Source organism: Triticum urartu, chromosome 2 (assembly GCF_003073215.2).
Source record: "Triticum urartu cultivar G1812 chromosome 2, Tu2.1, whole genome shotgun sequence".
Taxonomy (NCBI): Eukaryota; Viridiplantae; Streptophyta; class Magnoliopsida; order Poales; family Poaceae; genus Triticum; species Triticum urartu.
In genome coordinates, this window is record NC_053023.1 from 54,354,556 (window position 1) to 54,425,498 (window position 70,943).

At 46.0% G+C, this 70,943-nt stretch overlaps 6 protein-coding genes across 6 annotated transcripts; 2 read left to right on the forward strand and 4 right to left on the reverse strand.

The window, feature by feature from the left end:
• Positions 1-19,667: 19,667 nt before the first annotated feature.
• LOC125535674 lies at positions 19,668-22,847 on the reverse strand. Its single transcript, XM_048698739.1, has 10 exons — positions 22,524-22,847; positions 22,353-22,418; positions 21,566-21,646; positions 21,422-21,475; positions 20,854-20,922; positions 20,715-20,777; positions 20,513-20,595; positions 20,380-20,445; positions 20,188-20,288; positions 19,668-20,049 (listed from the first exon to the last, which is right to left on the reverse strand). The coding sequence occupies exons 1-9, from the start codon at positions 22,740-22,742 to the stop codon at positions 20,258-20,260; spliced, it is 732 nt and encodes a 243-aa protein (XP_048554696.1). The 5' UTR covers positions 22,743-22,847; the 3' UTR covers positions 19,668-20,049; positions 20,188-20,257.
• Positions 22,848-26,072: 3,225 nt separating this feature from the next.
• Positions 26,073-30,027, forward strand: LOC125535673 (pectinesterase-like). The gene is made up of 2 exons (XM_048698738.1): positions 26,073-27,248; positions 29,181-30,027. The coding sequence occupies exons 1-2, from the start codon at positions 26,180-26,182 to the stop codon at positions 29,873-29,875; spliced, it is 1,764 nt and encodes a 587-aa protein (XP_048554695.1). The 5' UTR covers positions 26,073-26,179; the 3' UTR covers positions 29,876-30,027.
• On the reverse strand, positions 30,022-40,683 carry LOC125535671 (probable acyl-CoA dehydrogenase IBR3). Its single transcript, XM_048698737.1, has 16 exons — positions 40,333-40,683; positions 39,654-39,794; positions 39,065-39,196; positions 37,128-37,316; positions 36,948-37,025; positions 33,790-33,909; positions 33,590-33,688; positions 33,404-33,521; positions 32,904-33,172; positions 32,577-32,771; positions 32,117-32,259; positions 31,616-31,700; positions 31,321-31,530; positions 31,090-31,242; positions 30,603-30,707; positions 30,022-30,523 (listed from the first exon to the last, which is right to left on the reverse strand). Exons 1-16 carry the CDS (start codon positions 40,603-40,605, stop codon positions 30,332-30,334), a joined length of 2,502 nt encoding a protein of 833 aa, XP_048554694.1. The 5' UTR covers positions 40,606-40,683; the 3' UTR covers positions 30,022-30,331.
• A 6,201-nt stretch (positions 40,684-46,884) lies between these two features.
• LOC125535675 (ethylene-responsive transcription factor ERF071-like) lies at positions 46,885-47,773 on the forward strand. Its single transcript, XM_048698740.1, has 2 exons — positions 46,885-47,206; positions 47,314-47,773. Exons 1-2 carry the CDS (start codon positions 47,011-47,013, stop codon positions 47,715-47,717), a joined length of 600 nt encoding a protein of 199 aa, XP_048554697.1. The 5' UTR covers positions 46,885-47,010; the 3' UTR covers positions 47,718-47,773.
• Positions 47,774-47,919: 146 nt separating this feature from the next.
• On the reverse strand, positions 47,920-50,148 carry LOC125535676 (60S ribosomal protein L18-2). Its single transcript, XM_048698742.1, has 5 exons — positions 49,996-50,148; positions 49,823-49,912; positions 49,604-49,732; positions 49,317-49,499; positions 47,920-48,271 (listed from the first exon to the last, which is right to left on the reverse strand). Exons 1-5 carry the CDS (start codon positions 49,996-49,998, stop codon positions 48,113-48,115), a joined length of 564 nt encoding a protein of 187 aa, XP_048554699.1. The 5' UTR covers positions 49,999-50,148; the 3' UTR covers positions 47,920-48,112.
• Positions 50,149-51,361: 1,213 nt separating this feature from the next.
• Positions 51,362-54,313, reverse strand: LOC125535677 (protein PRRC2A-like). Its single transcript, XM_048698743.1, has 2 exons — positions 53,463-54,313; positions 51,362-51,885 (listed from the first exon to the last, which is right to left on the reverse strand). Exon 1 carries the CDS (start codon positions 54,194-54,196, stop codon positions 53,663-53,665), a length of 534 nt encoding a protein of 177 aa, XP_048554700.1. The 5' UTR covers positions 54,197-54,313; the 3' UTR covers positions 51,362-51,885; positions 53,463-53,662.
• Positions 54,314-70,943: the final 16,630 nt, after the last annotated feature.

Below are 70,943 nucleotides of genomic sequence, written 5' to 3' on the forward strand. Positions count from 1 at the left end.
ATGACGAAAATGACTCCCAAGCTTTTCATGATGATGAAATCGATGAAGGTAGAAATCAAGAAAGAGCATCAAGTGTTGATGGTAGACAAGACCACTAGTTTCAATAAAAAGGGCAAAGGAAAGAAGGGGAACTTCAAGAAGAATGGCAAGCAAGTTGCTGCTCAAGTGAAGAAGCCCAAGTCTGGTCCTAAGCCTGAGACTAAGTGCTTCTACTGCAAAGGGACTGGTCACTGGAAGCGGAACTGCCCCAAGTATTTGGCGAATAAGAAGGATGGCAAAGTGAAAAAAGGTATATTTGATATACAGATTATTAATGTGTATTTTACTAGTGTTCGTAGCAACCCCTCGGTATTTGATACTGGTTCAGTTGCTAAGAGTAGTAACTCGAAACGGGAGTTGCAGAATGAACATAAACTAGTTAAGGGTGAAGTGACGATGTGTGTTGGAAGTAGTTCCAAGATTGATATGATCATCATCGCACACTCCCTATACTTTCGAGATTAGTGTTGAACCTAAATAAGTGTTATTTGGTGTTTGCGTTGAGCATGAATATGATTTGATCATGTTTATTGCAATACGGTTATTCATTTAAGTTAGAGAATAATTATTGTTCTGTTTACATGAATAAAACCTTATATGGTTACACACCCAATGAAAATGGTTCATTGGATCTCGATCGTAGTGATACACATATTCATAATATTGAAGACAAAAGATGCAAAGTTAATAATGATAGTGCAACTTATTTGTGGCACTGCCGTTTAGGTCATATTGGTGTAAAGCGCATGAAGAAACTCCATGCTGATGGGATTTTGGAATCACTTGATTATGAATCACTTGATGCTTGCAAACCATGCCTTATGGGAAAGATGACTAAGACTCCATTCTCCGGAACAATGGAGCGAGCAACTGACTTATTGGAAATAATACATACTGATGTATGTGATCCGATGAGTGTTGAGGCTCGCGGCGGGTATCATTATTTTCTGACCTTCACAGATGATTTGAGCAGATATGGGTATATCTACTTGATGAAACACAAGTCTGAAACATTTGAAAAGTTCAAAGAATTTCAGAGTGAAGTGGAGAATTATCGTAACAAAAATAAAAGTTTCCACGATATGATCGCAGAAGTAAAATATTTGAGTTACGAGTTTGGCCTTCAGTTAAAAACAATGTGAAATAGTTTCACTACTCACGCCACCTGGAACACCACAACATAATGGTGTGTCCGAACGTCATAACCGTACTTTATTAGATATGGTGCGAACTATGATGTCTCTTACCAATCTACCACTATCGTTTTGGGATTATGCATTAGAGACAGCTGCATTCACGTTAAATAGGGCACCATCTAAATCCGTTGAGACGACACCGTATGAACTATGGTTTGACAAAAAACCTAAGCTGTCGTTTCTTAAAGTTTGAGGTTGCAATGCTTATGTGAAAAATTTTCAACCTGATAAGCTCAAACCCAAATCGGAGAAGTGCGTCTTCATAGGATACCCAAAAGAAAAATGTTGGGTACACCTTCTATCACAGATCCGAAGGCAAGATGTTCGTTGCTGAGAATGGATCCTTTCTAGAGAAGGAGTTTCTCTCGAAAGAAGTGAGTGGGAGGAAAGTAGAACTTGATAAGGTAATTGTACCTTCTCCCTTATTGGAAAGTAGTTCATCACAGAAATTTGTTCCTGTGACTACTACACCAATTAGTGAGGAAGCTAATGATAATGATCATGTAACTTCAGATCAAGTTACTACCGAATCTCGTAGGTTAACCAGAGTGAGATCCGCACCAGAGTGGTACGGTAATCCTGTTCTGGAAGTCATGTTACTAGACCATGACGAACTTGCGAACTATGAGGAAGTGATGATGAGCCCAGATTCCGCGAAATGGTTTGAGGCCATGAAATCTGAGATATGATCCATGTATGAGAACAAAGTATGGACTTTGATGGATTTGCCCGATGATCGGCAAGCCAAAGAAAATAAAAGGATCTTCAAGAGGAAGATGGACGCTGATAGTAGTGTTACTATCTACAAAGCTAGACTTGTCGAAAAATGTTTTTGACAAAGTTCAAGGTGTTGACTACGATGAAATTTTCTCACTCGTAGCGATGCTTAAGTCTGTCCAAATCATGTTAGCAATTGCCGCAATTTTATGAAATCTGGCAAATGGATAAACAAAATTACATTCCTTAATGGATTTAAAGAAGAGTTGTATATGATACAACCAGAAGGTTTTGTCAATCCTAAAGGTGCTAACAAAATATGCAAGCTCCAGCGATCCATCTATGGACTGGTGCAAGCATCTCGGAGTTGGAATATACACTTTGATAAGTTGATCAAAGCATATAGTTTTATACAGACTTGCGGTGAATCCTGCATTTACAAGAAAGTGAGTGGGAGCACTACAGCATTTCTGATAAGTATATGTGTATGACATATTGTTGATCGGAAATAATGTAGAATTATTCTGCAAAGCATAGATGAGTGTTTGAAAGGATTTTTTCAAAGAAAACCTCGGCGAAGCTGCTTACATATTGAGCATCAAGATCTATAGAGATAGATCAAGACGCTTGATAAGTTTTTTCAATGAGTACATACCTTGACAAGATTTTGAAGTAGTTCAAAATGGAACAGTCAAAGAAAGAATTCTTGCCTATGTTACAAGGTGTGAAGTTGAGTAAGACTCAAAGCCCGACCATGGCAGAAAATAGAATGAGAATGAAAGTCATTCCCTATGCCTTGGCCATAGGTTCTATAAAGTATGCCATGCTGTGTACCAGACCTATTGTATACCCTACACTAATTTTGGCAAGGGAGTACAATAGTGATCTAGGAGTAGATCACTGGACAGCGGTCAAAATTATCCTTAGTGGAATAAGGATATGTTTCTCGATTATGGAGGTGACAAAAGGTTCGTCGTAAAAGGGTTACGTCGATACAAGTTTTGGCACTGATCCGGATGACTCTTAGTCTTCATCTGGATACATATTGAAAGTGGGAGCAATTAGCTAAAGTAGCTCCGTGCAGAGTATTGTAGACATAGAAAATTGCAAAATACTTACAGATCTGAATATGGCAGACCCGTTGACTGAACTTCTCTCACAGGCAAAACATGATCACACCTTAGTACTCTTTGGGTGTTAATCACATAGCAATGTGAACTAGATTACTGACTCTAGTAAACCCTTTGGGTGTTGGTCACATATCGATGTGAACTATGGGTGTTAACCACATAAAGATGTGAACTATTGATGTTAGATCACATGGCGATGTGAACTAGATTATTGACTCTAGTGCAAGTGGGAGACTGAAGGAAATATGCCCTAGAGGCAATAATAAAGTTATTATTTATTTCCTTATTTCATGATAAATGTTTATTATTCATGCTAGAATTGTATTAACCGGAAACATAATACTTGTGTGAATACATAGACAAACAGAGTGTCACTAGTATGCCTCTACTTGACTAGCTCGTTAATCAAAGATGGTTATGTTTCCTAACCATAGACAAAGAGTTGTTATTTGATTAACGAGATCACATCATTAGGAGAATGATGTGATTGACTTGACCCATTCCGTTAGCTTAGCACTCGATCGTTTAGTATGTTGCTATTGCTTTCTTCATGACTTATACATGTTCCTATGACTATGAGATTATGCAACTCCCGTTTGCCGGAGGAACACTTTGTGTGCTACCAAACGTCACAACGTAACTGGGTGATTATAAAGGAGCTCTACAGGTGTCTCCAAAGGTGAATGTTGGGTTGGCGTATTTCGAGATTAGGATTTGTCACTCCGATTGTCGGAGAGGTATCTCTGGGCCCTCTCGGTAATGCACATCACATAAGCCTTGCAAGCATTACAACTAATGAGTTAGTTGCAAGATGATGTATTACGAAACGAGTAAAGAGACTTGCCGGTAACGAGATTGAACTAGGTATTGAGATATCGACGATCGAATCTCGGGCAAGTAACATACCGATGACAAAGGGAACAACGTATGTTGTTATGCGGTCTGACCGATAAAGATCTTCGTAGAATATGTAGGAGCCAATATGAGCATCCAGGTTCCGCTATTGGTTATTGACCGGAGACATGTCCCGGTCATGTCTACATTGTTCTCGAACCCGTAGGGTCCGCACGCTTAAGGTTTCGATGATAGTTATATTATGAGTTTATGAGTTTTGATGTACCGAAGTTAGTTCGGAGTCCCGGATGTGATCGCGGACATGACGAGGAGTCTCGAAATGGTCAAGACATAAAGATTGATATATTGGACGGCTATATTCGGACACCGGAAGTGTTCCGGGTGATTCCGGAGAAAACCGGAGAGCCGGAGGGTTACCGGAACCCCCCCGGGAGAAGTAATGGGCCATATGGGCCTTAGTGGAGAGAGAGGGGCAGCCAAGGTGGGCCACGCGCCTCCTCCCCCCTGGTCCGAATTGGACTAGGAGAGGGGGGGCGGCGCCCCCCTTTCCTTCTCCCTCTCCACTTCTTTCCCCCTCCTAGTAGGAGTCCTACTCCTACTAGGAGGAGGACTCCTCCTTGGCGCGCCATAGGGGCCGGCCGGCCTCCTCCCCTTGCTCCTTTATATACGGGGGCAGGGGGCACCCCTAGACACAAGTTGATCGACGTGATCATATTCTTAGTCGTGTGCGGTGCCTCCTTCCACCATAATCCTCGATAATATTGTAGCGGTGCTTAGGCGAAGCCCTGCGACAGTAGTACATCAAGATCGTCACCACGCCGTCGTGCTGACGGAACTCTTCCCCGACACTTTGCTGGATCGGAGTCCGGGGATCGTCATCGAGCTGAACGTGTGCTAAAACTCGGAGGTGCCGTAGTTTTGGTGCTTGATCGGTCGGGCCATGAAGACGTACGACTACATCAACCGCGTTGTGCTAACGCTTCTGTTGTCGGTCTACAAGGGTACGTAGATCACACTCTCCCCTCTCGTTGCTATACATCACCATGATCTTGCGTGTGCGTAGGAAATTTTTTGAAATTACTACGTTCCCCAACAGGGGCGTATCCCTGATAAGCATACAAGTTTTTTGAGATTACATCTTGGGGATCAAGGAAGGTAGAGATAATATAAAGATGAAAAGATTACAACCATATACTCTAACAACCTAGACCGACTTGACTCAACAGAACCGGTGCGTGGTGCACCCCTTGGAACGTGATCATCATGTTGTTTAACACCCTCCCATAATCACAACTAGGACAAGTTGAGATTACGTTTAAATTCTTCAAAAATTCTAGTAGATAAGGCTTTAGTGAATCCATCTGCAACTTGATCTTGAGATCGAATGAACCGAATGTCCAGCTTCTTTTCTGCAACTCTTTCTCTGACAAAATGAAAGTCTATTTCGATATGTTTTGTCCTTGCATGAAATATTGTGTTAGCAAAAAGATAGGTGGCGCCAAGATTGTCACACCATAAGCATGGGGCTTGTTTACAATATATCCCAAGCTCTTTCAGCAGCGATTGAACCCGGATAATTTCTACGGTAGCATTTGCTAGTGCTTTGTATTCTGCTTCTATGCTGGATCTAGACACAGTAGCTTGTTTCTTAGCACACCATGAGATTAAATTTGGACCAAAGAACAATGCAAAACCGCCTGTTGAGCGTCTGTCATCAAGAGAACCTGCCCAATCAGAATCAGAAAAAGCACTGACAAATATTGACGGTGACTTGGTGAAGGTGAGTCCAACACTGAAAGTGTTCTTAATATATCTAAGTATGCGTTTTGCAGCTGTCAAGTGTACTGTAGTGGGTGCATGAAGGAACTGACATACTTTGTTCACAGCAAAGAAAATATCAGGCCTAGTCAGAGTTAAATATTGCAGTGCACCAACCATACTTCTATACCTGGTGCCGTCCTCTTGATTCAAGAGTTTTCCTTTTGTTAAGGATAATTTCTCGGAGCTGGACAGAGGTGTTGGAGCCAGCTTGCAACCTTGCAACCCTGCTCTTGTTACAAGATCAGTTGCATACTTCTCTTGAGATAAATGAAGCTCATCTCCATTTCTTTTTACCTCAATGCCAAGAAAGTAGTGCAAGTTTCCTAGATCCTTAAGAGCAAACTCGGAGTTCAAATCCTTGAGCAGTGCTGAAATAGCTTCATCAGATGAGCTTGTGACAATAATATCGTCAACATATATGAGTACAAATATAGAGATATTTGACTTGTTGAAAATAAACAATGAGGTGTCAGACTTAGAGGGAGCAAACCCAAGTTCTTGAATCTTTGAACTCAGCCGAGAATACCATGCTCTAGGAGCTTGCTTTAGCCCATACAAGGCCTTGTCAAGCTTGCATATGTGAAGGGGTTTTTGTGTGTTATCAAACCCAGGAGGTTGTTTCATGAACACTTCCTCTTCCAGAACACCATGAAGGAACGTGTTCTGTACATCTAGTTGGCGTGGACTTCATCCTATGGATACGGCAATAGACAAAACAAGACGAATAGTAGCAGCCTTCACAACAGGACTAAACGTATCCTCATAGTCTAAACCGATCCTTTGCTTGAAACCTTTTCCCACTAGTCTAGCCTTATAACGGTCTATGGTGCCATCAAATTTCTTTTTAATTCTGAAGACCCATTTAGAATCTATCACATTTTTACCTTTACCTTGACATGCTGGAACTAAATGCCAAGTTTTGTTTTTGTGAAGCGCCATGTACTCATCTTCCATAGTCTTCTGGCACTTTGGATCACCTAAGGCTTCTGCAACAGTATGTGGTATATCTGGTTCATGTGAGACACAAGCAAATCCAAATTTTGCTAGATATTTGTAGTTTTTGGGTTGAGTTACTCCCCTTTGAAGCCTGGTGCGAGGTGGAGAAGAAGCATCCACAGAATATCCAGCGCCAGGATCTACCGCAGGCCTGTCAAGTGAGGACAAGCGAGCCGATCTTCTGTGGCCGGCGTGTGTGACGCAGAAGGAGGGAGCGGCGCAGAGGATCCCACACCGGTGGCAGGCTCATGATAGGCCAATGATGAAGCCGTCGGGGCAGGATCTGCATGGGAGTCCGCACCTCATCCCGCCGTGATGAGTGTCGAGTGTAGCAGTGGGTGTCGGCGCCAAACCGACTAGGCGCGGGGCCAGACGCGGGTGGCTCGAGGTGGCGCCACTTGGCGCTGGCGGGTTGGCGTGGGGCGGTCTCCTGGCGGTCCACCGGGCCGCTGTTGTCGTGAAGCGGCGCGGGGCTTGAACAAATGCGGAATAAACCTAGCGGTTAATTTGTCAAGCACAAAACCTAAAACAACTAGGCTCACCTATGTGCACCAACAACTTATGCTAATCAAGATAAGCAACTATGTGATAGAAAGATATATGACAAGAAACAATATGGCTATCACAAAGTAAAGTGCATAAGTAAAGAGCTCGGGTAAGAAATAACTGAGGCACGCGGAGACGACGATGTATCCCGAAGTTCACACCCTTGCGGATGCTAATCTCCGTTTGGAGCGGTGTGGAGGCACAATGCTCCCCGAGAAGCCACTAGGGCCACCGTAATCTACTCACGCCCTCGCACAATGCAAGATGCCGTGATTCCACTAAGGGACCCTTGAGGGCGGTCACCGAACCCGTACAAATGGCAACCCTTGGGGGCGGTCACCGAACCCGTACACTTTGGCAACCCTTGGGGGCGGTCACCGGTACCCGTCAAATTGCTCGGGGCGATCTCCATAACCTAATTGGAGACCCCGACACTTTCCCGGAGCTTTACACCACAATGATTGAGCTCCCAACAACACCAACCGTCTAGGGCGCCAAGGCACCCAAGAGGAACAAGCTCTAGGGTGCCCAAACACCCAAGAGTAATAAGCTTCTCAAACTTCACTTCCACGTATCACCATGGAGAACTCAAACTGATGCACCAAAATGCAATGGCAAGGGCACACGGAGTGCCCAAGTCCTTCTCTCTCAAATCCCACCGGAGCAACTAATGCTAGGGAGGGAAATGAGAGGAAGAACAAGACGGAGAACACCAAGAACTCCAAGATCTAGATCCAAGGGGTTCCCCTCACATAGAGGAGAAAGTGATTGGTGGAAATGTGGATCTAGATCTTCTCCCTATTTTCCCTCAAAAACTAGCAAGAATCCATGGAGGGAGTGAGAGTTAGCAAGCTCAAAGAAGGTCAAAAATGGAGGCAAAAACAAGCTCAAGATATAGGGTTCATTGGGGAAGAAGACCCCCTTTTATAGGAGGGGGGAAATCCAACCGTTATGTGCTCAGCCCGCACACGAGCGGTACTACCGCTCTTGGTCCCGGTACAACCGGGACTCACAGTATACGTGCAGAACCCTACCAGGTGGTACAACCGGGCGACCAGGCGGTAGCACCGGTTGAGAAGAACAACCGGAGCAACCGCCCAGCCACCGCTCAACCACCGCATAGGAACAGAAGGGAGTCACCCCTGAGTGCGGTAATCGAGCGGTACCGGGCCGGTGCAACCGCATGGCCTTGAGCGCTCGGGCGGCTAACTCCTGAGCGGTAGAACCGCTCCGGACACCGGTGGTACCGGTACGACCGGACCAACCGGGCCACCACCGCCCGAGTACCGCATCAAAACAGAGGCCTGACCGGTACTTGGGCGGTGCCTGGCCGGAACAACCGCCCAAGTCTTTGCTGAGCAAGATGGCAGTACCACCGCCCGGAAGCAGCGGTACAACAGCTGAGAGCTCCAAGCGGTACTACCACTGGGGCTCAAGGTACTACCGCTGGGACCAGACAAAAACCACTTCCAAGAAAACAAGAACTGCCATAACTTCTGCATATGAGCTCCGAATTGAGCAAACTCAAGCTTGTTGGAAACAAGACGACGAGTAGCATCAAAACAACGACTGGTGATAGTAAGAAGAGGCAGGGGAGGTATGCCTAACAAAAAGAGGAGTGAAACCTCCAACCGAGAAGAATCGGCAAAACCTCCAACATCGAAAACATCATAGAAGATGCATGCAAACTCCGTTTTCGATGAACTCAAGCTTGTCATCAAGATGACCATAAGCTCTAAGACTCACAAAAAGAACCAAACAAGAACCAAGAAAGATGATGCAAGGATGCAATGGTTTGAGCTCTCTACGAACGATACGATCAAGCTACTCATCGAGGAGCCCCCCTTGATAGTACGGCAATCGATCCTATAACCCGGTCTCCCAACTACCATCATGAGACCGGTAAAATAGAAAACCTATCAAGGGCAAACCTTTGCCTTGCACATGTCCACTTGAGCTAGATGATGACGATCTTGACTTCCTCAAGTTGGACCACCTTTCTTGATTGTGTTGGCTCGATGAAGACTAGTTGATTGCTCCCCCATACTCCACTATGGGTGAGCCACTCTTCCGCACATCTTCACAAGTCCATTATAACCACAAAGTACGGCAAGCTTCAAGCATTTGATCTCTTCGTGATGCTCCACTTGAACTTGCACACCGCAACCTAACCCCACAAAGAACTCTCACGAAGACCATGGGTTAGTACACAAAGCGTAATTGACAATTCTTACCATACCATGGGATCACTTGATCCCTCTCGGTACATCTTCTGCGCTTTGTGAGTTGATCAACTTGATTCACTCTTGACTTAGTCTTGATCAACCTTGAACCTTTCCAATTCTCTTCATTTGAATGATGTCTTGAAGGTAGACATGAATGATCACACAATCTTCTTCTTCAAGACATGCTTGCAATAAGCTCAACTCTCACATGACCAATCTTTGGATAATTCCTTGAATAACACCTTGGTCGACACAAACTCTCCTTGAAATCAACACATGCGCTCCAAGAAAAGCCTATGGACAAAACCTTCAAATATAACTCAAGGAAACCATTAGTCCATAGAGATTGTCATCAATTACCAAAACCAAACATGGGGGCACCGCATGTTCTTTCAATCTCCCCCATTTTGGTAATTGATGACAATCACTTTCAAGAGAGTTTAATACAAGGAATTATGCATCACCATGCAATGCAACAACCAATAAAGCATGCGTATGAGATGCAAATGCTTAGGAACAAAACTAAAGCAAGGAGAAAACTCTAAAGACTTCTCCACAAAACTTTCTGAAACCTCCACAAAACTCTCTAAAACTTCTCCCCCATTGGCATCGACTGCCAAAATGGGTGAAAAGCTAAGAAGACCAATATAAAAGGTGTTCCTCCAAAAGTTGTGTCTTTCTCAACAAGAAAGTGGAATGCCATACACATATCCAAAGGTAATACTTGGAGGGAGACCAACTATATTGAGGCACCAAGATTGCTAAAGGAATGATATGCCACAAGGACATAACAAAGAGAGACACAAGCAATCAAGCAATCAAAAGGTACCAATTGAAGCAATCAATCAAAGGATATCAATTGAACCAACTAGACCAAACATCCTACGTGCCACAAGAATAAAGATATTGTGATATCAGAAGAGGATTGTGCTAAAGAAACTAGAGAAGCGCCCCATGATTTGTGCACATCAATAATTTTGTATTTGGATACAAAGTGCACAAAATAGGATCATAGCTCCCCCAAAATCAATAGAAACTTACAACAAGTGTAAGTGAGCATATAGGAAACAAAGCCTAGTACTTGAAACACACACATGGTTGAGCAACAAGTAATAAAAGAGGCAACTTAAGAATGGGCTCAACCGAAATGATGTGTGTGAGTCAAGGCAATGCACTTGAGAAGACTAATGTACGGATGAGCATTAGGAATCAATAAAGTCTTGAAAGAATGAGGCACACGGTGCAAGGCCTATCATTCCCACACACAACTAGCAAATGGGTTCACAAGCTTACTAATAAGCATATTAAGAACCTATGCTTGTGACAACCCGTGGTGAAGATAGAAGATGAAAGCCTCATCAAGACGAGGGATACCAATTAAGATGGCAAAAGCCTCGTAAAGATAAGCATGAGGAAAATAATCTTCACCACACACAACAGTGCATCAAGATGCAACGATAGAAGACACGCACTCAAGGCAAAAGCTTTCATGGAGCCATCAAAGAAATAACATAAGAAAGACAAGGTGGCCGTGAAAGAAAGGATATCAACTAGATATGCAACTTCTCTCAAGTGTATAAGATTCTAGGTAGACGAAATCATGATGATATATATCTACAAAGAAGGATGTACACCCGAAATAGTTACAACACGAGGAACAAGATATCCAAAGGGAGGTCATACATATACCAATAAGATATTTGCTTGGAAGCATAGCTCATGGCTAGATATGTTCTTATTGTATATAAATGAAGTCCACACACGAACAACAAAGACATCACAACTAGCAACAAGAGATCATTGTTGGGATGCTTTGAGAAAGAAAACAAGTATCACAAGAATGAATGAATATCATGCCATGATACAACCTACACAAGGTTGAAACAAGAAATGTGTGCATGAAGAATATGAAGATACTTGTTACCGAGTTAACATTGGAAGGATGTAGTAGATACCAATTGAAGGTAGATAGTAGTTCATTGATCATCCTAGCTCGACTCCAATAAGCACATGATGACAACACCTTCCTTGTGAGTGAGCCGAGCTTCCAATGTATCTCCAATTGTTCCTAGAACAACAACACAAAAAAATGGTACCCAAACTCATTGGGACCAAGGAGTTAGAGAACCGACAATACATAGGATAAACTCCTCATAAAAATGTGCATATAGATACGAAAATAAATTGCATGCACATCTCATCCAATTTGAGACTTGGTGGAGTTCCCCCTATATATTGGGTCAAAGAAAGAAAACATGCCAAAGAAACTACAAGAAGTAAATATGCAAGCTCAAGACTTTCAAGAACCGAGACCAAAAGACAAAGAAATACCAAGTGAAGAAAAGATACCAAATGAATAAATCATCACTTGGAGGATATCAATAAAAGATACATCAAGGAATGAGATATCCATTGATACCCACTAAATAAAGGATATCAAACCCCCAAAAGAGAGGATGGTTCCAAACAAACCAAGCTCTCTACAAAGTTTCAAGATGGCACAAAGTACCCAAAAGAAACGACTTGCCTTCCACCGACACACTTGATAAGGATCACAAGATGAGTGTTTTTATAGAAAATATGATAGCTCCCCCAAGACTAGTGCATTAAAGAGAAATTGCATTTGAATACAAAATGCACAAGGTGGGATCACCACTTTCACTATATCTAGAAAACACTAGACAAGATCAAGAAATAAACAAGATCCACAAGTGGTATGGAAGACAAAGGGAGTTGATACAATCCTTAGCAAGAGATAAGGCAAATAAAAGCAAAGGCTAATGTAAAGATGATCAATAATATCTACCACACAAGTGAGTACCAATTGTCAAAAGACAAGAAGTATTTGGAAATAATTCCCGGTGGTAGATAGCAAGGATATCCGACATCATCTTCACAGCAAACAAAAAAAACAAATTGCAACTTGTAGAGCTAACATGCCACCTAGGAACAAGATAATTTACAATATCAATTCTAGGTGACAATATCTCAAATGTACACATTTTCTAGGCTAGTAATATACACATAGCATATTACTCCCCCATAATGTGATACCAATTAAAGATAAACAAGAGGCAAAATAACGATCCAACACGAGATAATTAATGGACAATATAGAATTTGAATTTCTCATGAGAAGACATACCACATAGCGACTAGATAATCTTGAAATATCAATACTAGATGGTATTACTCATGTACACACATATATAGGATTGTGAGGTGCACAAAGCACATCACTCCCCCATAATGGGATATTCCATTAATCTCTCACAAGAGCCAACTAAGAAAAGAACAAGATGCACAAAGGCTCAACTAACGACACACATGTACATGATGTGCAAACCAACACACACATACTTGATTGCTCAAGATAATCAAGTTGGAAGCACAACATATACAAACACATGCAAGGAACAAAACCAAACATGCAAAGGGGCAAGTAACTTTCAATGTAAACAATTTTAAGCACGAGTTACCGCAAGGAGGAACATTGGATATAAGATAGAAACTTGATAATCCGAATGACTTGGCTTGAGACAATAAGAATGATGAAGTCCCCTTAATTCTTCATAATGTAGCCAAGTCTCCAATGACCTCCAACATCACCTATTGATCAAGTTTGAGCTTGTTGGTCCCCAACCAAGTTGGGTCCTAAGAGGTTAGTCACAATAGGCTTGGCTACCCAAATGGTTCTTTGCTTCAAACCACTTTGAGTACCAACAAACTTGGCAACCACATTGCCAACCTTATCCTTCCCAAGAGAATAGACATCATCAATAATAATTGGGTTGGATAAGTTACCACTAGTGCATGAAGAGGCGAGGTGACCTTTCTCGCGACATAGGTAGCAACGTCTACTCCTCACTTTCTTCTCACTTGATTTCTCAACTTGAGAAGCATAAGCTTGAGTCTTCTTGAGAAGAGGCCTTTCTTCAACTTGAGGTTTAGCATGAGAATGAACTTGTGGCCTCTTCCCTTGTTGCTTGTCATTAACGTACTTCTTCTTCAATGAGCAAGATCTAACATGATGCCCTTCAATTTTGCACTTGAAGCAAATAATCTTGGCCGAATTCTTGACTTGTTCTTGGCCCTTCTTCTTGATCATGTTGGACTTCTTCTTATTGGAGTTGAATCCAAGTCCACCTTTGTCATTGGGGGATTTTTGCACACTCAAGATATTGTTGAGTGTGGATTTCCCTTCATGACTCTTTTCCAAGTCTTTCTTCAAAGAAGTGACTTGGGCCTTGAGCTCTTTGATTTCCTCTACACGGTTAGTCTCAACACAAGTACTAGAGGAAGTATAAGCTTCATCGTTAGAACAACACGGCAAGGAAAGCAATTCATCACAAGATGTACCAACATTGTGAGTAGATGAATTACAAGGACTAGCACATGGCAATATAGCATTTTGACTAGAAGTAGTGCTAGTATCCACATGAGGCTCACTAGATGTTACCTTAGCAAGCATGGCCTCATGAGCTAATTTTTGCACATTATGGGATACTAGAAGATCATCATGAGAGCTTGTGAGCTTTACATGATTTTCTTCCAACATTCCATAATTGCTAGATAGCAACTCAAGTTGAGCCCGAAGCTCAACATTCTCCTTCAAAATGGATGCTTCACAAGTAATAGAGTTAGTATCCCAAGCATCATCATTAACAACAATAGGAGAGGACACCTTGGCAAGCTCCTTTTAAGTAAGAAGCTTCAAGTTGAGCATGAGACTCGGTGAGTTTGATGAGCTCACCCTTGATGACCCTTGAGCCATTTTCGAGGTGCTCAAAATCCTCAAGGAGTCTAGCATGAGCAACTTCAAGCTTAGCATTTTTAGTTTTGAAATCATTGGCCACCTCGAGTGCTCTATCATGAGATTCCTTTATTCTAGATAATTCTATAGCAAAGGTCTCCTCAAGAGATTCGGAGGTTTGTTCATGTTCAAGAGCTTGAGATAGCTCCGCGATCTCATTTGCGTAATCACGCTCATGAGCTTCCATTTTCTCAATGGTGACCTCATGCTCCTCTAGATGAGATTCCAACTCCTCAATGTATTTCTTGCCTTCAATGGCAATAGACATGATTTCCATGAAGTTGGAACGAGCAAGTTTATTTTTGTGAAGAGCTTTAAAAATCATTTCCCCCTTAGTTTTTAAGGAGGCAACATTATCATTCTCTTCATCATAATCAACATCATCATCACTCTTGCCATCATCACAAGATATATTGGGATTCAAAGTGGGAGATACCTTTGAAGCCTTGGCCATAAGGCAAAATGCAATAGATGATGATGTAGGATCCGTTGAAGCACCATTCAAGACCACATCTTGTTCCATGGGGTGTTGGGTTTCCTCTACATTGTTAGCACAACAATTCGAGGACATATATGCATTTTTATCATGGCAACAAGACATAGTAAACATATCATCATGAGATTTAGTCAAGCAATTTCTACATGATATGCAAGGACTATCAACACAAGCATGTGAAACATTTGGAGTGCTCGAAGTGTTAAAGCCCAAAGAAGGAGCATTGCAATAAGATAGTGATGAAGGATCATCCACAATAAGCATACTATCATCATTGCAATGACCAACACTACTCACCATATCATTACCTTGTGGCAAACCACATGTAGGTGAAGTAGAAGAAGTTGAGAAGACTATATGACTGGAGGTGGAGGGAGAACAATCATCCCCACAAATCTTGGACACACCATATTTTTCTTGAAGCTTCGTCCACAACTCATGAGCATCCCGGAACGGCATGAGTTGAAATATATCTATATTGCTAAAAGCATCGAAAAGCACATTAGAAGCTTGAGCATTGAGATAAGAGTTTTTCTCATCCTCTAAAGATAATCTTTGGGGATCCTTTGGAGGAGAAAAACCCATATCTACAATTCGCTCTAAATTTGGGTCCATGACCCTAAAGAGATTAAGCATGCGAATTACCCAAACATCAAAATTTGTGCCATCGAAACTAAGAGTGTCAGAGAATCCTAATCCCCTAGTCGACATCTTTACTCTCTAGGCGGTAAATCCTAATAAAGAGAGACGAGACTCTGATACCAATTGAAAGATCATGGATGTCGCCTAGAGGGGGGGGGTGAATAGGCGTTTTAAAATAATTACGATTTAGGCTTGAACAAATGCGGAATAAACCTAGCAGTTAATTTGTCAAGCACAAAACCTAAAACAACTAGGCTCACCTATGTGCACCAACAACTTATGCTAATCAAGATAAGAAACTATGTGATAGAAAGATATATGACAAGAAATAATATGGCTATCACAAAGTAAAGAGCTCGGGTAAGAGATAACTGAGGCACGCGGAGACGACGATGTATCCCGAAGTTCACACCCTTGCGGATGCTAATCTCCGTTTGGAGCGGTGTGGAGGCACAATGCTCCCCAAGAAGCCACTAGGGCCACTGTAATCTCCTCACGCCCTCGCACAATGCAAGATGCCGTGATTCCACTAAGGGACCCTTGAGGGCGGTCACTGAACCCGTACAAATGGCAACCCTTGGGGGCGGTCACCGAACCCGTACACTTTGGCAACCCTTGGGGGCGGTCACCGGTACCCGTCAAATTGCTCGGGGCGATCTCCACAACCTAATTGGAGACCCCAGCGCTTGCCTGGAGTTTTAGACCACAATGATTGAGCTGCGAACAACACCAACCGTCTAGGGCGCCAAGGCACCCAAGAGGAACAAGCTCTAGGGTGCCCAAACACCCAAGAGTAATAAGCTTCTCAAACTTCACTTCCACGTATCACCGTGGAGAACTCAAACCGATGCACCAAAATGCAATGGCAAGGGCACACGGAGTGCCCAAGTCCTTCTCTCTCAAATCCCACCGGAGCAACTAATGCTAGGGAGGGAAATGAGAGGAAGAATAAGACGGAGAACACTAAGAACTCCAAGATCTAGATCCAAGGGGTTCCCCTCACATAGAGGAGAAAGTGATTGGTGGAAATGTGGATCTAGATCTCCTCTCTCTTTTCCCTCAAAAACTAGCAAGAATCCATGAAGGGAGTGAGAGTTAGCAAGCTCAAAGAAGGTCAACAATGGAGGCAAAAACAAGCTCAAGAGATAGGGTTCATTGGGGAAGAAGACCCCCTTTTATAGGAGGGGGGAAATCCAACCGTTATGTGCTCAGCCCGCACACGAGCGGTACTACCGCTCCTGGTCCCGGTACAACCGGGACTCACAGTATACGTGCAGAACCCTACCAGGTGGTACAACCGAGTGACCAGGCGGTAGCACCGGTTGAGAAGAACAACCGGAGCAACCACCCAGCCACCGCTCAACCACAGCATAGGAACAGAAGGGAGTCACCCCTGAGTGCGGTAGTCGAGCGGTACCGGACCGGTGCAACCGCATGGCCTTGAGCGCTCGGGCGGCTAAGTCCTGAGCGGTAGAACCGCTCCGGACACCGGTGGTACCGGTACGACCGGACCAACCGGGCCACCACCGCCCGAGTACCGCATCAAAACAGAGGCCTGACCAATACTTGGGCGGTGCCTGGCCGGAACAACCGCCCAAGTCTTTGCTGAGCAAGATGGCGGTACCACCGCCCAGAAGCAGCGGTACAACGGCTGAGAGCTCCAAGCGGTACTACCGCTGGGGCTCGAGGTACTACCGCTGGGACCAGACAAAAACCACTTCCAAGAAAACAAGAACTGCCATAACTTCTGCATATGAGCTCCGAATTGAGCAAACTCAAGCTTGTTGGAAACAAGACGACGAGTAGCATCAAAACAACGACGTTATGTAAGAAGAGGCAGGGGAGGTATGCCTAACAAAAAGAGGAGTGAAACCTCCAACCGAGAAGAACCGGCAAAACCTCCAACATCGAAAACATCATAGAAGATGCATGCGAACTCCGTTTTCGATGAACTCAAGCTTGTCATCAAGATGACCATAAGCTCTAAGACTCACAAAGAGAACCAAACAAGAACCAAGAAAGATGATGCAAGGATGCAATGGTTTGAGCTCTCTACGAACGATACGATCAAGCTACTCATCGAGAGCCCCCCTTGATAGTACGGCAATCGATCCTATAACCCGGTCTCCCAACTACCATCATGAGACCGGTAAAATAGAAAACCTATCAAGGGCAAACCTTTGCCTTGCACATGGTCCACTTGAGCTAGATGATGACGATCTTGACTTCCTCAAGTTGGACCACCTTTCTTGATTGTGTTGACTCGATGAAGACTAGTTGATTGCTCCCCCATACTCCACTATGGGTGAGCCACTCTTCCGCACATCTTCACAAGTCCATTATCACCACAAAGGACGGCAAGCTTCAATCATTTGATCTCTTCGTGATGCTCCACTTGAACTTGCACACCGCAACCTAACCCCACAAAGAACTCTCACGAAGACCATGGGTTAGTACACAAAGCATAATTGACAATTCTTACCATACCATGGGATCACTTGATCCCTCTCGGTACATCTTTTGCGCTTTGTGAGTTGATCAACTTGATTCACTCTTGACTTAGTCTTGATCAACCTTGAACCTTTCCAATTCTCTTCATTTGAATGATGTCTTGAAAAGGTAGACATGAATGGTCACACAATCTTCTTCTTCAAGACATGCTTGCAATAAGCTCAACTCTCACATGACCAATCTTTGGATAATTCCTTGAATAACACCTTGGTCGACACAAACTCTCCTTGAAATCAACACATGCACTCCAAGAAAAGCCTATGGACAAAACCTTCAAATATAACTCAAGGAAACCATTAGTCCATAGAGATTGTCATCAATTACCAAAACCAAACATGGGGGCACCGCATGTTCTTTCACCTGTGCTTGCGCTCGGCTGATCCGTTTTGCTAGTGAGCATGGGGGCATGACACATGTTGTGATATGCCAATTTGTTGAAAGGAGTTGAGGTTTCTGTACTCCCCTTCCCAATCAGATTGAAGAGCTAAGATTTTACAATCAAACTTTCTTTCTACTAGTGCTTGAAAGTTATGGAAAACTTGGAACACATCAGATTTCTTTTTGACGAGATAGATCCAGGTGTACTTGCTATAGGCATCTATAAAACTTACGTAATATGTGTGTCTACCAACGGAAGTAAGGGCGGGATCCCAAACATCGGAAAAAATGAGTTCGAGAGGTTTAGTGGAAATGCTTGTAGACACAGGGTAAGGTAACTGATGACTTTTAGCACGCTGACATGAATCACAAACTGTTTCACAATCACGCTCACCAACAAACGGGAGCTTATTCTTTTTAAGCAAATGTTCAACTAAGGAAAAAGAGGCATGTCCTAATCTATCATGCCACCGTGTTGAAGAGACTTTGGTGACACCATAGGCTTGTTTATTCAATCTCCTAAGCTCCGGAATCAACGGGTAAAGCCCTCGAACACATCTACCTCGATATAGAATTTCCGTCCCTCATTTGCAAAGTGCAGGTTTGATCCCTCAAATCTCAAATCAGACAACTTGCACAGTTAAGTCTTCAAACAGGACAACTTTAGTCCCTTGACCCAGCATTCTTAATGATTGAGCGTGGTTTTGAGCGGTCTTTCTCCATGTGGCAATCTCTCTCTTTCCATCATATTTCTCTTGTGAACGTTCTATCAAGAACTTGGTATCCAATGTCTGTCGCTGCAGCGACACACCTCCACCGTTGCTGGCGACGTCGTCCAATGTTCATCGTTCATCGACACCTCCGCCGCTAACCGGCATGGTGCACCTGAATTTTAAGAAGTCAAATATTTTTTAAACTTCTTGGCAACATACATGGTCTAGCATAATACTCACGGTAAAAAAATTGGGACAAAATGACTTACGCCATATTCCAAGCAAAAACGCCATTATTCACGGTTTTTGTATCAGCACTTTTATTTATTTTTTATTTTTTTGCTCAGAATATGACATAGCTCATTTTGTTCCGAAACTTTAAAAATGAGTATTATGCTAGACTATGTTTGTCGCAAAAAAGTTTCACATTTTTTTACTATTTTCTAAAAAAAATTGCTTAATCGGGTGCGCCTGCACACATGTTCCAAAAATCCGTACCACATGCCTAATTGACTAGGGAAGATGAAAGTTTGCAATATAGGTATAGCTAAAATGACTTGTGTTTCATAATTTGACGTCTTAATAAAGATTTGCATGTGGTAGTGTTTATTTCATTACAGAATTGAACCAATACAGATCTTCTTTAGCTGATGCTCTCTGTTTATATGCTGGTTAGTTTGTCATCTACAAACCATATAGCAGTAGGGCAGTGGTCCACATAGGTTTGAAGTACTGATACATCAACAGTTGGTACTATTTCCTTGTGTATGTTTATCACAGCAGTTCTAATTAGGCCCCTCAGAGAGCTACGGGTAGAATTTGGGCTGCCAGGCTCTGCACTGCTACTTTGTCTGTAATACACAACAAAACAACCTCCGACGCCGACAATCTGTTTATCCGCAATTCTGATCCCCAACAATCACCACCGGCGCATAAGTCCGCTCCACCAAGCGCCAACAGAAACGTCAGCACTGCATAAATATAGGTGCCGCCTCCTTATCACAACATGGCAAATGCAGAACGAAATATTACATGATCAAATGAGAAGATTCTTTTCCATTTCCTATCTGTCTGAACAACCAAACTTCAAACAGTTGAGCATGACTCACCTTGATCACGTGTTTCAATTCGAGGGAGAAAAACAAAAATCATCTGCTTGTCGTCAACGGAACAAGCTCTTCACTTGTGCCACTTGATGCTGCACCCGACACTACAGGAACAGAAACGAAACGTCGGGAAACTAACAAAGTGGATTAAAGACATATGAAAACATGCTAAGATTCTACTTGACCTGAACATACCTTGGTTTTTGGTCGAAAGGCAATTCTTGGCCACTAAGTGCACAGTCGATTGCACGGCTTAAATCTCTACAAGTTGCAAACGAATAAGAACACATGGTAACCTGGAGCGTTTGCGCATCAATTCACAATATACCTTCCGGTGACTGGCACATTGTTACTGGGTCTTGAATCATCAAATTGCCCATGGTAAAAAAGTTCAAATGGCCTTCGCCCATCCTGGCACAAAGTTTAGACAGATAAGAAATAAGGAACGATGTGACACAAGAAAACCGAGACACGGAACATATAAGCATCATGAATTCATAGATTACGAGCATACGAGTCGATGTTGTTACCTTTTTGAACAAGTAGAACTCTGGTGTGCAGACTGCTCGAAAACCCTTAGCAACTTCTTGAGACTGCAAGGTGCAATAGTAAGCATAGAGTTGGAGAGATCACAGGGACTGCATCAGGAAGCACATATAGTGGGCAGACCTCATCATACAAATAAGGAAAAGGGTATTTAAACAATTTTGCCTCCTCCGCCATGTACTCGGGGCCATCCTGCAGAATCACAAGATTAATTTGTGTTCAAATGGGAAAACCTGACAAGTTGCATCAACCATAATGGAATAATATGTATTGATACAGAAGCAGCACAATACATAAGTCTAATGAGCAAAGAACAAAAGGCATCTCCCATTTAAGTACTAAATTCCTCCAGTTACCTATCATTCATTTTATTAGCTAGATGGATAAGGTTCGGTCATAAATTAACTAAAAATATGAATTTTCTGAGAAAACATTTTTAAGTTTGCAGGAAGAAATGTCCTGGTTAAGAAGTACTACCTCCATTCCTAAATATAAGTCTTCATAGAGATTTCACTATGGACTACATACGAAACAAAATGAGTGAATCTACACTCTAAAATGCATTCACATGCGGATATATGTGGTCCATAGTGAAATCTCTACAAAGACTTATATTTAATTAGGAACGAAGGGAGTACATAGAAAGGAACTAAAAGCTATTCATGCTTATTGGTTGTAAGTAAAGCATAACCTGGGGATGTGTCACAATTGAATTTGAGGATATGGCGACAGAAGCAAGTCCTTTCTGCATTGCATTATATTTGTATCCATGTCAATTTCAAGCTACAAGCACAAATCAAAGAGAAATTTTCATCTGGTCTTGCAATGTTCTTACCTCCATATAGAATGAAGTGAGCTTTGCAATATCTTTTTTCAGATGTTTCACAAATGGACAGTGATTGCATATGAACATAACCTGAAAGAAAGACAAAGTCGAGAATTACTCTCTTAAATTAAGGCGATGAATGAGATGGTTATTTGACAAAAATTAAGAACGGACTTGTGTTAAACACCTTCAAGAATTACAGTTATGTTTGCACAACTGAGTAGATATATGACACTCCATATTTCTCCTCAAGGACATGATTTGGCTGAACACCTAGCCTTTAGGGCAGTCTACTGAACCATTCGTACTTAAAACACCAATTTCCGAATTGTTAGCCGTGGAAATATATATTTTTTGTTTTTACCCTCGTTTTAGATACCTATTGTAAAGGTTAGAAATTAATTCTTGGAGTCTAAACTATTCATGGCGAAATTTCCGGAAAAACAGCGCTTAAGAAACATGTGACTGCAGTGGAGTAGTAAAAGCTAGAAAAATAGATGGCTATCTTCACAAGCATTTTAAGGAACAATATATGTATGCATGCCTAATAAATCAACTTGCTTCAAGACCTACAAATTCAACTTGTTTCCAACCATCAGATCAGCAATATAGTTGCATAGCTCATTGATCCATCAACACCCCAGCATTATCATCAACACATCAAAAAACACATTTATGTCATCTCATATGCCAACTCAACGAATGCTGAATAGAAAGCATGCATGCTAACTTTTTTCAGTCATTAAAGCGAACGATGCGTCTATCTATAGCACAGACTACCAAGAGATTCACTGACCAGCAAAGCAGGGCTACCCTCGAAGTCATCCAGCGTCCAGATTTTCCCTGTCAGGGGCTCCGGGAGCTGCACAATCAGCAGCAAGAAACCATGAGGAACAACACGGCAGCTACATGAGGCTTCAATCTTGATTAAAACATGGGCTAGAGATTACTAAAAAGCAAGAGCGACCTCGAATTGGGGAGCGCGGAAGCCCACGGAGACGCCGGTGGACTCCAGCCTGGCTGCGCGCACCCGGAGACGCGTCCTACGGCGGCCTCCCCTGCTCGCCGCCGGCGAGATAAGGGACCGATACGCACGGACCTGGTGGGCGAGGGCCTGGCATGGGCGGGACGAGGACGATGCGGGGGAGGAAAGCAGGGAGGCGCGCACTCCGGCGACCAGGGACATGGCGCGCTCTGCTCTTCCCTTCCCTTCTCTGCTGCTGCTATGCGCCTGTGTGGCTGCCACTGTCCGAAATCCTGGCTTCCGTTCGGCGTATCTCCCGATTCCGTAGATGGGCTGACAGCTTAAGAAAGTAGTCCAGTTTGCGGAAGAAAATGGCCCAAAGAGAGCGATGGTCCATTGGTCCCGTCCAGTTGAAGAAAGCACATTTACCCCTAAAAAAACACACATTTACACCTCAAAAAAAACTCAGAAAAAGTCGAAGAAAGCACATATGTCTTGCATGATTTCTCAAAAAAAGAACGCCCTGCATAAACCGCCCCCAAAAACAGAACAAGATTAAAATCATGCCCTCAGGGTCCTAACCCACACATTTGTCATCGTGCGGTACTCGCTGAATGGCAGGTCAACGCGTGTAGAGGTGGTTGGTTTACCGGAAGACTTTGAGCGATGAGACGACTAGGTGATACGGAGTAGAGACGAGGGAAACAACGGCTATTTGAACGGAGGGTAACGGAGACGAGCGGAGATACGGCAACGGGGATGAGCACGGCTGCCTGGGCCAGGAGGAGGAGAGTTAGGGGTGGAAACGGATCGCATAGTGCTTTTACCACTTCTATTTTCATATTTTCAAAATGAATACGAATCCGAATACGGATGTTCTCGGATCCGGATGGGGCTAAGATATTATTCGAATACGGATACGTATCGGATATTTTCTTGATTCGGAACGGATACGAATAATATCAATATATTGCTTCAGTAAATTAGTCGATAGTTATGTGACCTAAAATAATCAACTTGTGACATACAATAAGTCAATGATAAATAGGTTTATGAATAAATACTATTGTAATGCATGATAATTTATAAGTTTAATCATATAAAAAGTAAAATTTGACCACTTATTTGGCTTTTATATTGGATAATTGGAATATTGGGCCTAGAATTTAAAAAAATACCTCCCATAATCTTATTCGGATACGGATATATCCACTTCCATATCCATATTTGTGTCAAAATCTCCTATCATATTTTATTTGTATTTGTTTAATAAATTCGGATACGGATAATTTCCATTTTCATTTTGGTTCGGATGCGGATGTTTCGGATACGAATAGGCATTTTCTCGAATATGAATATCGGATATTTCGGATTATCCGCTACCACTTTCCACCCCTAAGGAGAGTCCACGCGCCTTGGTGATCTCCTCGTCATCATGTACCATGTGGCAAAAGGAACATCCAGCCATCTTTTGTAAACCACTTGAACCGCCAGTTACCGTACCACTGATACTGAAACAACCATCACTCACACTTATTTAAGACCTTTAAACCTGTGACCACCTAGACCTCCAGTAGGAACTAAAAGACCAATTACAAAAAATAACCCTCTATCCTTCTTAAAACCTTAGGGCATGAACACTTATTTCCACCCAGCTATGGCCTTCCTCACAACTCAAAGCATAAGAATATTAAACCCACTCATGCACGTTCACCCCCCTTATGCATGGCAGGACGTGCGGATGTGTTTTGGCTAACGGGAAAGTAAGGGTACTTTCTACCATTGTGTATGAGGAAAGAGACACGTGTTGGCTAGCTATGCTTTCGCTAGCGTATTTTTGTTGATAAGAGGGGTCTATTCCCCCAAAAAGGTAAGAATTCAGTTCGGCGGAAGGGTACAAAGGTTAAAAAAAAACATCCTCAACAAGTTGATACGCTCTCTTAGGGCATCTTCATGGGAGACTTGTAGAACATCGGTATATGTTCAGCCGGACATGTGTGTTCACTTTTGCAACCCAATGAGACCTGTATCAGTCTGTGAAGTTGTCCGGACGTCCAAATTTCGGTATTTTGGAGGCAAAAGTAGGCAAGCTTTGCTGGAGTCTGGACATGCAATTGACTAATCACATGGTTCATCTCTTCTCTCTCTTCTCCCATCTGCACATGCATGGCCCTCCTTCTTCTCTTTCTCCTCCTAACCCACAAATATTCCACTACATGCATGGATACTTTGCAATAAGTGTTGGATTGCTCTCTCCCGTGTCATGTCCACAGACCACGTCCCTAAACCCTAAAACCACGAGCGAAACACGACGCGGTGAAGCGCGCGTTTATCCTCTAGTCTGCGTTGTGCGTTGCGTATCTTTTTCCTGAATGACGACCGACGAGGTTAACGGACCGGACAGAGAGTCAGCTCCAAGCGACAGCAACTGTTCGGCCCGCCGGTCCGCTGCTTGTTTGCTACTACTCCTACCAGAGAGCGCATGGCCATCCCTGCCTGCTCGCTCGCCACTGCCGGTGTGCCTGCCTGCCTGCTCGCCACTGCCGGTGTGCGGCGTGTGGCCAAACCGCGTCGGTAAAAGCGGCACCCCACTGTGCTGGGCGGAGCACCGGGCATGTGGTCGAGCACCGGAGCCAGGACGATGGCGGCCTCGCGAAGCTTTCCGGCCCGATCAGTGCGTCGCGGCTGGCCCTGCGCGTGCGCCAGATTAGCAATGTGGCCACAGGTAGCCTACGGTGGCTTGCTTGGTGGACCATCCCATTCCCTCCATGGCTGCAACCTCACTCCATGCCTCTTCTTCGTGCAATGCCAAGCCACCAGCCCGGTGATAGAAGGGACGCGAGAATCTCGCATCGTTGGTGGCTGCGCTCGCGACACGCGCGGGTCGTCGTCCCGTCCCGGTAGGCCGTGTGCACTTCTATCGCCCGTTTTGCTGTTCGTTTGCAGCCTCGCAGCGCAGCTCTGTCTATCTATCAGTGGTCATGGCATGGGTGGTTGCAGCTTGAAAGCTGTCGTCCATTCATAGACGCAGGGAGATCAGTGCTCCTCCAGAGCGATTTTGCCAAGGACTGCTCCTTCCTCTCAGTCTAAATGAAGATTAAGAGCAACTCCAACGCGCCGATCGGACACGCATTTTGTTCTTTTTTTTCGTTTGAGTCGGCTCGTCCGCCCTCTTATGCGTTTGGATCGGTCGTGCGCCCAATCTGCCAAGACAATTCTCGTTCGGGCAGAAAACAATATGAATTTAAACAAGACATGTGGCCATAGATCATGCTAGCGGCCATGCCATTGGCCAGAGTTCACGCCGACGCCATGCCAGCGACCGAAATAATTGACAGCCTTCAAAAAAGCACGCAGTTCATGCTGGCGCACTTGCCATCGGCCGTCACACGTGCCCATGGCAAATTTGGGCTGTGTTTGCGTAGGCACCAAGTTGATTAAATCATGTCAGCTGGTCGTGCCCTCCTGCAATCACAAGCTCTTCATTTCCTATCACGTACGTTTGCACGAGAGAGTGTCGACGTTGCTATAAAAAGTGACGCTCCTCCAATCAACCCCCCTCGCTCGCTCGCTCGCACCGACGCGCGCCACGGTCCCTGTTTGTCACGTTCGGCCCCGCTCACTCCCACACACCACAGTGATCCCACTCCCACCGCGGAATGCCACCTCCGACTCCCAGAACCAAGCGACGGGACGCGGCCAGGCTCCTCCTCCTCCTGCTCCTCACATTCCTCTTCGCCCAGAGCGCATTCGCCGCCGACGACCACCACGACGGTGGTCACCACGCACGCACGCTCCTCGACGCCAATGCGGATACGGATGCCGACGCCGAGCACGCGGCGGCCGTGGACCGGCATTGCGCGGGCATGCTGCACCGGGACGTGTGCGTGTCGACGCTGGCGGGCATCGAGGGGCTCGCGCGGAAGCCGCTCGGGGAGGTGATCTCGGAGGTGGTGGGGCGCGCGGCGTCGGCGGTGCGCGCGGCCGCGTCCAACTGCACGTCCTACCTCTCCCGCCCGCACCGGCTGCGCCTGCGCGACCGCCTCGCGCTCTCCGACTGCCTGGAGCTGTTCGGGCACACGCTGAGCCAGCTCGGCACGGCGGCGGCCGAGCTCTCGGCCGGGAACCGCAGCGCGGAGGACTCCATCGCGGGCGTGCAGACGGTGCTGTCGGCCGCCATGACGAACCAGTACACCTGCCTGGAGGGGTTCGCGGGGCCGTCGGCGTCGGAGGACGGGCGCGTGCGGCCCTTCATCCAGGGCCGCATCTACCACGTCGCCCACCTCGTGTCCAACTCGCTCGCCATGGTCCGCCGCCTCCCGCAGCGCCGCCGCGGGCGCGCCCTCCGCGCGAGGACCACACGAAGCGAGGCGTTCGAGGGGTACGGGCGCGTGCGGCGCGGGTTCCCGGCGTGGGTGGCGGCGGCGGACCGGAGGCGGCTGCTGCAGCAGCAGCAGGGCGAGGGCGTCGCCGGCGCCCCGGACCTGGTGGTGGCCAAGGACGGGAGCGGCAACTTCACGACGGTGGGGGAGGCGGTGGCGGCGGCGCCCAACAACAGCGCGACGCGGTACGTGATCCACATCAAGGCCGGGGGCTACTTCGAGAACGTGGAGGTCGGGGCCGAGAAGACCAACCTGATGCTCGTCGGCGACGGCATGTGGAGGACCGTCATCAAGGCCAGCCGCAACGTCGTCGACAACTACACCACCTTCCGCTCCGCCACGCTAGGTATGCGAGTCCACGCCCGCTCAGACATAGCCAATTTACCGCAGTCTGCATAGCCCCATAATGAACACGAACAGTGGCGCTGCACGGTCGATCGCACGGGCCGTTGCCATGCTCTGCTCGCCACGAGCCGATGTCGGCATGCCGACGCCGACGCCGGCATGGGCATGGGCGGCCGGACGAGCGAGTGACGCCGTACTGACGGACGCGTCGTGGGAATGCAAGTGCACGCGCGGCTTGGTCGTTTGCGCGGGACGCCGCTCGTGACGGAGCGTCCGTCCGCGGTACATTGATCACGAGTGGCATCGGTCAGGTAACAACGGGGAACAGGGCCTGCTTCCATTGCTTCTTCTAGGACTCTACCAGTAGCGTACTAGGTGCAGGGGACTGGACCACGTCGTGGCGGGTTGGACAAATACTAGTGCTAGCTAGGGTGCCATTCGCATTTGGATTGTATTATAACAGTTCATCACGAGCTCTGCTCCCTCCCTCCGGAGAAATGGAGGTATTCCAGATACATCCATTTTTTATCCATTTGTTCGACAAGTAATTTTGGAGGATGCACTTAACACACTCGATCGGCCGGTGGAAGAGCTCACGGTTCGGATATTTTCTGCAATGCGGACTCGAGCCATTGATCATTGGCATTTGGAGTAGTGGAGCACGGGCGTTAGTTATCATGGTTAGGCTTGGTGGGTGAGGGCGCCGTGAGCTAGCTAGCCATGTACGAGCACGGCAAACCTACTACACTGACGCTACGTGAGCTAGCTCTGCCGGTTTTGTAGAATTGCAAGTGCGACGGCAGGATGAGGTTGACGGTAGCAGAAACCGATCCTGCGATCTGACCGCATTCAACAGCCACTAGTCCACTACTGTACTGGAGCACGTACAGAGGGAGGCCCAACTGTAGCACAATGGAGCACCTTCTTTGGGCGCTTCGCTTCGATCTCCTTTTACATTTCTCATCTTTTCCGCTTTTCTGCCCAGTGCTCAGTGGACGTGAAAGAACTGGTGTCTACTAGTAGCTCCGATCGGTCGAGCTGGTCCCCCTGGATCGGAGTAGGGATGGCCGATGGCCCAACCTCGATCTTCTGCACGCACCGACACATAGATTCGTCTGAGTACTGTAGGTTGCCAAACAGTGAGCACTCGTCCAGTGGAGGGCAACACCTAGCACATGCATGCACGCCTTTCACACCAGAAAGCAAGTCCTTATCGTTGGCAATACTCATGTTAAGCAAGAGGAGCAATCCAGTTAGGTCCTCTGATGCCACCTTAAGCCAAGCAACAAGAGGAACCCGACGCCGGTCGTGACGATCATTCGAGTCGGGCTAGACCGATGTGCATGGCCTATCCGGCCGGCCGGACGCGGCCTCGTCCACCACGCCGCCACTTTCCGGCCTTGTCCGCTTGCCCCATCGGCACAATTTTAGCACACGCATTCTAGGACAATTTTAGGACACAAGATGCATTGCATGGGCGCCTCAGGATAGATTTGGGACGGGTGCGGTGCAGCAGGGAGGGCCCTCCACTGCGACGATCCCGGCCACAGCGGAGCCCTGATTAACTCCGTCGCCGAATGTGGCGCGCGGTGCGGTTGACACGCCGCTGTCGTCGTCCACGGTGGGTGTCGGTGCGACGAGACGACGCGTCGCCACCCGCAAGACCGGTACGGCCTCACGTGCCTCTGTTCCTCGCCTTCACTCCTTCATGGCCTGGGGCCTGGGCTGGCCGCCCGCGTCCGGCTCGGCTGCACGACACGACTTGTACCACACCAGTGCGGCAACCGGCAATAAGTACGCGGACGCCTTCACGTGCAGCAAGAGCCATAGACAGAATCTACCACTGCTCGCCTGAATGTAATGGCTCATAAATTTTCAGTTCTGGTAGGTCGATGGATGTATCTGACCGACATCCGTTAATTCAATTTCGCAGCGGTGATTGGGACGGGGTTCCTGGCGCGGGACCTGACGGTGGAGAACGCGGCGGGGCCGGCCAAGCACCAGGCGGTGGCGCTGCGGGTGAACGCGGACCTCTCTGCCTTCTACCGCTGCAGCTTCGCGGGGTACCAGGACACGCTCTACGCGCACTCGCTCCGCCAGTTCTACCGTGACTGCGACGTCTACGGCACCGTCGACTTCGTCTTCGGCGACGCCGCCGTCGTGCTCCAGAACTGCAGCCTCTACGCGCGCCGCCCGGGCCCCGGCCAGAAGAACGTCTTCACGGCGCAGGGCCGCGAGGACCCCAACCAGAACACCGGCATCGCCGTGCAGGGCTGCAAGATCGCCGCCGCCGCCGACCTCGTCCCCGTGTTGTCGAACTTCTCCTCCTACCTCGGCCGGCCGTGGAAGACCTACTCCCGGACCGTGTTCATGCAGTCCAAGATGGAGAGCCTGGTGCACCCGCGCGGGTGGCTCGAGTGGAACGGCACCTTCGCGCTCGACACGCTCTACTACGCCGAGTACATGAACCGGGGGCCGGGCGCCAACACGTCGGCGAGGGTGGCGTGGCCGGGCTACCGGGTGATCACCAGCGACGCCGACGCCGGCAACTTCACCGCGCAGGCGTTCATCCAGGGCGACCTCTGGCTCAACTCCACCTCCTTCCCCTACACGCTGGGCCTCGGATAGAATAGAGATGAGAGGGTTTTTGAATGACAAAAATAAGGGGCGGTTCATCTCAGGTTTAGTCAGGAAAGGGGTTATACTAGGCTCTCCTCGTTTCTTCCCGTTCGTCTCTACTGTATACACTGAAGAAAAACTGAAGTGCCAGCCAATGTTCAGATCTGCAATGCCCATTGGTAGTGTATAACTATTGTTCAGATCTGTAATAGTCACTGGTACTCATGTAACTGTGCTGGTAGGGTTGGACTCTTTACAACAGAGGACGAAAATTAAAGATGTGTCATGGTTCTAGTGGACAAATGACAAGGGAATCGACAAGGCAAACAGGGAGTGTACATGGAGGAGGAATCTAACGCCACTTATTTCACCATTCTATCTACCCGTGACTCTGATGATGTCCTTAACTGACCTTCTCCAGAAGTTTGCCGTCCCCCTTTTTATTCAACATATATGGTCCTGATCTTACATCCTCGCCCTTTGCAGCTCCAGCTTTGCGATCGTGCCGAGATGGACTTCATCAGGGCCGTCGGCGAGCCGCAGTGTCCTAGCGGTTGCCCATAGATGGGATAGGACCGTGTCGGATGAGACCCCAGCAGCGCCGTGGACTTGTATTGCCATGTCAAGCACTTTCAGGGCCATATTTGGGGCCGCCACCTACACAGAGGCCAGATTCACTGAATTTTTGTTGCTACGGTTCGTTGAAAATGAAGGTGCTAAAGTGCTGGAACTTTACCTTGGCCATTGCGAGGATCCCGCGGGCTTTCTTGTTCCCATGCCGGTCGAGTTGATCGGCTGCTTCAAGCACCAGAAGCCTAGTTTGCTCCAGTTCTATCCGACACTGGAGTCCGCATTCAAGTTAGTGGATGGAATGCACAAAACAAAAGATGCGAGCAAAGAAACACATGAGTGAACAGTACAAAAGTGAAGCATTATGCTAGCTTAAGCTAGATATACATCATCACTAACATGCTTCAATTCAAAGAAACAAATGGATGAACAGTTCAATCTGAGAAGCTGAGTGGGGGTGTTATTTGTATGATCTCTGGACCACCTATATGTAAAGGTGGTAGATTAACATTATAACTCCCTGGAAAAAAAATTCTATCTAACTAATGTGGTTCTCGACGTCTGAAGAAACAATTTTTTAATCTATTCAAGGTTTTGTAAATAAACCATGTAAACAGTTAATTGGATCATGCAAGCAATCAAAGAGGTTATACCTTTGCCAGGTCTGACTGAAAGGAACCATGCTGTGCAATCTTCTTTCCAAAAGCGGTCCTGCTTAAGGCCCTCTCAACCATCATATTCATGCCACGTTCCGCTGCTCCTATTAGTCGCATGCAATGATGTAATCTTCCAGGACCTAGTCTTCCCTGCAGAGCAACATAAATATGACATCGAAAGTACAGGTTGGAAATGATCGATAGTAGTATCAGAACAGTTCTGCTTACTTGAGCAATCTCGAAACCACGTCCTTCTCCGAGGAGGATATTTGTGACAGGAACACGCACATTATCAAAAGTAATCTCTGCATGTCCATGCGGTGCATCATCAAACCCAAAGACTAACAATGGTCTCTTTATCTGCACTCCGGGAGTGTTTATATCCACTAAGATCATCGACTGCTGTTTATGTCTAGGTGCAGAGAAATCTGTTTTTCCCTGCATGAAATAAACACCGTTTAACATTACAAGAAACATATACATCACCCACAGCACTGCTCTCATGGATAGATGTTATAGTTACCATTAATATCAGGATTTTGCACCTCGGGTCCATAGCCCCACTGGTCCACCATTTCCTGCCATTTATCACATAGAAATCTCCCTGCCTGTCAAGGGAAAAATATTAAAGTAATTAGCAATGCAGAAAGCTCAAAGTAAAGAAAACGATGACATTTTTATAAACTATCAAAAGAGTAGAGCAGGAAATGTATGCCATGAGGATATAATTGATTTCCTGTTAATACACAAGAATTTGGAGGTCTCCGCCAGCATACTATAATTATTGTTTGCTGTTAAACTGAAAATAGTTTTCAGATGAGAAAAATAGACAAAAGAAATGCTGGCATCTGTAGGAACTAGGACCGGCTAAACATAACTATATGATAGCCCATAACAAGGTATAATAGCTTTGCAACTAAAGAGAGGCGGAGAGGCAGTAGAGCACATGTGACAAGATATCAACAACCTAAAGCAGCAACTATAACATACTTGTTGCCCACAAATATTTTATTCGTATTATTACCTGGATATTGCACATTCTATATTTGTTGCATCTGAAGATGCAACTTGTGGTTCTGTCATTGCAAATCCCGAACGAATTTTCCCTTCCAGTAGAGGAACAAGCCACTGCTTCTGTTGCTCCTTAGTCCCATATCTCAACAGGACCTACAATGAGATTTTCATATAATAAAAAATTGTCAGATACAAAATTACTAGCACCAATCATAACAAAGCATTCACAGTTGAGATATATTTTAAGATACCTAAAAAAAATATTGGCATGCTAAAGATGGCACATTTCCATGGAGAAACATAAAGATGGCGTCATTCATCGATAATTTGCAGATTTTATACAGATAGATATTTTCAAAACACGTAATTTCTCAAAATATGCTTGGCTAGTGGGGTAAGATACACTGATACAGTGACAGTCTTTGAGAATCATGCCTATACCTATAAATGAACATGATGAGAAGCCCTACCTCCATATTACCCGTATCGGGTGCACCACAGTTAAATATTTGTGGAGCCCAAACTGACCGGCCCATAATCTCACATAAATATCCATACTCAAGATTTGTGAGACCAGCACCTAGCAAAAGATCATTTGAACTTCCAGCAGAAACATGAGATTGGTCCTCAAGTAGTAGCTTTCTTGCTCTAGCTGCACTGTCAAGCTGCAGATTAACAATTTTAATCAGCACAGAAGTTCGCATAATATAGAAGTGCCCTCCATTACTATAAGAAATAAAGTTCTTAATTTTCTGGATCAGGTAAATATGAAGGCATGAAAAGAAAATAGTGACTACCGGAATAAATAAGTTCCACAATCCCTCCTCTTTTGCTAATGCTTTCAAATTTTCTTCTTCAGGATGGATTGTCCACCGTGAGGTTGATTGTGCATGTTTGTATAACTCATCCTCCTTGGGATATATATGATCTTTCATGAACTTTATTATTTTTTGCCGTAGCTGCATAACCTTTTCGCTAGGAACAAATTTTCCTTGACCATTTGTCAAAGTTGAATCTTCCTGCTCTACATGAAAACCTTGCCGGGGAGCCTTCAAGACATGCATACCTGTGAAATGTGAATGCTTAGTTAACAACATTTGAGTGCATTAGACTTTACAAGAATGATGATTGCTCCTAAAAGGCGAATAAAGGATCATAACAACATTTTCCATGTCTATGTGAAGCAGTTTATTTGGAAACAGGAACAAGGTTTAAGAAAACGAAAAGATCTTGCCCACAAAGCACACTCAAACAGGTGGCAGGAAATTGTTAAGACGAGGCTGTGAAATATAATTACCTGTAGCAGGGTGTGCTCGCAGGACATTTTCTCTATTAATGTAATGCCAGGCACAGTCAACCATAACATTGGCAGCCTTACCGGCAAATCTAGCACGCTCACCACCTGAAGCATTACCCTGTGTGGCAGCTAAAATAAATTAGAATATATAAACAGACACGGATTTCATGAGTTAAAGACTAGTACCATAGTCCATCTGTGGTATACTCCTGCATAGATAGATGCCCCTCGAAACAGTGAAAAGGCAATGTAGAACTTCCAATTTGCTGCAGGCCAAGGTCGTGCCTGAGGGAAATTTAAAAGAAGAAAGTGATTGATAAAAACCAGTGAATATGATTGGCGTGTTATCCAGCCAGCATGAAAAAAATAAGCAACACGATGCTTACAGACATAGAGCAGTACACAGCTAGGTACTCTTCCAGTTGAGGAATGCCATCTGGAATGCCAGAATGTTCAAATCCTCCATACGAACTATTTTCACTGAGTGTTGCATCAATAATATATGGCTGCAAAGATAAATAATAAACAAAGTAAAACATACAAAATCACATGACCTAAATGCTATGCAAACAGGTACAAGAATTTCTATTTTTGGTGAACACATGGTACCGGTACAATAATGTTGAGCAAATAGGACACAAACTTTTCTTCAGAATTACCTAGAAAAAACTTCTCAGACTTAACACATAAAGTTCAGTTATGACCTTTGACCTATGTTGATGGTCGTGACTATCACACAACTCAATTAAAACAGAACATGTGGAGAACTCAAGAAAAATAAGCTTGCTGAAAACGAAATATTCATATCAAAGTGACCCCAAGATATCAAGAGTATATTCATCCTGCATTTATTATAGGCCTTCAGTCAAAGGTATGGTAGGGCAATTCCCTACAGTACTTCTGTTAGAGTACATAATGGGGCTAATGGGCCTAGGCTGGCGGTATAGCCCTTTAGTCTTAGGGTTAATTAGAGATAAGGGTCGCTTGCTTAGGAGTCAAGTAAGCCTTGCTTGGGAGTCAAGTAAACTTCTCTATATAAAGAGAGGAGATGTATCAATCTAATCAAGCAAGAATTAAGAAGGAAATCCCTTCCATCTTGCCCGGCCGTGGGCAAAAGTCCCCCGGCCGGCCCTCTCGCGCCCTCCTTCTAGCAGCGCCATAACAGTTTGGTATCAGCTAGCTTCGGTTCGATCATGTCTTCCCCGCCGCCAACCCTGTCGCTTCCGCTGCCGACCGCCACCACCGCGCCGCTGCTCTCCACCTCCGGCGCCGCCACCGCGCAGATGCCGGCGCCCTCCGCCGCGCCGTCGGCAGCCGCCTACACCCCGGAGGAGGTCACCAGGGTCCTCAACGACCTCGTCACCGCCGTCCAGGGGATCCGGCTGTACCTGGCCAGCCCCTACGGGCCGCCGCCGCCACCGGGCCGCCAGCCCTGTCGTGGTACTCGCCGCACGCAGCGGCCTCGGCTGCAGCTGCAGCCGCCGCCCACCACCACCCCGCAGTGGTCGCCGTGGCCGGCGCCGGCTCTCGCCGCGCCTCCTGCGCCCACCGCCGTGGTTGCCGTGGCCGCTGCAGCAGCTGCTACCCACCGCCACCACCGCCCCGCCCTGGCTGCAGTGGCAGCCACCGCTCCTGGCGGCCTCCGCCGCGCCTGGCGCTCCGCCACAGCAGCCGCTGCCGCTGCCCGGTGCGACACTGCAGCAGCCACCGCCGATTAGCTTCGGCCCCGCATCGACCGCGCCGGCGGGAGTCCCGATCCACCAGATCAAGTTCCCGCCGTCGCCATCACCGCTTCTCCAGGGCGTCCCCATCCAGCAGATCAAGTTCCCGCCGTCGCCGTTACCGCTTCCGGCTTGGCTCACTACCTGCCACGTGTCGGCGGCGGTGAGGCTGCAGGCTGCTGCGCGCGGCCTCCTAGCGCGTCTGCGTGTGCGGGAGATGCGTGGTCTGCAGCTGCAGCTCCTCCCAGTTGCGCTTCGCTGCGCAAAGGACCTCGATCTCGTCCACTGCGTCGAGGATCTTGGGCATGTTGTTTTCCCCACGGACAGCGACCTCAAAGTCTGCGACATCGGCGGTTGGGGGGGCGCACCCCTCCTCGCCATTCTCCATCGACAGCCCTCCACTCTTCTCTGTGCGGTGCAGACCAACAGCAGTCCGGCGGGGAGAAGGCATGGTGTCACCGACAGGAGCGCACCATGTAGCACCACTGCATTCCGCCGCCGGCCGCCGCGAGGGCGCCTCTGCTGGTCACTCTTGCGACCACTTTCAGGTGGCCATACACATGCACTCCTTTTGTCCAGATGGTGTCCATGGGATCCAGGTGGCTGTACACGTGCACGTCCGACGTGCGGATGGTGTCCACTTTATGTTCAGGGGTCCCAAATAAAGCGTCCCAGTCCATTTCAGGTTGAGAGTAATAAAACAAGCCGAGATGTAAAAGGCTTGTTTTTAGGTGTTAGGTGTTAGGTTTGTGTTGCGTCGAGTCATGGTTATAAGTTGGTTAGGCTGCAGCTCGAGGACAAGCTGCATGTCCAGGTGGGGTGTAGTGTTAGAGTACATAATGCGGCTAATGGGCCTGGGCTGGCGGTATAGCCCTTTAGTCTTAGGGTTAATTAGAGATAAGGGTCGCTTGCTTAGGAGTCAAGTAAGCCTTGCTTGGGAGTCAAGTAAACCTCTCTATATAAAGAGAGGAGATGTATCAATCTAATCAAGCAAGAATTGAGAAGGAAATCCCTTCCATCTTGCCCGGCCGTGGGCAAAAGTCCCCCGGCCGGCCCTCTCGCGCCCTCCTTCTAGCAGCGCCATAACAACTTCTTTCAAGACAACTTCAGATAGAACTGTTTTTAGAGAACATGCAAATAGCACAAGAAAACATGTCATAAATAGGTGAGTAATTCCTAGGAGGGGAACTTTTGGTCTATGGGGACATATGCACCCTATATGGGAAAAAAAATTAGTAATTCAACAAAAAGTCAAAAATTCCTGAAAATATTTTTGAAATAAACTTGACCTTCTATTGTACTCGTGAGAAATAAAATCCACAAAAAAATATATCCTTTTGACTTCTTTTCAAAAAAGACAAATTTTTGGCCAAAATAGTGTGAATAGTGACCTATAATAGCAAATAAATTTTGTCTTTTTTGCTGTGAGGTCAACTTTTGTTTTTTTTTCGTCGACATTTATATATCAGTGCAAAAGTAAGCCAAATGTTTTGTCAAAATAGTTCTTACCTATTTTGACTTTTTATTAAAATATTAAAAAAAAATCCCCATATAGGGTGCATATACAACCAGGAACCAAAGTGTATTTCCCGTAATTCCTAACCATATTATGTATAAGAAGGTACTCCCTCCATTCCTAAATATTTGTCTTTCTAGACATTTCAAATGACTACTACATACGGATGTATGTAGACATATTTTAGAGTGTAGATTCACTCATTTTGCTCCGTACGTAGTCACTTGTTGAAATGCCTAGAAAGACAAGTATTTAGGAACGGAGGGAGTATTTCACATTTTCCCTAACAGAGTTTCATATTTCATACCATACAGCTGTAAGCAACATCACACATCTGATTCCCCAAAGTAGATAATTCCCAATCAAGTACACCTATCACTCGATCCTGTAAAGAAACAGAAACGATATTTTCAGATCAATCAAACAGAAGCAATAATCATATAAAATATTTAAATAGTGTAAAGTTGTTAGGAGATTGCATAAATACCTCAGTTGGGTGAAAAACAAGGTTATCAACACGATAATCACCATGAACAAGGCCAGTTCCCAATCCTGTTGATGAATCTTCTTCTGGTATATTTTCTTTCAGCCAATCAATCAGATCAAGCATCTTCTGATAACGCGCGGGCTTCCCTTCACCAGTTGAATGAAGATATTGTTTCCCCCATCTGTCTACCTACCCAGTAAACAGTAAGCATCTTTAGAAACAAATGGAATATCACATTCACTGGTATCAATGTATCATTATCCATAACATGACAACAAGAATTCCATTTTTTATTTGTTAATTTAATCAATCAAGTCCACATAAGAAAGCATTTGTGAAAAAAGGACAGCACATTTGCTTGTAGAATTCTTAATCTGCTTAACTGCCAAAGTGCAAAAAAAAAGACAAGGTAGTCAAACTGATTAAGAACTCTATAAGCAAATCGGAAGTGTTTCCAAGTATCATTGCTTTGCTTCGCTGTTGATAGTAACTAATCACAAACCCTCTGGAGGCATATCAAAGGCTTGTTGGTGTTTCATTCATTTATCCTTACTAAACCAGATATTAGATGCACATAGAATGTGTTAAGTTGATATATGCATGATTCCTAGAGCTTCCTACTAGATGATGAGGTGCTTGAAGAGTAGCCCTGTGAATGCCAAAAGAGCCAACTACTACGTGGCTCTACCAATCATATATCAACAACCTTTTTGGGACTTGGCTAAACGGGGTACAGCCTAAGTTAGCGGTGCATATTCGAGTCGGAGTGTGTGCATTACTTTGGGCCATATAGAACTGCCGGAGTGACGCGATTTTTAACAGACAAAACATCACAAATTTTTGCAGGTAATCGACAGATCAACTGGCTGGATCCGTATGTGGTCGTTACTCAACCGTGCGGAAGCCAAGGAGCATATGGCTTATGGGTGCAACCGATGGGAGACGGTAGCATGGGATACCTACAACCGGTTTGGATGGTGGTCCAACAACAGGATAGGTGTATAGGCATCTAGTTCTATTTTTTGTCGGTTGTGGCTTCGAGTTCTCCCTTTATTTATCTCTTGATGAGTTTTTGTATCGTACTACACACTTGTTGGACCTTTTGGTTAACAAGATGGCTGCATGCATCGCTTTGATGCAGAGGCCGGGGGTAATCCTCCTTTTCTAAAAAAAAAACGTGACTCTACCAAGCAGGTTGAATTTGATAGGTTATTTGTCAATGAGAAGCTGGACAGCAACATGCTGAAGTTTGAGCGTGTCAAATCCGGTGATCAGTGGCTTACGGTTTCATTAAGCGGATAGATCCCAGTGAGGATAATTGTGTAATTATCTCCATGTTCATCGGTTTTTCCTCTCAGGGACAATAAATAATGTTCCATGCAAGCTAATGCATAAGAGCATTGATAAACGTTTGAAAGTGCAGTAATTAGCTCTTTTTATGAAGGACAAACTAGAGACGAAATGGCTAAAGTTACATTAGAAGTGTAGAGAAGTATTTCGACAAACAGTAGAGAGGTTAAAATGACATATTTCAAAACAGAAGGGGTAATAAGTGTTTGAGCGGTGGTCTCATGATGATATGTATTGGAGTCTAGTTGTAATCATAGAAATGTAAATAAAGACTGTCCGGTCCTGAAGGACAATACATAATTATGCCCCTAGTTTTCTGTACAATTAGAGGTAGATTGACCTAAAAGCAACACCAAAGTACTTTAGTTTATATCTCCCCAAGAGGCATAGTTCATCCTTCAAAATTAAGCTACACGTGAGACTTGTACTTAGTGTGAGAGTACAAAAGCTTTTACTCCCAGCATTGCACCCTAGGAGAGGAGAGTTCTCTTATGCAACTCAACTCAATGATAATGGAAATGGATTTGATTTACTTTTGTCCTCAGAAAACAGTCAGGGGAGGGAGGTAAATACTCCATAACACTTACTTGTCTTTTGCAATAATTGTCTCTTTTTCCATACTTCTGCAGTCCAACTGCGGTCGCATCAATTTTGTGTATAGCAGCCAAAGTTTTCGCAGCAGCCAAGTATATATTCCTCCGTTTATCTGGGGTTATTCCCTGTGTAAGAAATGGGTACAAGAGATCAGAAAACTACCATGAATATAATCATTGCCAATTTCACACATTCATTTCCTTAAACTGGAATTATGGGAAATCTGATCCCAGCTCTCAAAGTGGCGTACAGGAGCGAGGGGCTTGGAAAGTGTCATTGCCTTTTACAGTTTGTGTTTAATATAACTCTTGTGGGTTCAAAGCAATGCTAAGGTTTCTAGTTGTCGATGCGATTTTAAGACTGCTCTCTGTATATTCCAATACATTGGATATGAGCACAATAACACTGTGTTTGTGCTAAAACCACTACTATGGTAAACTAGGAAAATGTCTGGTGATAGGCAAATACTGTCCAGATTCCTCATGGAAGCGTTAGCTACTAACATGTAACCTAACAGGTTGATGAACTGGTCAATAAATCTTAAGAATCGGTAACAATAAGAACACTTAGTAAGAAGCGTACCGTTAACTTGTTATTAAGATATAATGCTCCTTCCAGATACTCCATTATGTAGAATGGGGTTCCGATCACACTGGCATCAGTGCAAAGGCAAAACACCTTAGGGACAGGAACATCCGTGTAGGCACCCAAAGCTTTGAGAACCTGCGTCCATAACAGAACAGATCAGACAATAAACTCACACCAGTTCAGAGAAGGGAGCAACATCACATGAGATGCATTTCGCATCAACATATCATGTAAACCCAGTATGACATACGACAGCTATTTAAAGCCAAAATATCACAATCGTTTTGCTCTAAACAAATATGACAACTGCTCTGATAAATCTCCTAATAATCACACAACAGCTAGAAGGCCCAAATGGATGTTCATAAGCACCCAAAACGAACTGTTCGGTTAACTGAGACCAAACATTACATGTACAATTTCATCAATCAGAGAAGAGGTAGAATTAGAATGACTCCCTTCCGAGTTCCGAAGTAGACGGTACTTACCACTGTAGCACAACCACATAAGCCCGAGCATAAGCAACGCCTAAGACTATAAGAGCGTCTCTATCCCATCCCAGATCGAACCCAGTTTTCGCAGCGGATTAAATCCAACAAAGCCGGGGAACGGGAACAGGAGCAACAGCAACCCCGCGAACCGAACTGGGAAGCGGAAGGATCTGGGGGCGAACCTGGAACTCGCGCTCGACGGCGTGGGCGGACTGGAGGATGGCGCCGGCGGGCTTCTTCCGCAGCACGTAGCGCCGGGCCTCCCCGCCGGGCGCGGAGGCCTGGATGCAGTAGGTGGGGTTGGACTGGCCGTGGCCGAACTGCGTGAGGGCGAGCGACGGCGCGGGCCCGGGGAAGCCCGGGACGTGCGCGGCCGCGTAGCGCAGCAGCGCCGCCTCGTCCAGCGCCTGCGCCGCGTGCACCGGCCGCAGCAGCTCCGAGGTCATCGTCGCCATCCCGCTCGCTCGCCAGTCACCAGCCCCCGGGATTCGATTGCGGGCGGAGCGGGCGGAGGACGGGGGGGGGGGGGGGGACAGGGGACGACGACTGTGGAACAGCTCGCTTCGCCCTCTCTGTTTTTTTTCCTCCTTTCTTGTTTCGGCGGGCCTTGATGGCTGATCGTGGCCGTTGCCGGCCCGCACGGAGTTGCGTACTTGCGTGCGCGCCTCGTAAACATCGGCGTATATGCGTACTTATCTCGGATGATGCGACTTTGGGCGAACACGATTGGTTTCGCCATTTTGCTTTCGTTGCCGGCTTGCCGAACTGGGAGTCCGGAACGCGACGTGACAGGCTTGGATTGGATTCGGTACGGTGGTGGCAGGGAGAATATCCGGTGGAGCCGCCTTGTGGTGCTTTTTCGGTAAAATGAAATTTGTCATCTGAAAAGAAAGTTGCCATTCAAAATGCTCGGAGCTGCCATGTGTTCGTGTCACACGTGTGGCATTTTATCGGGTCCCTTTCTTAAGGGCCTTTTGGTGCTACCCTGTACCGATCGATAAGAAAAATACTACACTCTATAAGCACTTAATAAAAAAATCCCCTAAAAACGTTTAATAAAAAATCTAAAAATAATTTAGCATGCATACAAAATGTACGTTGGCACGTCACAAGATTTTAAATTCGGATTAGACCTACAAATTTTGAAACAGAAAATATAAAATCTTCCATCAGGCACAAAAAAATGAGAAATAAATCTTCTTATTTATTTATTTATTAGCACAACCAAATCTTATTTTTTTAGTTGGTACAACCAAATCTTCTTATGAATAGTACTCTTTTTATATTGGTCCATAAATTTGGCCCATTTACGCGATGGGTGCTGAATTTGTTATTTTTGTTTCTTACTCTTTTTGTGACACTATAGATATACGCTGTGTGTACATGCTAAATTATTTTTCCGGCTGTGCCGCCACAAGGATGTTTTATTATTCAATTCTTTTTGTTATCAAAATTATGTTTTTAGGGGTTTTTGTTGAAAAAATAATTTAGCGACGTGACAGGCTTGGATTTGGTGCGGTCGTGGCATCCGGCTGCGTGGCACGATCGGACTACCAGTGCCCGGCAAACGGAAAAAAATTCTCTCCCCGTGCATACCTTGTGTGAGATGACGCCACGTGGTCCACCTGGCGATCCGACGATTCGCCGCTGAGACGCTCAGTTCGTTGGTTCTCGGCTCGGCAGCCCCTGCGCTCGGCTCCAAAACTTGCCATGTATGATTACGGCTCCCGTCAGTTACGCATGGATTGATTCCAAACAGATATGCAGGAAGATTGCTAGCTTCAGCCTCTTCGGTGCAGCGGCCATTCGATCGTGAATCTCTCATGGCTGAGAGACCGGAACACGGTCATGTACGCGATGGAACTATCGGCGAGTTTGCCGGCTCAACGCTTACTACAGTGGTCGGAACGGTAAACATGTCGGCTACTAAACAGAGTTTTCTGTGTGCAGACAGGTTGAGTAGCCTGCTGTTGCAGAGGTTTTCATGAGTAATATGCTTTTCCCTGCAGAAATCATCAACTGTAAAGTTGTAGCTATTCTCAAGGCAAAACTATTGTAAAAGTTTGAAAATTTGGGAGTGCTGATTTATTTACAATATAAGTATTTTTCCAAACTGCCTGTGATAAAAGGTTCTCAGATTTCATACTCAAAATTAGCCTGACTTCAACTGAAGTTTAGGCCTAAACAAAAAGATATAGCATCTTCGCTACAGTTGAACAGCAAATCAGAGAAACTAGAGATACAATCATAATTTTTTAGGCATCTGGACAGATATTTTGCAAGAAGTAAGATGGACATTTCATTAGCTGTCATTCATTGAAATTCTGTCATTTACATAATTTGGTCCTCGCAATCTAAGGTTACTCATTATACCAGCAGGAACCTACATAATGTTTGACTGATTTTGCCGCGGAACATGAGCTGCTTCCTTGACATATTTACATGATGAATGTTACACAACAAATTTCAGTCAGGGCCGGCCCTGAGAGGGGGGGCGGCCGCCCCGGCCCCCAAAATCCAGGGGCCCCCACCCAGGTATGCAAGAACTAGGCCTAGGTAGGCTATGGGCCTATGTCAGGAAAAAAATGAAAGGGCTGGGCGCTAGGCTTCACGCAGTAGCGCAGCAAGCAGCAGGCCGATCGCTTGCCGAGATCGATTCAACCGGGAGCGAGTCCTTCACGTGGAAAAAGGGAGCAATCGACGCGAGCCTTTCCAATTCCATCACGGCAATCAGGTCGGTGCAGCTATTCGAGCCCTAAGCCGCCGCCGCCCGACGTTAGTACTGGTACTGCCGCCTCCTCCCTCATGTGTCCTGGTAATTTCCTTCCTGATTAGCTGCTGATTTCAGTTCTTAGGGCCCCCATCTGCAATTCTATATAGGCAGTTAGGAACACGTATAATCTAGTTCCCGCTGATTTCAATTCCACGGACCTCGATCTGTAATTCTGTGTAGGTACACGCACTAACACTCATCACCAAATTGACCATTAGGTATAACATATTGCCGTTCCTTGATGCATAAGCCGATACTTTTCAAAAATTGATGCAACTTTTTTTCCAGCATTGTGTTATCATGTCGTAAAGGAAACAATACGTATACATCGGGTAGCGATAAAAGGAAAATAAAGAAAGCCGTGGATAAATTGGTACAATCACGGCGCGGAGATATGCACAAATTCCTCAAGAGTAAAAGTGATGCTTCCACTGCTTCGGTAAACCAAGATGATGAGTTGGCGATGTTTGCCATCGAGGAAGAGCAGTAACCTATTTGGAATTCAAAATATGATCAACGAGAAGAAAATGCTGACACCAACATCGGTGATAACAATGTAAGTGGCTTCGAGAATGTAGGTAATTCATCAGATGCACATGCACAATCTGCTAGTCTTGATGAACAACATGTTCATGCTCCTGATATTTAAGATCCAAGAAATTAGGATAATCATAATAATAAAGCAAGATACATCCTAGTTGAGAAAGGGATGTCGGAGAGAAAAAACGGAATACCATGTAGAAGAAGCAGGAAGACATTTTTCATAGGCTCGTTATTATGAAATTAAGCAATGGAAAGCAACATGATAAAAAGTGGCTAGTTTATTCAAAAGATGCCTGACAAAGTTTTTTTTGCTTATGTTGTAAGATTTTCTATTGTAGTGTTTCTTATGGAGATTTTCGAGCATGTCAGAGAAGTTGATTGCTATCATAATATCTTCATTGCTTATCCAGTCTTATTTACTATGCCCGTCACGGTCGCATCGGCCGAAAAAAGCTTTTAGAAGTTGAATTTATTGAAAAATTATTCGAGGTCAACAATGACTCATGAGAGGTTAAATGGCTTTGCTGCGTTATGAATCAAGAAGAAATTATTGGATGAGATTGACATCGACCCTATCATAAGTGGCTTTGCATTGAGGGATGTAGAAGAAAATTTAAAGGTAATATGTATAAATTATTTGATTCGCATACTGATTCATAATATTTCATGCATACATATTTCATTGTTATTATTATGATGTCTATATGAAGGGCCCCGAGTTTTAGTTTCGCCCCGGGCCCCCAAAATCTCAGGACTGGCCCTGTTCACAGTTTTACATATGATATCATCAATTATGATGCTAGTATGGGATCTATCTTGCCGCACTCTTCATCTTGTTGATGAACGACAAGCAAGCTGATGCCTTTTCCATTTTCTGAAACATGCTTGTGCTGCAAAGTTCAGAGCATGTCTTATAGCTAAAGCTTCAGCTAGTTCTACATTTTCCCACTTGATGAACGAAGCCTACTCTGGCTGCTTGTACAGATCTTAGGTGATCTTAGATTATCACGCCTTGTGTGGGTGTAGTTGAACAAGAAACAATCAGGAAGCATTCCATCATCTCCAATGGTTTCCTTTCAGTCTCCTTTTCTGCAATGCTGAAGTGGTTCCCAAATCTTCTGCAAAGAACCGGTTTCAAGTTTATTCAGTTAGACAGTGAAGTATACACATGTGTTATGCATGACATCGCAGCTTCAAAGTGACAAACATGGAAGAGAGTTTTGTCTAGGGTGAGACAATATTAATCTTTGCGTTGTCATTATTTACATCATCAAGGTTTTTCTGCTGAAACCAACGTTTCCTGGCAGCTAAGGTACTGCACGGTGATTAATCAAATGTTAATGGTCACCACTTCCACTAGAACGAAATAGATTGACACTAGAAGCAAAAAAAGGGAATATGCGGATTTGGAGGCGTACCTGTGTCGCTTGGCTGCCGGCCGCGCTCCCGCTGTCCTGTGTCGGACGAGGGGCAGGTCGGGGACGAAGGAGATGACGAGCGGCAAGCGGACGATCAGCCGGTGGCGAATGACGGAGGCGACTGCGCCAAGGGATGGAATCCGGCTGCGGCGGCGACAAGAGATGCGCTGACTCCAGTCCAGATGGGGTGCAGGTCGTGCGCCTAATCCCAGCCGAGCCGAAGTTTTGGAGCCGAGCGCAGGGGCTGCCGAGCCGAGAACCAACGAACTGAGCGTCTCAGCGGCGAATCGTCGGATCGCCAGGTGGACCACGTGGCGTCATCTCACACAAGGTATGCACGGGGAGAGATTTACATTCCCGGCAAACGGGGTGTACCGGTGTAGTATTTGGATTGGGATTAACTTTTTGGTTTTAGTTTGGATGGGCTGTGCGGAACTGTTTAATAAAGCCACCCACTCACACACACACACACACACACACACACACACACACACATCTCCCGCCAGCTCCTAGTCTTGTTGCTGGAAGCACCGCTCGCTCGTCACCCCACAGCCTTGCAGCTTTGGTCACAACAGTCAACTCGTTACCCGCTCAAAGCATCGACGCTTTGCCGGCAACGGTTGCAACACGTTGTCGTTGGTCGCAACATCCCATGGGCACCGTCACAGCTCGCCTTCAGCCACCAACTTGCAGCGGTGGTGGTAGCCTAGGTAGTGTTCCCCCTGCAAGTGCAACAATACCTCGCTAGCCAGCCGACAATTCCGCTCGTGGAGTGGTCGGGATAGGCTTGTAGCAGTGCCTTGGTCGCGGCCTTGCGGCATGGCGGAGACAAGCTCGCAGCACATATTGTGCGCAGCGCGGCGCCGATCTTGCAACATGCACCCTAACTTTAGAGCCTCAACGCAATGAGGCCGAAGGGGGAGGTTGGGCCGATGACTTGCAAGAGAGAGGAGGAATGGAGGATCAGGTTGTCGTTGGAAAATAAACGACTTGCTTGGATTCTCATGCGGTAAAGAGAGGGCGGTGTGTGGGCCTTACTGGGACGCATGACATGCGTGGAGGCGGTATTTGACCAAGTTTGTACCAAAAATTATTGGCATTCATAATATAGCATTACCATCATTAGATTCATCATGGAATATATTTTTATATTATATTTATTGTGCATTGTAGATGTGGATATTTTCCAATACGGTTTTCGCCCGAGAAAAAAAAACTTTGCAAAGTTTGACTTCAAACAATTTTAATATGCAGAGTAAAAAGAAAAGAGACGGTACTGAGTTGTACTCCCTCAGTTAGTACAAAAGTCGAGTCACTTATTTTGAGACGGAGGGAGTAGTACATAACGCTTACTTGCTGAAGAAAATGCGCATAACTTGCTCGAATGATAACGACTATATCACGTGCAATTAAGCGATGCGACGCGAGCTTAGCCGTCAAGTCAGACGGATCTCCAGGTCAGACAAAGGCCCCGATGCATAACCCGTCGACGGCCGCGGCATTCGGTGGGCCGCCGTCGGGTTATTACGCATTCCATTCGGCAGGACAGCAGTGCATTACCCAGACTGTTCAGCAGCGCACGCATCGCTGCCAACACGCATGGCGCGGCTGCGGCTCCGCACAGGGCTTCCTGAAAGCAGAGCAAAGCAGAGGCGGCGGCCACGCCAGACCAGACCAGACCACGCGTCTGCGATGATGAAACCCGGGGGTCCGAGACTGTCGTAGGCTCGTAGGCCAGGGAGTTGTTAATTCTATCTGAACTAAAGGCGGCACGGTGAGCAGATGATCTCGGGCCCGGTCGGCCGGGATCACGCGCACGCGACGCACCGTCTCACGGTCACCACCCGAGCAAAACAGCGGCGCGCGGCGATGCGGCGTCCACCGATTCGCCCGTCCGAGGAAGCTGCCCCGACGGGACGGCCGCCGTCACGTTCCACCTCCGAGGAATTCACTCACGGGCGAGTCCTCGCTCGGCCCCTCTACTTAAGCGCGCGCCGCACACGACTCACATCACCTCACCTCTCCTGCCACTACCACAGCAGCGCCACCTTTCTTCTACAGAACTCGATCATCTCCTACACCAGATCCAGCGCTCTCCTCTACTTGCTCTATAAGCAGCATACACCATGTGTGGCGGCGCGATCATCTCCGACTTCATCCCGGAGCGCGACCACCGCGGCGGGAGCAAGCGGAGCCTCTGCACCGCCGACTTCTGGCCAAATGCCGCCGGCGCCGGCGCCGCGTTCGACGACCCTACCGGCCACCACGACTTCTACCCAGCCGACCTGACCGGCGCCGGCGCCTTCACGCCTGAGCACCAAGGTACCATCACGTTCTAGCATCACGCCAAGCACTTGCTCCTACGTACTATCTGTGCCCGAACGTACCGTGAAAACCTTCTGCCTTCCGGCGTGCGTGCGTGCGTGCAGCGGAGGAGGAGCCGAGCAGGAAGCGGGAGCGCAAGACGATGTACCGCGGCATCCGGCGGCGGCCGTGGGGCAAGTGGGCGGCGGAGATCCGCGACCCGGCCAAGGGCGCGCGCGTCTGGCTCGGCACCTTCGCCACCCCCGAGGGCGCCGCGCGCGCCTACGACCGCGCCGCCCGCCGCATCCGCGGCACCAAGGCCAAGGTCAACTTCCCCAACGAGGACCCGCCCCTCGACCTCGACGACTACGACGTCGCCAACGTGGCCGGCTTCTTCCACCAGCCGTCGTACATGGCCGATGCCGCCGCGCCGGTGGCAACGCTGGCGACGTACGCGCACCAGCAGCAGGACGAGCCCGGGATGGAGCTCTGGAACTTCGACAACATCAACACCCAAGTGCCTATGTGATACTAGATACAAACTGTTCGTCCCTTCTGCATGCATGTAATATTGCCTTTACCTAATTATTATTAAGCTTGTCATGAATTATGATTTGTTTTTGACAGCCACTGTCATCGGATCTAACGAACACTGAAAAGTTACATTGGAAAAGTAGAATGAGCACAAGCAGCGTAACACCAACGACACTGCAAACGGAGACAACTTCTGATACTAGGAATGATATTCATAACTGGATTGCAAGCATGGTCTCAAGTTGCAAAATACTGAAACAAGAATGAACTGGTTCTGAATACTCATCGACACAAGACTCTGACATCTAAAGCAGTATGATTCTGGTACCCAGAAAAGTGAAGATTGACCGGTAATAGCAAATGTGACAAGGGTGCCGAAAATTCCACGGCTTAAACCTTGAAGCCCCTGCTGTTCCTCCTTCCTCTTGCCTTCTCGAATTTCCTGCCCTTGGAGCGGACATATGGCTTGGTGTGGCTGTGTGGCACTCCTGGAGCCTTGCCAAAGTGCCTAACAGCTTCCCTGGCGTTCTTGGGACCCCTCAGGAGAAGCTATTAAGAAAATGTAAACTGTTAAAATGGTTGTCTATGGCATTTATCCATGAATAACGCTTCAAAAGCATGCACCTCATATTGAGGTTCATCACTAATTTATGGGAAGGGGGAAACCATCATCATACCACATGTTTGACACATCTCAAAACAAAAGAAAAAGGATACCGTAAATCAGAGCAAATACCTCTACATGACTACAATACCAAAGATTCTAGCATCAGTAGCATGTACTAAAGTCTAAAGACACGGCAACGCAATGAAATCATAAAGACCATGTCAAGAAGGAACAGCGGCAACAACACACACACTGAATTATCACGTACTCCCTCTGTCCGGAATTACTTGTCGTAAAAGTGGATGAATCTAGACATATTTTAAGTTCTAACACATACATTTCTATTCATTCCGCGAAAAGTATCCAGGACAGAGGGAGTACTATGAATCAACAAAGATTTACATTACTATTTATGCAAAGAGAACATATGCAAGTTTTAAACAACTCTTAACAAAGGAAAATAAAGTAGACAAGACCTCGTAACCAAGACCGCAACTACTACCATAAAATAAGCATATGTACATATTTGACCATTAAGATTGACTTTCTCAGTGAAAAGATATAGTAGTTAAATAATCATCAACAAGTTAGTTAAAGTTGGAAATTTGACCAGCTGTCCGGCACAACCATGAAAAAACTGCAATTGGCTGTAGGTACACGATATAGATTTAGACAGATATATCAACTTCGTTTATGTGTACCCTTAACACCTGACAATAGGAAAACCGATGAATCAGAAAAATAATACATCGTTCCTTGAATACCCTACCACAACCTACACCTAAAAGTCTCTCTGTAACACACTATGAGCATGAACAATAAACTTGGTTTTCTCCACCTGCAGGAGTCTAGCATACTTAATAGTTCAAACAATAGAATTGTCTGCTTCGATTGTAAAGCTTTGGATACTACCTCATGCAATATAAAATGCATCAAACAGCAATATTAGCAAATACAGTAGCTAAAAAAGGAGAACTCAAGCCATACCGTGTTCTGTCCAAGCGGAGCACGGAGCGCGAGCTGGTCAAAGGTAAGGCACTCGCCACCGGCATTGACAATCCTTGCCCTCGCCGTCTCGGTGAACCTGAGCGCGGCCACCTTCATTGCCGGTATCTCGTAGACCCTCTGGTCATCGGTGATGGTGCCCACTATCACAGCGATCTTGTCCTCCTACACGCGTGTCACAACCACAAACACCGCCCAGGTAAGCTTCACATGGATTCATCCTGACCAAAGGTAAACAAAAAATGGCACCGCGCGCGAGAGAGGGATACCTTCCCCTCCATGAACCTGACGAGGCGGCGCATCGAGAGCGGGGGGCGGTTGGTCTTGCTCATGAAGAGGCGCTTCAGGATCACGGCGTTGAACTGGCTCTTGGTCCTCCGCACCAGGAAGCGGTAGAGCTACGAACAGGAAATCCAATTGCGGTAAATCTGAATCCCTGAGCAGTAGACGGGGGTGCTGCGGTGACACCGGATCGAAGGGGGACTGACCTTGACGAGCAGCTTGAGGTACACATCGTCCGATTTGGGCGCCGTGCGCTTGGTCCTCTTGTTGCGGCCGCCGGCGACGAGGTCGATACCCTGGGTGCCACGGGAACGGATGGTGTCAGCTAGGCGTACAGTTCAGAGGAAGACGAGGAGGAGGGAGCGGAATGAGAGATTACCATGGTTGCGCGGTGGAGGCTGCAGCAGCGGCGAGGGTCAGGGCGGCAGCGGCAGCGGCAGCGGCGGCGGCGGGACGGGTGCTAGGGTTTTGGATGGAGTGAGGAGTGGAGTCTAAATATGGTGGTGTGGGCGGAGAATCGTTTGGGCTGGGCCTAAATTGGTGGTCTTTGTTTCTTTCGTTTGGGCCCAAAGAAGCCTTCCTTGTTCCTTAACGGATGACGAGTTTTCCCTCCAAAAAAAAAAATCAAGTGAAGAGCTTATTGCCTCCAAAAGATGGTGAAGAGCTTATTTCCAAAAAAAAAGTAAAAGTGAAGAGCTTATTGTGCTGGCGATAGCCAGATGATATTTCTCTCTCTCTCTCTCTCTCCACTTGGAACATGTGATCAAGGTGAGTCGTGCACTCGTGCTCAACTATTTGAAGTTTGGATGTTCAGACAGACGAAAATGGAGAAGAACCTTTTCATTCGATCATGTAATATTTCGTTTGGCATCTTGCAATAAGGAGGTGGTACATTTTTTTTTGCAACGATGATGCTTCTGTTGGTGCTTGGTGGAGCTGACTTATGCGCCGGTGGTTTATTGTTTTGTTGTGATTTAGAGTCGGAATCACAGTGCAAAACCTGGTGTTATGTCTTTCTTGTTACTATAAATCATAGGCACCCATCGCAAAAAAAGAAGAGAAGAAGATTAGGCACGCTTTGTAGCGCCGGGAACATGTAGGCTTGACATGCGTTAGGAACTCTGAAGTAGATAGCACAGCAGAAAAAGAGACATGGATCAGCCCAAATTCCACCCATAACTTGCTGAGGGGCTTAGAACTGCTCTAATAAACACATGCAAGGAGATTGTGCACCATTGCGCTATTGCTATATGGTTTGTTACGGCTCATGGCTTGCAGATGACAAAATAACCAGCATACAACATTTTATGGCCTGGTCAAAACAGATTATTCTCACTGGACTAGAGCTCCTTGGTGATGCATTAATTTTACGTGTGGTTTATTGTTACTTTCAGTAAACAACCTGCTCTTCCCATTTTTCCCACTGGAGCAGAGTACTGACATTTGCATATCTACTATAGGTCTCTGGATTCTTGTCTTTCTCTAACCACCATGGTGGACAAAATAATCTGAAATCCAATTGTATGAAGCACATCTGAGATGGCCTTTGTCCACCTAGATGCACCAACGTAATAAAGGCAAAAGCACGAAGCAATGGAGATGAAGGGAAGCAACAGAAATTACCTTGTGGTATCTGAGATGTGGCGACGTGGACCGAAAACAAAAACAAACAAAACTGAAGCTGGTAACTTCTACAGTAATACACAATGACATTCATTTAGATGCATGGACGAGAGAAAAAAGAGTTGTGATGCCAATAAAGATTGCATGTCAGAACAGTTCACCATGTTAAATGAGATGACTACTATCACATCTAGGCTGTCAACAAAAAGAAGACAACAATGGGTAACTACATTAGTCATTTTTGTTACACTGCACAAAACCAAACCAATACTCTTCTCTTTGGTGCTTTGCTCCTCATCATACTTTCTAGAGTTCTAGTTTCATTCCAACCTTTATAAGACTGCAATCATCTATAACAGAAGTAACCAGCAAAGAAAGCAGAGGGGGGGAAGTTCAACCACTCCCGATTACATCCTAAGCAAAGGTAGCCACAGCTCAAAATCTCTGGCATACGAAACCAAGCGCATTACAGAAGCAAAAAACAACAGCGCTATGCTCGAACACCTCAGTCATGACTAGCAAATCAAGGACAGATGATCTTTATCTCCAGTCTTGGGACCCAAAAGATCCAACTACTCCTCGCACGGAACACCTCAGCTTTGACTAGCTCCAGTGATCTTGCTTGTTGTTTTCAAGAGTCCTTCACCTGCCAAATCAGACAAACAATCAATTCAGTAAACCACTCGAAAAATGACATCAATGGGTTCAGCAGGCTACTTCTGCTGGAAGCATGCAAGGTTGTGTGCTTTCCATATGTACTCTAGAAGACAGATGCTACCCCAACAGTGCAGACCGTCCTAGATTCAGCCCCCATGCCCTTTAGCCAAATATGGAAGCATGATTCAGGATCACTGAAATTAAACCCTATCCCAGTTGACACACCAACAACATTCCATACAAACCTAGCAAGGGGACAATAAGAAAATAAGTGCTTGATACTCTCATTCCGTGCAAACCTAGCCAGGCATCAAGTTTTCGGATCATACTAGCCTCCAGGAAATCAAGGTTACAAGCTTCCAAAGCAGCAAAAGAAACAGGGACTCCTAGGTACTCAAGGGGAAGAGTTCCAACAGGGCAGCCAAAAACATCAGAGTAAATTCAGCAACTGAATTCCCCCCCCCCCCCCCCCCCTCTTAGAATAGTTCAATTTCAGTCCAGACATAAGCTCAAACATATAAACAGAAGGTTGAGATTAATAGCTTTATCAGGATCATGACTAACACATAAAATCGTGTCAACCTTAACTAGAATGTGTAATTAGAATTAAAATGAGCAATCTGGATAGGACCATTTGACATCACAAAGCATCAACTGGCATTGGTTTAATATCAACAAATCATGTCGTATTCTTGGATATCTTAGGTCTATTCTATGGACATGTTGGATTCATTTATGTAAGACAAGAGTTGCGTGAGTAGAAAAGAGTCAAGATAAGGTACTCTTGAATTGGGCATGGGTTAGGGCGGACATAAATGACAATGAAATGATAGATTAGGAAGACTTTAATAGATTACACATGTACTAAGACCGAGTGCAACCCAGGCAAAAGGTTAGATAAATTTGGATATGGTATGTGTGCAACTGTCATAACATACTAAATATTGTTCTGGTAGCAAGAGTAATGATCTGACACACAAAAATCATGTTAAGTACGTAATAAGTTGGTTCAGTTAAGCGTAAAGATACAAGTACCACAAAGTCACATGTACACACATTCAGAATGTAAACTATGATTCCCCACAAAAAAAAAATGTAAACTATGATAGCAGCAAAGTGAAATGGGATATTTTAGAAGTTTTCAGAGAACGTATTCCTATAATTTTGCATGATAGCCATGACAGTACTATATATGAAACTGAAATCATATTTGTGAGTATGTGAATCAAGATGATGTGATTGAATGACCACGCCCCACCAAAGCAAGTTACGCTCAATCTCGCTGATAACTAGATTTTCATAGACAACCAGATAGAGCAGTTATAATGTTATACAAAAATCTACAGTACGTGACATACCCACAATCAAATCATTATGTGAATTGCAACATGCTGCTAACAGCACAACATTACAGTACTAATCCAAGCGCGATTACGAACTCGATCCACATTGCAAACTCTAAGACCAGGTTGAGGAGCCCTTCCTGATGCACCCCGGCGGCCTTTCCGACCCCAGACTACGGCCATGAGCGGAGAGGAGAGGAGGGGAGGGAGCGGCGGTTCGTACCTACGCGGAACTGGCGTCGTTGTCTCGGTCGACACCGGGAGAGGTGTCTGGAGTCGCGGACGGATCGGAGTCGGTGGCCGCGCCGAGCACCCGAGGGGCGGGGCGCCCTGGGTCGGGATTGGCCCCTGCGGACTCGCCGAGGGAGCCAACCCCCGGTGTGGAGGAGGCGGCGGCGGTGTCGTCGTCTCCCCGCGCCCTCTTCACGCCCCGCGGCGCGGCTTCCACGGAGGGAGACGACGAGGCTGCGGAGGCAGGCGTCGCGGACGAAGAGTGGTCGGCGTTGGCGGCGGCGGGCTTTCCGACATCAGCGAAGGAGTCCGCGCGGGCACCGGGGGTCGTGGAGGCAGAGGCGTCGTCGGGGTCGTCGTCGTCGTCGTCGAGCCCGTGCTCTTCCCTTCTTTTTTGCGCTTGGCGATAGCGAGCTCTTCCCGAGCGTTCCAATCATCGAATAATCGCAGGAACGTGGGGGAGAGCTCCTCGTCCACGGCGGTGGTGTCCTTGTAGAGGCCGAAGACGTGTCCGGGGAAGTTCGGGTCGCCTGACACGGCTGCCCCGACCAGAGCCCACGTCCCGTCCCCCGAGCCGGTCACGCCGACCAGAGCGCGAGGGCGGCGGTCCGCCGGGTCAAACTTGGAGGAGATGGCGCCGTCGATGGGGGGCAAGGCGGAGGGGTCGATGGGGGACAAGGCGGAGGGGTCGATGGGGTCGATGGGGTCAGCGTCGGGCCCGCCCATGGTCGGCGGGCGCTGGTGCAAGCAGGGCGGGCGCCCGGCGGTGGTTGCGGCAGCGCGGGCGGGAGGCTGGGGAAGCGGTTGCGGCAGCGCGGGCGGGCGGGAGGTGGGGGGAGCGGTTGCAGCGGGGCGGGCGAGGAGGGGAGGGAGATATTTTCTAGTATTTATTATTATTCACCGTATTATATCCGGTTGGATTGGATGATAGCATCTCTATCCCCTACAGATTGATGAAATGGAGCTCATTTGTGTTCCCTCAGATTGATGAAATGGAGCCCTTTTTTTTTTAACACAGTTCAGTCGCAAGCGCTCATATAAACACGCATACACTCATCCCTATAAACACACACACGCATACACTACCCCTATGAGCACCTCCGAGAGACTGAGCCGGCATTTCATCTTGAGATTTTACGAAATCATCGTAGGCGCCTCGTAGTTGACGGGAACGTCTCCTCCCACTGAAAGCGTATCGCCGGAATTCCTGAAATAAATCCAGGATAAATGCGAGCATCAGGATTTGAACCCTGTTGGGTTGGGGATACCACTGTCCACCTAACCATCTCAACCTGAGGTTGGTTCGCATGGAGCCCATTTGTTGCAATCTAAATTTATAGCAGACTTTCACTTTCTCCTACTCACCACTCTACCAGGAATACCAGGTCATCCTCCTCGCGTCCGCGTCGCTCCCAGGGGGGCGACACGGATGAACCCTAGCCCGCCGCTGCCCACCACACCTCCTCTCCCTGCCCCCTCGCCGCCGCCGGGCAAAACTCCGATGGTGGTCGGCAGCGGCGGGGTGTTCTCCCTCGCGCGACCTTGTCTGCGGCGGCGGATTCCTACCCCGCCCGGCCTGGCTCGCTTGGATCCGGCCGGTGCGGCGCACGGCCCTGGACGGCGCGTTGCTCACGCGGTTCATGGGCGCCGGGGAGTTGGCCTCGGGCTCCTTCAACGACGCGGTGGTCGGCTTGGATGGGGAGCTACTCGGGGAAAGGAGCTTCAAGGCGGCGGTTGCGAGCTGCCGATCTGGCGCGGCTTGAAGGGCGGCGGTGTGCTCGTGCTCTCGATCTGGTGCGCTAGATGGGTTCTGGCGCGGCTAGAAGGGAGACGTGTTGCTCGTGCTCTAGTCCAGGTGTGGTTAGAAGAGCGGCAGCAGTCGTGGTGCATTGGGACGTCAGAGCTAGCTTGGTGTTGCCGGATCTGGCTCCGGTGGTGATGTTCAGGCTGCTTGGCCGGTCATCTCTGCATGGTGCAGGTGATGGCGGTAGGGAAGCTCTCGCCTTTGGTTCCTTGTCTTGTGGTTTCGCCAAGGCTGACTGTTGCTGGGCACCATGGTGGTGTTGGTGGTTGCGGTGTGCTTGGCGGGGTGGTGTCGGCTGTTTGGTGGAGGTTTGGAGGCACCGCGGGGACACGGCGAGGGCGTTCGCCGGATCTTGGCGAGGAGCACTACCGGTAGGTGGCTACAGGTGGAGCGCTAGCAACGGCGGCGACGGTGTTGGATCAGCCATGGGGGCGGCGGCGCCGAGATGGCCCTGCCAGGAAGGTGTCCTGGCGTGCAGCGGGCTTCCGGCCGCCTCCGTGTGAGGGGATCGCGGTGATGCCCCGGTGGAGATGGCGCCGGAGTGAGGTTGGAGGGGCGGGCCAGATCCAATCTGGCAGTAGTCTCTCGGTGTCGATGAAGGCCGATGGAGCGGATCTGGCTTTTGAGGCTTGGAGGATATGGTTGCTTCTCGACGGCGATGTTGGTGGAGGCCTGATTCGCGCTCTCTCGACAGTGCGGATGGTGTTGGGCCACGTCTACACGGCTTCGGCGGATTTGCTACGATGACAGCAGTGCGAGGCTTCAGGAACAGTGCTGCCCGGTACCTCGTCGGAGTCGAGATGCGCAACATTACGGATGAAAATCCTATCCGGTTTGGCCGACCGGCGTCGATGGCACCCGCGGGGTGTCGTTCCCCTCTCTGGAGGCGACGTCGAGTGTGTCGCCATCTCCCTCGTGCTTGGTGTTGGCAGTTGTCTCCAGGCGAAAGCCTTGGTCCTCTGGAGCGGCATGATGGCGGCGTCTGCAACGTCGTTTCTCTGTTGGGAGCATCGTGTGAGGAGACCGAGTTTCCTGTTGGCGCTCCTCCGGTGTTCGTCGTGGCCCTGACCGCTCCCCTCTGGCGCTATGTATGGTCATTGCTGATGAATCCAAAGGAAGCTGGAGTTGCTGTTCTTCAGAGGTGTTCGGTGTCGATCAAGACGCGGCGAGGTTTTTTGGTTTTGGGCATGTTTTTCCATGTTGTAGTTGTGTTGTCGTGCGTGGCTGTCCTGAGGATAGCCGGATGTGGTGTTGTGTTACGCCCGCTGTTCACAGTGAGTGGTAGATGTTATGTACTATTTTTCTCTCCTTCTATAAAGCTACGGTACGTAATTTGCGTACCCTCGAAAAAAATTATAATAGAGCCCCTAAAGAATAGCATGAAGCCCCCTAAAAGCAAAATATAGGTTGCAATTGGGTCCTGGCCGCAGCCATGGCAATGGTGCTGCAAGCGGCTCCTGGCCCGCCTCGTGCGGCGACCCTCCACGGCTCCTGGCCAAGCCTCCTTTATCGCCTCGTGCTATCCCAGACGGGGCGGCTAGCTACCACCCACGCACGCCCGACAACGGCGTCTGACGGCTAGCATGCACGCACGTGCGGCAACGACGGCTAGCTAGCGCGCACGCGGCTGGTCGATGGCAGCGGGGACGTTCAGAATCGGGAGCTGGTGACTGTGGCAGTTTGACGAGAAATTTTCCTCTCACCAACAGTTTTCTTTTATCAGAGCTGGAAAAGAGCCCACGAAAACTGAAGATACTAGATGATACCCCATGCGTTGCTGCGGGACGTTGTGGTTTCTATGGGTAGATTCGAAGAAAAACATATATTGTATGAATGATTATTAATACATATTGAAATGTTGGACAAATATATTTCTGCACAAAGATAAAGAGAATTATCAGTAACGTGCACCGATTTCCTCTCCCAAGTAACTATGTTGAATTTGTAGAACATTGAAGTATTTCTAGTACAGTCGCTCCAAATGAGACAAAATTTGTATGGCAAAATTTTGACAACTGGAAAAATAAAGTATGGGCATATGATAGTGGAGGTAAAGCACACCTAATAAGTCAGCAGAGATATATGTTCCAAACATCCAGAGAGGCATCATGAATAGCATAAATCGATAAAGTTCTTTTAGTTGCTAAGGAAGCAATACTGTACAAAAAAGCTAAATTTTATTTATATATACTGGTATGATAACTTTTTTCGAAGACTTATACATGTAGGTTTTACTTTGTCTAGAAGTTTCCTACTCTAATGATTTTATCCTTTTCATTTGTAGCAAAGCAACAATCAGAATTTTTGTTGTACTTCCATCTTGATTTAAAAATTAAAAATAACTACCACCGGAGGTGATCCATGAAATAAACTGAATGATGTAGTTTTACCAAACTATTTATCAAAAAGGTACTACTTCTCAGGTCGATGGTCAAATACCAAGAGATTCAACATTTCTAATAGCTAAAATATTGAAGAGAAAAAACAACGCTAACCAAATAGAGAAAAGATAACAGTGGTGGCAAAGAGGGAGCTTCTGAAACCTTCATGTAAGCGGATGGCGACGGCGTGTGATGCGACGATGGTATCCTCCATAACCCACCAGCTGCTTCACACAATCACACCCCACCATTTATCTTTGTACCACTACCTACATACATCCCGTGACAGAGAGGTCAGGTTCAGCCGGCGGAATATGCCAATGTATGGCAGGTGAGGCACAAGAGAGACATACTCCCTCCGTAAACTAATATAAAAGCGTTTAGATCACTGCTTTAGTGATCTAAACGCTCTTATATTAGTTTACAGAGGGAGTATCATTTTTTACTCAGTTCAATACTCTTAGCTTGATTGACTGGTGGCTGCATGCTCTGGATTATATTCCTGATTGCAGAGTGCATACTTTCTTGTCCATTGTCATGATTATTTTGTGGCGCATATGGATGGAGCGATCTGACCGTATTTTCAATCTCCAAGCTTCGCCGTTCCTGCATAAGTATGATTTCATTGTTCTGGAGCTAGGCACCTTGCGGACGGTTAGATCAAGAGCGTCCGGTGGCTGGGTAATCATGGATAAGAAAAGTTTAACCAGTCCAGGCCTTTGCTGCTTTGCAGCTTTCAATCACTAATCATCTAATCCTATTTATACTCCTACTGTAATCCATCCTTCTTTATTTCCTTCTGTCGACCTTGCACAGTGGATCTGTAACAAAACTTTCCACCTCATTTTGAGGTGTGCTCCCGTTCTTAATGAATGAAAATAGTGATCTAGCTATGTTTCGCCAAAAATAATAATTAGAGAAGAGCACAAGAACCTGACAAAAGCCTTGTTCAGAAGAAAAGAAGAGCTTGACCAGAGAAGAAACGGGACACCGTCGTGGGCCTCCTCCAGATCGTCATCTTCAGATCAAGGCGGAAGAAGCAGGCTGGTTGTTGGGGCCACGGGCACATCGTCGCTGGCCGTTGGGCGAGGGAGGAGGGTGGGAGACGCCGACGGGAGGTTGAATCACGTGCATAGATCAATACGTCACAGGGAATGTCGAGAAGGAGAGGGGAGGGAGTTGATCACCAGTGGTACAGGCATGAGAGGTATGGCAGACGCCCACCCGTATGGAGGATGATTGGTACAAAGTGAGTTCGGGTGGAGCACCGAATTTAAAGAAGAATCCATCAGTTTCTTCTACAGAGATCATAGGAAGAGGAAGTGAAGCGCCCGTCACTAATGACCAGCAGCTGAAGGGTTTAAGTGATGGCATCGGAGAAGATAAACAACATGGGCCATTTGGAGCATTGGGCTGCAAAGGCGTCCACAAAGTGGGCTGGTTTGGTGTCAGCAAACGAAAAATTTGAGGATCTCTAGCTTCCAGCTTCAGACGCCTAGCGAGCAGCAGTGAAAAACTGCGGAAGTGCTCACCTCTTTGAATCGGGCTCCTCGCCTCGCCATCCACGCCGCGGTGCAGAGGACCGGTGTGCAGAGGGTCCGTTCTGGGTGGCCGGTGACCATGGCGGACAACGCTGGCCGGTGACCATGGCGGACAACCCGCGTCACGCTCGGAGCTGAGGAAAGTGTGTTGTGAGGGGAGCTGCTAATGGTGTGGTGAGCAGCAACGACGGCTTGAAGGTGGGACCGGGAGTCAGTCTGGCGATGGAGGAGGTGTACAGGGGTGGCGGCGCGCATGGTGGGCAGGTGGATGCGTGGGTGCCGGGGGCACAACAGTAGGAGAGCGAGGAGGAAACACGGCGGATGGCCGGTGCTTTGCCTGTGGCGCGACTGGTCGGCACGATCGATGGCCGTGGGCACAGTGGGAGGAGGTGACCGGAGGAGGGAGAGGAGGAAGCGCGACGGAGAGCTGGCGCTCTGCTTGTGGCATGACAGGCGCATGGCAGGGCGCTGCGACAAAGGAGGAGTAGACGGGAGGTAGGAGAGGAGGAATTGCGCCAGACGGGAGGCACTCCAGTGGTGAGGCGAGGTCACCGTGGGCGCATCGAGGATAACGGAGGGAGGAGGGTAGCCCGGCGCTGTAGATTCGATGAGGAGGCCTGCCGTGCGGGATGGGGAAAAGATGAAAAAACTGTTTTTTTCAACGCCATGACCATAGGGCGAATAAGGTTGACTGGCTGATTTTTCATTGGCTGGTTTTGAAAACTGATTGATGGCGTGGCATAATGCTGATGTGGACAGGGTGCATGTTGAGAGAATAGGTAGAAGTGGGGAGCAACTTCTTAAGAATGTTAGATGAGGTAGTTGGGCTCTCATATTGGGGGATCACTATTTTTTTATGGTTTGGCCAAATATGCGGGATCAGTTCAGGTCAGTTTTTTGACAAAACTAAAATTGACAGTTATTATAAGGGTCGATGCCTTTTACGGGATCTGCTAGAGATGCTCTGAAATAGTGACAGATATCAGGGAATTGCTCTCAGTTCGAAAAGAATGCTTTATTTAAATGAGATGGCCACAACCCTGTGGCCGGCGCTAGGCGCTGGGTTCTTATCCTGGCATGAAAACCATATGCACCGCCCTCCAAAACCAGCAACAAGGAAGGACCACCGCAGAGAAATCTAGAAGAGGCTTTGTGAGCGACATGAAGAGAAGTATGTGTGGGACGAGCACCGGTGCAGAGCAAGACCACCCCCATTATATACCAAAACAAACCAACATAACACACCCCGAGGACCCCTTCGTCGACACCTAGCCGCCGGACACAATCAAGGGTGAACCTGGAGCCCCCACCCCATTAGGCCAACTCCAACGCACGACTCCAAAACTGCATACTACGTTTCTCAACACCAAGCCCATAAGTTGACGGAGGCACTAGTCAGGTTTTAGGCATATGAAGCCAGGAACGCCTAAGTTCCACCTAAAAGTGGCCTAGATTTAGGTAAAAAGTGGCAAAACTTGTCAAATCTCGCAATCCACCCCTCTAGGCCAAAATCAATCAATTTAGGCGACAATTAGGAAGGTTGCCCGGTTTCAAGCAAGTTTGTAGGCCGGCAGCCTCGTACACCCCCCACTACTACCTAGCTTTTCAGTCTAATCAATTAGCCTCAATATATGGGCCAACTTGAGCTGGGCCCAATGATGTCTACTACGCAACTTTATTCTTGTAGACTCATCTTGGGCCTCCAAGCGCAGAGTTTTGTAGGACAGTAGCAATTTTCCCTTAAATGGATGACCTAAAGTTTATCAATCCGTGAGAGGTGTAGGATGAAGATGGTCTCTCTCAAACAACCCTGCAACCAAATACAAGAAATCTCTTGTGTCCCCAACACACCTAATACAATGGCAAATTGTATAGGTGCACTAATTCGGCGAAGAGATAATGATAAAAGTGTGATATGGATGGTAGAAATATATTTTTATAATCTAAATAAATAAAAATAGCAAGGTAGCAAATAGTAAACGGGCACAAAAATGGTACTGCAATGTAAACAGGCACAAAAATGAGGCCTAGGGTCCGTACTTTCGCTAGTGCAATCTCTCAACAATGCTAATATAATTGGATCATATAACCATCCCTCAACGTGCAATGAAGAATCACTCCAAAGTTCCTATCTAGCAGAGAGCATAAGAAGAAATCGTTTGTAGGGTACGAAACCACCTCGAAGCTATTCTTTTCGATCGATCTATCCAAGAGTTCGTACTAAAATAATAGCAAATAATTTCAGATTCATAATACTCGATCCAACACAAAGAACCTCAAAGAGTGCCCCAAGATTTCTACCAGAGAAACAAAAGACGAGAACGTGCATCAACCCCTATGCATAGATTACCCCAATGTCACCGCAGGAATCCGCAAGTTGAATGCCAAAACACATATCAAGTGAATCAATATGATACCCCATTGTCACCACGAGTATTCATATGCAAAACATATATCAAGTGCTCTCAAATCAATAAAAGTATTCAATCCGATAACAACGAAATCTCAAAGGGAAAAACTCAATTCATCACAACAAGACAGAGAGGGGAAAACACCATATGATCCGACTATATTAACAAAGCCTGCGATACATCAAGATCGTGACATCTCAAGAACACGAGAGAGAGAGAGATTAAACACATAGCTACTGGTACAAACCCTCAGCCCCGAGGGTGGACTACTCCCTCCTTGTCGTGGTGGCCGCCGGGATGATGAAGATGGCCACCGGTGATGATTTTCCCCTCCGGCAGAGTGCCAGAACGGGGTCTAGATTGGTTTTCGGTGACTACAGAGCCTTGCGGTGGCGAAACTTCTGATCTTGGGTTATTTCTGATGGTTTCTCTATTTATAGGATTTTTTGGTGTCGTTTTCACGCAAATATGGGCCTCGAGGTGAGTACAACCCACCGGGGTGAGCCTGGCCCACCAGGCGCGCCCTGGTGGGTTGTGCCCTCCTCGTGGCTCTTCTGCCCCTCCCACGAAGCTTCGGGGGTCTCTTTCGTTCCAAAAAAAATCGTCAAAAAGTTTCAGCTCATTTGGAGAACTTTCATTTCTGCACAAAAAACAACACCACGGTAGTTCTGCTGAAAACGGTGTCAGTTCTGGTTAGTTTCATGCAAATCATACCAAAACCATATAAAATTACTGTAAACATGACATGAATACTTCATAAATTATAGATACGTTGGAGACGTATCAGCATCCCCAAGCTTAATTCCTACTCGTCCTCGAGTAGGTAAATGATAAAAAAATTATGAAGTGTGAATGCTAACAAAGTGCATAAGTTTGATCAATGATAATTTCAGTCACTTTTCCTAGCATCATAATAGAAACTCTTTCTTATAAAACTTCTCATGTTAAACTAGCAACCAATTCACTTGTTAAGGTTCAAACGATGAATTCTCTTGAAACTCAACAACCTATGTTCTCAGTCACCAAACAATTGTAATTCAACTTATTCAACAGAGTTTAAGTAAGAGCTCCACATACTCAACCATCATATAGTCTTCTATGATTTCTAACACTCACCGCATACACATGAGCAAAACGTTTCAACCGAACACATAGAAAGATAGGGGCTTATAATTTCACCTCCCAACGTATTCACCTCAAGGGTGATGTCAACAATAATAACTCATGCTACCCATATCCAATTGGATATATGTGTCTAGATCTTTCCTCACCACATGATGCTTGCCAAATATAAAAATAAAAAGGAACAGAGAGAAGAACTTTGACTCTTTGCATAAAAGTAAAAGATAGACCCTTTGCAGAGGGAAGCAGTTTGTTTGTATGCTCAACCCCTTAGTGCAAAAGAACATCACGTTGTATTGCCCCTTGTGATGGTAACCTTTATTATGCAGTCTGTCGCTTTTATTCTTCACCATCACAAGGTCGTACAATGCTCAATTTTCTCTTACACTAAATGATCTCACACTTTTAGAAGCAATTTTTATTGCCTTATTGCACTGCTGACAACTTATTTGAAGGATCTTGCTCAATACTTAGGTAGGTATGGTGGACTCTTGAAGATAATATTTGGGTTTAAGGGTTTTTGGATGCACAAGTAGTATCTCTACTTGATGCGGAATTTTTGGCTAGCAAGGATGGGGGGCAAGCACCACAAGGATCTATGACAATATAACTTCTATGTGAATATGAACAAACATAAACCATTACGTTGTCTTCCTTGTCCAACATCAATAATTTTGGCATATAATATTTTGATGGGGGCTCACAATCACAAAAGATTTCCATGATAGTGTATTTGCATGTGAAAGTTCTCTTCCTTCTACTAATAATTCATGAATTACTTGTATGACCAATATTGTGATTATGAAGCTTCAAAAGATTTCACTTTCTAAACCCAATGTGAAGCTACTACTAGGCATGATATAATTTCAACTTCATGATATTCAATTCATTCAACAATTAGTCAAAGTATATAAGTGAAGCACAAGAGTAAATGACAAGCTATTCCAAAAAGATATAAGTGAAGATCAAGCGAGTAGTTATGTAAATGGGTAGCTACTTGAGGACTCTCTCTTATTTAAAAAAACTTCCAGATCTAAGTATTTTATTAAAACAGCAAGCAAAACAAAATAAAATGACATTCCAAGGATAGCACACATCATGTGAAGAAGCAAAAACTTAGGCTCAACCGATACTAATGATAATTGTTGAGGAAGAAAGGTGGGATGCCTACCGGGGCATCCCCAAGCTTAGATACTTGAGACTTCTTGAAATATTATCTTGGGATGCCTGTGTCTTCTTAATTCTTCTCATATCACAGTTTCCCTAAATCTTAAAAACGTCATCCACACAAAACTCAACAAGAACATGTGAGATAAGTTAGTATAAAGCAATGCAAAAACTTTATCATTCTCTACTGTAGCAAATCACTAAAATTATTATTTAACATTTCATACTAAACGCCTCTGCATATTTAACACTCCTATCCTCAAATAGAATCATTAAACAAGAAAACATATGCAAACAATGCAAACATAACAGCAATCTGCCAAAATAGTACAGTCTGTAAGGAATGCATGAGTATCAATACTTATTTAACTCCAAAAATTATGAAAATTTAATACACTTTAGAAAATTTATCAGAGCTTAATATGCATAAAGTTTCAACATTTTATCACATTCTGACTTTTCTAGGGATTGTTTTCAACAACGATAAACTTTCTGTTATAAAACAACAACGTGTAGACTTGCAAAATAAGCATGTCAAAGGCTATACTTGACATTTTTATTGAAATAAAAGATGCAAAACATTATTCTAAATAACAGAAAGAAAATCCTAACAAAATAAAATGACTCTCCAAGTAAAACTCATATCATGTGACGAATGAAAACATAGCTCCAAGTGAGGTTACCGATAATGTTGGAGACGAAAGAGGGGATGCCCGATCTTCCTTAGATATTAACTAGGGGTTCCTTGGGCATCCCCAAGATTAGGTTCTTGTCACTCCTTATTCTCCTCATATCGATATCTCACCCAAAACTTGAAAAATTGAATCACACAAAACTTAACGGAACTTTGTGAGATAGGTTAGTATGATAAAGAGCAAACCATTTCACTTTGGTACTGTAAAAGACAAGATTCATAATTGTTCTCACACAATGCCTACTGTAGCATATCATTTCCACAATTTATATTGAGCAATATAAGCCATAGAAATTAGAAAACAAGCAAACTATTCATTGAAAACAGAATCTGTCAAAAACAGAACAGTCTGTAGTAATCTGTAATCCAACCATACTTATGTTACTCCAAAAATTCTGGAAAATTAGGAAAACCTGGGAAATTTTCTATTAATATTCTGCAAAAAGAATCAGTATTTTATAACGCTTCTGTTAAAAATGAGAATTATTTTCCTGAGCGCAAAAGTTTCTATTTTTCAGCAAGATCAAACCAACTATCACCATAGACCATCCCAAAGGCTTTACTTGGCACTTTATTGAAACGAAAGCTATAATACATGATTACTACAGTAGCTTAATCATGTGAACACAGAAAAATAGTAGGGGTAATGATATGTCTCCAACGTTGATACGTCGCCAACGTATCTATAATTTTTGATTGTTCCATGCTATTATATTATCAACCTTGGATGTTTTATATGCATTTATATGCTATTTTATATGATTTTTGGGACTAACCTATTAACCTAGAGCCTAGTGCCAGTTTCTATTTTTTTCGTTGTTTTTGAGTATCGTAGAAAAGGAAAATCAAACGGAGTCCAATTGACCTGAAACTTTACGGAACTTATTTTTGGACCAGAAGAAGGCCATGGAGTAAAAGAGTTGGGCCAGAAGAGTCCCGGGCTGCCCACGAGGGTGGGGGTGCGCCCACCCCCTGGGCGCGCCTCCCTGCCTTGTGGACAGCCCAGAGACCCCCTGACTTGTTCTCGACGCCAAAACCTCTTATATATACTGAAACTTCCAGAAAGAAACCCAAATCAGGAGTTCCGCCGTCGCAAGCCTCTATAGCCACCGAAAACCAATCTAGACCCGTTCCGGCACCCTGCCGGAGGGGGAATCCCTCTCCTGTGGCCATCTTCATCATGCCGACGCTCTCCATGATGAGGAGGGAGTAGTTCACCCTCGGGGCTGAGGGTATGTACCAGTAGCTATGTGTTTGATCTCTCTCTCTCTCTCTCTCTCTCTCTCTCTCTCTCTTTCTCTCGTGTTCTTGAGTCGGCACGATCTTGATGTATCGCGAGCTTTGCTATTATAGTTGGATCTTATGATGTTTCTCCCCCTCTACTCTCTTGTGATGGATTGAATTTTCCCTTTGAAGTTATCTTATCGGATTGAGTCTTTAAGGATTTGAGAACACTTGATGTATGTCTTGCATGTGCTTATCTGTGGTGACAATGGGATATCACGTGATCCACTTGATGTATGTTTTGGTGATCAACTTGCGAGTTCCGTGACCTCGTGAACTTATGCATAGGGTTGGCACACGTTTTCGTCTTGACTCTCCGGTAGAAACTTTGGGGCACTCTTTGAAGTTCTTTGTGTTGGTTGAATAGATGAATCTGAGATTGTGTGATGCATATCGTATAATCATACCCACGGATACTTGACATGACATTGGAGTATCTAGGTGACATTAGGGTTTTGGTTGATTTGCGTCTTAAGGTGTTATTCTAGTACGAACTCTAGGGTAGATTGAACGAAAAGAATAACTTCGTGTTATTTTACTACAGACTCTTGAATAGATCGATCAGAAAGGATAACTTTGAGGTGGTTTCGTACCCTACAATAATCTCTGCGTTTGTTCTCCGCTATTAGTGACTTTGGAGTGACTCTTTGTTGCATGTTGAGGGATAGTTATATGATCCAATTATGTTATTATTGTTGAGAGAACTTGCCCTAGTGAAAGTATGAACCCCATGCCTTGTTTCAACGCATTGCAATACCATTTACGCTCACTTTTATCATTAGTTACCTTGCTGTTTTTACATTTTCAGATTACAAAATCCTTTATCTACCATCCATATTACACTTGTATCACCATCTCTTCGCCGAACTAGTGCACCTATACAATTTACCATTGTATTGGGTGTGTTGGGGGCACAAGGGACTCTTTGTTATTTGGTTGCAGGGTTGTTTGAGAGAGACCATCTTCATCCTACGCCTCCCACGGATTGATAAACCTTAGGTCATCCACTTGAGGAAAATTTGCTATTGTCCTACAAACCTCTGCACTTGGAGGCCCAACAACGTCTACAAGAAGAAGGTTGTGTAGTAGACATCAAACGTATCTATATTTTCTGATTGTTCCATGCTATTATATTATCTGTTTTGGATGTTTAATGGGCTTTAATATACCTTTTTATATTATTTTTGAGACTAACCTACTACCAAAGGCCCAGTGCAAATTGCTGTTTTTTTTGCCTATTTCAGTGTTTCGCAGAAAAGGAATATCAAACGGAATGAAACCTTCGGGGGAGTTATTTTTGGAACAAACATGATCCAGGAGACTTGGAGTGGATGTCAAGCAAGAAGCGAGGAGGCCACGAGGCAGGGAGGCACGTCCAGGGGGGTAGGCATGCCCCCATGATAACCCACAAGTATAGGGGATCGCAACAGTTTTCGAGGGTAAAGTATTCAACCCAAATTTATTAATTCGACACAAGGGGAGCCAAAGAATACTCTCAAGTATTAGCAGCTGAGTTGTCAATTCAACCACACTTGGAAACTTAGTATCTGCAGCAAAGTATTTAGTAGCAAAATAATATGATAGTAGTGGTAATGGTAACAAAAGGTAACGATAGTAAAAGTAATGTTTTTGGTATTTCGTAGTGATGATAGCAATAGCAACGGGAAAGTAAATAAGCGAAGAACAATATATGAAAAGCTCGTAGGCAATGGATCGGTGATAGATAATTATGCCGGATGCGGTTCATCATGTAACAGTCATAACCTAGGGTGACACAGAACTAGCTCCAGTTCATTGATATAATGTAGGCATGTATTCCGAATATAGTCATACGTGCTTATGGAAAAGAACTTGCATGACATCTTTTGTCCTACCCTCCCGTGGCAGCGGGGTCCTTACGGAAACTAAGGGATATTAAGGCTTCCTTTTAATAAAGAACCGGAACAAAGCATTAACACATAGTGAATACATGAACTCCTCAAACTATGGTCATCACCGGTAAGTATCCCGATTATTGTCACTTCGGGGTTAACGGATCATAACACATAATAGGTGACTATAGACTTGCAAGATAGGATCAAGAACACTCATATATTGATGAAAACATAATAGTTTCAGATCTGAAATCATGGCACTCGAGCCCTAGTGACAAGCATTAAGCATAGCAAAGTCATAGCTGTTGGAAATATGCCCTAGAGGCAATAATAAAAGCACTATTATTATATTTCCTTGTTCATGATAATTGTCTTTATTCATGCTATAATTGTATTATCCGGAAATCGTAATACATGTGTGAATAATAGACACCAACATGTCCCTAGTAAGCCTCTAGTTGACTAGCTCGTTGATCAACAGATAGTCATGGTTTCCTGACTATGGACATTGGATGTCATTGATAACGAGATCACATCATTAGGAGAATGATGTGATGGACTAGACCCAATCCTAAACATAGCACAAGATCGTATAGTTCGTTTGCTAGAGTTTTCCAATGTCAAAGTATCTTTTCCTTAGACCATGAGATCGTGTAACTCCCGGATACCGTAGGATTGCTTTGGGTATGCCAAACGTCACAACGTAACTGGGTGACTATAAAGGTATACTATGGGTATCTCCGAAAGTGTCTGTTGGGTTGACATGGATCAAGACTGGGATTTGTCACTCCGTATGACGGAGAGGTATCACTGGGCCCACTCGGTAATGCATCATCATAATGAGCTCAAAGTGACCAAGTGTCTGGTCACAGGATCATGCATTACGGTACGAGTAAAGTGACTTGCCGGTAACGAGATTGAACGAGGTATTGGGATACCGACGATCGAATCTCGGGTAAGTAACGTATCGATTGACAAAGGGAATTGCATACGGGGTTGATTGAATCCTCGACATCGTGGTTCATCCGATGAGATCATCGTGGAGCATGTGGGAGCCAACATGGGTATCCAGATCCCGCTATTGGTTATTGACCGGAGAATCGTCTCGGTCATGTCTGCTTGTCTCCCGAACCCGTAGGGTCTACACACTTAAGGTTCGGTGACGCTAGGGTTGTGAAGATATGTATATGCAGTAACCCGAATATTGTTCGGAGTCCCGGATGAGATCCCGGACGTCACGAGTAGTTCCGGAATGGTCCGGAGGTAAAGAATTATATATAGGAAGTGCTGTTTCGGCCATCGGGACAAGTTTCGGGGTTATCGGTATTGTACCGGGACCACCGGAGGGGTCCCGGGGGCCCACCGGGTGGGGCCACCTGTCCCGGGGGGCCACATGGGCTGTAGGGGGTGCGCCTTAGCCTAGATGGGCCAAGGGCACCAGCCCTACTAGGCCCATGCGCCTAGGGTTTCCATGGGGGAGGAGTCCCACTAGTGGAAGGCACCCCGAGGTGCCTTGGGGGGGAGGGAAACCTCCCCTGGCCGCCGCACCTAGGAGATCAGATCTCCTAGGCTGCGCACCACCCCCCTTGGCCCTCCTATATATAGTGGGGGAGAGGAGGGATTTCATACACCAGCCCTTGGCGCCTCCCTCTCTCCCCGTTACGTCTCTATCTCGTAGTATAGGCGAAGCCCTGCTACTGTGACGCCCTGCATCCACCACCACGCCGTCGTGCTGCTGGATCTTCATCAACCTCTCCTTTCCCCTTGCTGGATCAAGAAGGAGGAGACGTCTCCCGTCCCGTACGTGTGTTGAACGCGGAGGTGCCGTCCGTTCGGCGCTTGGTCATCGGTGATTTGGATCACGTCGTGTACGACTACATCATCACCGTTCCTTTGAACGCTTCCGCACGCGATCTACAAAGGTATGTAGATGCATCCGATGGCTCGTTGCTAGATGAACTCCTAGATGGATCTTGGTGAAACGAGTAGGAATTTTTTTGTTTTCTGCAACGTTCCCCAACAGTGGCATCATGAGCTAGGTCTATGCGTAGTTCTTCTTGCGCGAGTAGAACACAATTAGTTGTGGTCGTAGATTTGTCAACTTTCTTGCCGTTACTAGTCTTTTCTTGCTTCAGCGGTATTGTGGGATGAAGCGGCCCGGACCAACCTTACACGTACGCTTACGTGAGACCGGTTCCACCGACTAACATGCACTAGTTGCATAAGGTGGCTGGCGGGTGTCTGTCTCTCCCACTTTAGTTGGAGCGGATTCGATGAACAGGGTCCTTATGAAGGGTAAATAGAAGTTGACAAATCACGTTGTGGCTTTAACGTAGGTAAGAAGACGTTCTTGCTAGAACCCTAAATCAGCCACGTAAAACTTGCAACAACAATTAGAGGACGTCTAACTTGTTTTTGCAGCAAGTGGTTTGTGATATGATATGGCCAAAGTTGTGATGAATGATCTATATGTGATGTATGAGATGTTCATGCTATTGTAATAGGAATCACGACTTGCATGTCGATGAGTATGACAACCGACAGGAGCCATAGGAGTTGTCTTTATTCTTTTATATGACCTGCGTGTCATCGAGAAACGCCATGTAAAATTACTTTACTTTATTGCTAAACGCGTTAGCCATAGTAGTAGAAGTAATGGTTGGCGAGCAACTTCATGGAGACACGATGATGGAGATCATGATGATGGAGATCATGGTGTCAAGCCGATGACAGGATGATCATGGAGCCCCAAGATGGAGATCAAAGGAGCTATGTGATATTGGCCATATCATGTCACGTTAATTATTTGATTACATGTGATGTTTATCATGTTTTGCATCTTGTTTACTTAGAACGACGGTAGTAAATAAGATGATCCCTCATAACAATTTCAAGAAGTGTTCTCCCCTAACTGTGCACCGTTCCTAAAGTTCGTCGTTTCTAAGCACGCCGTGATGATCGGGTGTGATGGATCCTTACGTTCACATACAACGGGTGTTGATGAGCCTAGCATGTACAGACATGGCCTCGGAACACATGCAAAACACTTGGGGTTAACTTGACGAGCCTAGCATGTACAGACATGGCCTCGGAACATAGAAGACCGAAAGGTCGAGCATGAGTCGTATAGAAGATACGATCAACATGAAGATGTTCACCGACGTTGACTAGTCCGTCTCACGTGATGATCGGACA

Bases quoted from the DNA above. Each gene is read 5' to 3' on its own strand.
- LOC125535674 (XM_048698739.1), bottom strand. From the start codon at position 22,742: ATGTCCCTGGTCGCCGGAGTGCGCGCCTCCCTGCTTTCCTCCCCCGCA. The intron at 20,596-20,714 runs GTAACAACATCG...ACTTTGTGCCAG, and splicing joins AGTTCTACTTGTTCAAAAAG to GATGGGCGAAGGCCATTTGA. The intron at 20,289-20,379 runs GTATGTTCAGGT...CTGTTCCTGTAG, and splicing joins CCTTTCGACCAAAAACCAAG to TGTCGGGTGCAGCATCAAGT.
- LOC125535675 (XM_048698740.1), top strand. From the start codon at position 47,011: ATGTGTGGCGGCGCGATCATCTCCGACTTCATCCCGGAGCGCGACCAC. The intron at 47,207-47,313 runs GTACCATCACGT...GCGTGCGTGCAG, and splicing joins CTTCACGCCTGAGCACCAAG to CGGAGGAGGAGCCGAGCAGG.
- LOC125535677 (XM_048698743.1), bottom strand. From the start codon at position 54,196: ATGGGCGGGCCCGACGCTGACCCCATCGACCCCATCGACCCCTCCGCC.
- LOC125535673 (XM_048698738.1), top strand. From the start codon at position 26,180: ATGCCACCTCCGACTCCCAGAACCAAGCGACGGGACGCGGCCAGGCTC. The intron at 27,249-29,180 runs GTATGCGAGTCC...TCAATTTCGCAG, and splicing joins CTTCCGCTCCGCCACGCTAG to CGGTGATTGGGACGGGGTTC.
- LOC125535671 (XM_048698737.1), bottom strand. From the start codon at position 40,605: ATGGCGACGATGACCTCGGAGCTGCTGCGGCCGGTGCACGCGGCGCAG. The intron at 32,772-32,903 runs GTAGTCACTATT...GTTAATCTGCAG, and splicing joins TGTGGAACTTATTTATTCCG to CTTGACAGTGCAGCTAGAGC. The intron at 30,524-30,602 runs GTAAAGTTCCAG...GCCTCTGTGTAG, and splicing joins GGATCCTCGCAATGGCCAAG to GTGGCGGCCCCAAATATGGC.
- LOC125535676 (XM_048698742.1), bottom strand. The intron at 49,733-49,822 runs GTCAGTCCCCCT...TCCTGTTCGTAG, and splicing joins ACCTCAAGCTGCTCGTCAAG to CTCTACCGCTTCCTGGTGCG. The intron at 48,272-49,316 runs GTATGGCTTGAG...TTTTCTTAATAG, and splicing joins CTCCGCTTGGACAGAACACG to CTTCTCCTGAGGGGTCCCAA.